Source organism: Sturnira hondurensis, unplaced genomic scaffold (genome assembly GCF_014824575.4).
Source record: "Sturnira hondurensis isolate 20B ecotype Veracruz unplaced genomic scaffold, ASM1482457v3 Scaffold0013348, whole genome shotgun sequence".
NCBI lineage: Eukaryota > Metazoa > Chordata > Mammalia > Chiroptera > Phyllostomidae > Sturnira > Sturnira hondurensis.
In genome coordinates this window covers 82,056-154,144 of record NW_028085979.1, presented here as the reverse complement: position 1 = coordinate 154,144, position 72,089 = coordinate 82,056, and the positions used below count along the sequence as shown (strand labels likewise).

Below are 72,089 nucleotides of genomic sequence, written 5' to 3'. Positions count from 1 at the left end.
CTTGACCTTATCTCAGAAGCACTTTATCTGCCCCTCCATTCTAAATGATAGCTTTGCTGGGTAGAGTAATCTTGGATGTAGGTCCTTGATTTTCCTGACTGGATTCTGTGTGACAATATTTTGTTGAAGTTTAGTGTGTATGTTCATCAGTAATATTTGCCTGTAGTTTTCTTTGTTGTGTCTTACCTTGTTTTAAACTTAGGATAATACTGGCCTCATAGAAAGAGTTTGGGAATCTTCCCTCTTTTTGAATTTTTTTTGAGTAGCTTGAGAGGAATTGGTGTAACTCTTTCTTAAGTGTTTGGTAAAATTGTCATGTGAAGCTGTCCCATCTAAGGCTTTGTTTGTTGGGAGTTTTTTTTTTATTACAGCTTCAATTTCACTAGCTGTTATCAGTCTATTCAGGCTTTTTGTTTTGTTTTGTTTTGCTTTTGACTCAGTTTTGGAGGATTATATGTTTTTTTTAATTTGTCTGTTTCACCCAGGTTTTTTAGTTTCTTGGCATATAGTTCTTCATAGTAATGTTTTATAATCTCTTGTATTTCTGTGGTATTGGTTGTAATTTCTCTTCTTTCATTTCTTATTTTATTTACTTGGGTCATCTTTCATTTTTTTCTGATGAGTCTGGTTAAAGGGTTTTGGATTTTGTTTGTCTCTTCAAAGAACCAGCTCCTGAATTTATTGATCCTTTAGATTGTTCTTTTAGTGTCTGTGTCATTTAATTCTGCTGTGATGTTGATTATTTACTTCCTTCTACCCATCCTGGGATTTGTTTCTTGTTGTTCCTCTACTTCTTATAGATGTTAGGTTAGGTATTTCACTTGAAATTTTTCTGTTTTTTTTCTTTTTTTCCAATTTTTTTATTTAATTATTTTTCAAGTACAGTTTTCTGTCTATTACTCCCATCCCATCCCACCCCCGTGCTCCCCACCTTCCTCCCATTTCCACCCTTCTCAGTTGTTGTCCATGTATCCTTTATATAGGTTCCTCTAAATCCCTCCCCTATTTCCCCTGAAATTCCCTCCCCTCTTCCCTCTGGTCACTGTCAGCCTGTTCTCTATTTCAGTGTCTTTGGTTATATTTTGCTTGCTTGTTTGTTTTGTTGTTTGGCTCCCTGTTAAAGGTGAGATCATATGGTATTTGTCCATCAACACCTGGCTTATTTCACTCAGCATGATGCTTTCCAGTTCCATCCATGATGTTGCAAAAGGTAGGAGCTCCTTCTTTCTTTCTGCAGCATAAAATTCCATTGTGTATATGTACCATAGTTTTTTGATCCATTCATTTACTGACGGGCACCTAGGTTGATTCCAACTCTTGGCTATTGTAAATTGTGCTGCTTTGGACATTGGGGTACATATGTTCTTTGGGATTGGTGTTTTAGGGTTCTTAGGATACAATCCTAGCAGTGGAATTGCTGGGTGCTCGAGTTTCATTTTTTTGCATGTAGCTGTCCAGTTCTCCCAACACAATTTGTTGAAGAGGCTATCTTTACCCCATTTTATGTTACTGCCCCCTTTGTCGAATATTAATTGACTGTAGAGAGTTGGGTTTATTTCTGGGCTCTCGGTTCTATTCCATTGGTCTATGTGCCTGTTTTTATGCCAGTAGCAGGCTGCTTTGATTACAGTGGCCTTGTAATACAGTTTGATATCAGGTATTGTGATCCCTCCTACTTTGTTCTTCTTTCTTAACATTGCAGCTGCTATTCGGGGTCTTTTATGGTTCCATATAAATTTTTGAAGTGTTTGTTCTATGTCTGTGAAATATGCCATTGGTACTTTAATAGGTATTGCATTGAATCTGTAAATTGCTTTGGGCCTTTTAGGTAGTCCCTCTCAGGACTACCTACACTGTGTCCCATAGGTTTTATGTGGTTGTGTATTCATTTCCATGTATTTCCAGAAATTTTATGATTTCTTCCTTGATCTTGTTGTTTACCCATTGTTTAATAATATGTTATTCAGTCTCCATGGATTTGATTGTTTCTGAGTTTTTTTTCTTGAGTTTGTTTTCTAGTTTCAAGCCCTCATAGTCCGAGAAAATGTTTCATATGATTTCAATTTTCTTGAATTTTCTGAGGCTCCCCTCATATCTTATCATGTGGTCTATCTGTTCCACGTGAATTTGAAAAGAATGTGCATTTAGCTTGTTTGGGATGAAGGGCTCTCTCTATATAAATTAAGTCCATTTCATCTAGGGCATTGTTCAATGCCACAATATGTTTGTTGATATTTTGTTTAGAAGAGATGTCTGTTTTTGACAGTGGGGTGCTAAAATCCCCTACAATTGTGTTGCTGTCGATATCTTTCTTGAAGTCCTCTAAGATTTTCTTTATATATTTGGGTGGTCCTATGTTGGGTGCATATACATTTACAATGTTTATGTCTTCTTGGTGGATTATTTTCTTGAATATTATGAAGTGACCTTCTGGGTCTCTCTTTATGGCCCTTTTATTGAAGTCTATTTCATTTGATATAAGTATTGCTACCCCAGCTTCTCTTTCCTGTTTGTTTGCTTGGAAAATTTGTTTCCAGCCCTTCACTTTCAGTCTGTGAAGGTCTTTTGTCCCGAGGTGGGTCTTTGTAGGCAGCATATGTGTGGGTCATGCTTTCTTATCCATTCAGCTATGCTATGTTTTTTGATTGGAACACTTAATCCATTTACATTTAATGAGTTATTATTGATAGGTATTTATTCATTGACATTTTTGTGCCTAGTTCCTCTTTGTCTGTCTGTTTTCCTCCCTTTTCTTAGCATCTCTTGCAGAGCTGGTTTGGTGGAGGTATATTCTTTGAGGCTTCTTTTGTCTGGGAAGCTCCTTATTTGCCCTTTCATTTTCATTGAGGGTCTTATTGGATAAGGTAGTCTTGGTTGCAGGCCTCTGGTTCTCATTACTTGGAATATTTCTTGCCATTCCCTTTTGGCTTGAAGTGTTTCCACAGAGAAGTCAGCTGCTAGTCTTATCAAGCCTCTCTTGTATATTACTTCCTGTTTTCCCTTGCTGCTTTTAAGATTCTCTCTTTATCTTGGAATTTTGCCATTTTAATGATGATGTGTTTTGAAGTGGGCCTCTTTGGGTTCCTCTTGATTGGGACTCTCTGTGTTTCCTGAATTTGTGTGACTTTTTCACTCATCAAATTTGGGAAGTTTTCCATCATTACTTTTTCAAATAGGTTTTCTATCCCTTGCTCTTCTTCTCCTTCTGGTATCCCTATTATATGCATATTATTTTGTTTCATATTGTTTTGCATTTCTCTTAATCCCTTTTCATTCTTTCTGAGTCTCTTTTCTTTTTCTTGCTCTTTCTGGGTGTGTTTTTCTACTTTGTCCTTCAACTCGCTGATCTGATCTTCTGCTTCATTGACCTTGCTTTTTATTCCTTCCACTGTGTTCTTCAGCTCAGAAATTGTATTCTTCATTTCCTCTTGGCCCTTGTTAGTAATGTCTATTTCTTTTTTCACGTTGATATAGTTTGTGGTGAGTTTGTTGTAGCTCCCCTGTAGTTTCTGGTAGCTCATTGTGAGCTCTTTGAACTTCATGATAACCAGTGCTTTGAATTCAATATCTGATAACTGACTTGCCTCTCTTTCATCTAGCATTCTTTCTGAGGCTTCCTCCTTTCATTTCATTGGGGGATTGTTTCTTTGTCTTCCCATTTTTTGTGAGACTCTTCTTGTTAGCTTCAGCTTCTTAAATGGATTTGTTCTAGCTTCCTGGGTTTATGGTGTGAACTTCTGTGTTATAATACCTGTGGGATTCAGTGGTGTAGTCTCCTTGATCTCCCAAACTCACTGGTGTTGGGCTATTATTTAAATTGTCTCTGGGTTTGTCTTTGGGTTTTGATTGTTTTGGGGGTCTTTCTTTTGTGAGTTCTTCCCACCAGCTGATTAACTGATGGTCCCTCTGTCCACAACCTGTTGTAATTTGTTGTGCTGGTGAGGGCAGGTTGTGTTGAAGCTAGTTCTTCTATGTGTACAAGGTTTTGAGGTTCTCATTTGTTCTTGTTCAGTTGTTTGTATTGGGTAGCTTCTCCACTATTTAGTTGTATTTCCAGATATGTCTTGGATTGAGGTTTATGTTGTTTCCACTCCCCCATTCACCTTCTTCTGTTGTTACCTGTTAGTGGTTCCTTTATTATAGGGTTTCCTCTTCCAGTGGGTATTCTGGTGTTCACCACTTCCACCTACTCTTTTTGTGTGTGAATGGTTGGAGGGGAAGGCAAAATAGCTTATGACAGCAGAAGAGTATTCTACGATATTTACAGTAGCAGCCGGTAGAGAAGAGATAGGAGATCTTTTGGCTATGTGTAGTGGTAATCGTAGTCTTCAACCCAACTAGCCACTTTTAAGAAAGGATGGACAGAAGATAAAACTCTTGTTGGGGAGGGTAGGCTTGTGAGTTGGATCTAGGAAGCAGTGAGGTTGTGGGAGGTCAGATTCTGAGGTAAGGTGAGAGTAAAGGTTAGTAAATAGATGTAGTATGTGAGAGAATAGAGTTAACCACTACAGTAATAGAGTTCAGGAAACTGTGAAGCGGGCTAAGGTCTGGGATGGGTGTTGTGACGTATTTATAATTGTATGGACCAGCTATCATTTACAATAATATTCGAGCAACGATATGACAAAATCTATGTGATATGGATAACATAAATAGGGGGATATAGAACTTTGAGCAGTGTGCTAAAGGAACACAAGTGACATGAAGGATAATAAATTAGCAATACACTGTGGAAGAGAGAACAGGGGAAACCTGTCAAATGATACAATATAACCAGCCAAGGCAAAGAAAACTATACATAAAGAGGAGGAATACAAAGATACTATTAAAATAAAAGATATAAGAATAATGAAAAAAATAATACGAATTCACAGTAACTTGTAGTTTCTCTGCTATAGCAAAGTGAAATTTGTCTCTCTGTCTCTACTGTTGGGATGCCCCCTCTTTGGGTTCAACTCTGGTCTTTTTGCAGTTCTAAGTTTTTTATCCCACTTGTTGGGGGGGAAGGCAGTAGAGGGAGGAAGAAACAATAAGTTTGGAAAGAAAGGAAGAAGGAATAAAACAAGAAAGAAGGAAGAGGAAAAAGGTATTGAAAGATAAAACAATAATAAATTTTTTAAAAAATGAAAGATTACTTTTTTAAAAACCACAAACCTCTTGTTGGTTTCAAACTGGCCAAACCAGTTTTTCTGCTCTGGCTGTCTGCAACAGGCGGAGGGGCATTGGTGTGGTCTTTCTCCCTTCCCCATGTGTACTCAGCCTGTCATGTGAGCACTCTCCCAAGAGCTAGTGTGGCACCTCTCCCCACCACCTGATGCAGGGGATCCAGGTCTTCTTCAGAGCACTCTTTCCCCGGGGGATCATCACCGTGGGCTGGGGTGCGGGCGCACGTGCCAGGCCAGGCTGCCTGGGTCCTGTGGGCTTGGGCAGGAACCCTTCCCAAGTGCTATGGGGGAACCCAGTGCTATGGGGGAAGGCAGGGACTTTCACCTGGCTGAGGGGGGAGTAGGCCAAGCAGCTGTCACAGGAGAATCCCCCAAACAGTTTTACTTTTTGAGAAATTCCTCCTACTCAAGCCTGCCGCTCAGTACAGCCCAATTCTCCAGCCAGACTGGTGATTATCTGAGTCAGTGGTCATCACTGCGGGGCTCTCTACTCTCCCAAGCTGGAGATCACAGACTGCGGGTGATCACAGCCCTTGTGTGTTTGCCTCTTTGTCCTTATTCCCTTGTCTGCAACTTCAAGCAACCAGGTCTGTCCTGGTGTTACTCAAATCCTGCTTGGCGGGGGAGGGAGGCAGATGACCAAGTTCTCTCCCAAGGACCCTGTGGTAGGCCCACGGCTCCCAAAGAGTTCATGGTAGCCCCGGCGCCCGACACAGGCAAAGGTTTCTGCTGCCCCTGTCTCCATGCTGGTCCCTGGGACCTTATTGTCCTGCAGCTGTTTCCTTACTGTCTGGTTTTTCAGTGTCTGCTACAATTTATGGTCTCTTATTTTTATATATGCTGGGATTCTGTTGGCTGTTTGCTCTGTTCCTCCATAGATCATCCAGGTTTTTCTCACATGTGTAGGGGGAGATGGAATAGCTCCATCCTACTCCATCACCATCTTCCCCAATCCCCAAATATTTTATTTTATTAATGTTAAAATACAGTTGCCTCCATTTTCCACCACCATCTTCCCCTGCCCCACTATCCAACACTTCCCACCCTCAATCCTATCACCCTTTGGCTTTGTCCATGGGTCCTTCATACATGTTCCTAGAGACTCTTCTGCTCCTATTTCCCATTATCACACTTTCCCACCCCTCTGGTTATTGTCAGTTTGTGCTTTATTTTAATGTATCTGGATATATTTTGCTTGCTTGTTTGTTTTCTTGATTAGGTTCCACATATATGTGAGATTGTATGATATTTATCCTTCACCAGCTGACTTACTTCACTTAGCATAATGCTCTCCAGATCCATCCATGCTGTCATGAAGGATAGGAACTCCTTCTTTCTTTCTGCTGCATACTATTCTGTTGTGTAAATGTACCACAGTTTTTTGATCCACTAATTTACTGATGGGCACCTAGGCTGCTTCCAGAATTTCACTATAGTAAATTGCACTGTTAAGAACATTGGGGTGCATAAGTTCTTTTGAATTAGTGTTTCAGGATTTTTAGGGTATAATCTCAGAAGTGGTATTGCCGGGTCAAAAGCCAGTTTCATTTTCAGTTTCTTTGAGAAAATTCCATACTGTTTTCCATAGTAGCTGCACCAGTCTGCATCCCCACCAACACTAGGGTTCCTTTCTCTCCACAGCCTTGACAGCACTTGTTGTTCAATAATTTATTAATGATGGCCATTCTCACCAGTGTGAAGTGGTATCCCATCATGGCTTTTTGAAATGTATTTTATTAATTATGCCATTATAGTTGCCCCATTCCCCCCCTTCATTCCCCTCCACCCTGCACACCCCCTCCCACCCACCCACATTTCCCCCCTTTAGTTCATATCCATGTGTCATAAGTTCTTTAGCTTCTACATTTCCCATACTATGCTTACCCTCCCCCTGCCTATTTTCTCCCTGTCATCTATGCTACTTATTCTCTGTACTTTTTCCCTTCCTCTCTTCCTCCCACTCCCATGTTGCTAACTCTCCATGTGATCTCTATTTCTGTGGTTCTGTTCCTGTTCTCTAACCTTTCATATAATGATGGCTTGGTGAGGATGAACTCCTATAACTTCAACTTATCTTGGAAGCACTTTATCTGCCCTTCCATTTTTTTAAGATTTTATTTATTTATCTTTAGAGGGGAAAGGAAGGAGAGATATATCAATGTATGGTTTCCTCTCGTGAGTCCCCTGAAGAGAACTGGCCTGAAACCCAGGCATGTGCCCTGACTGGGAATCGAACTGCGATCGTGTGTTTCACAGGCGCGCACTCAATCCACTGTGCTACACCAGCCAGGGCTGCCCTTCCATTTTAAATGAAAGCTTTGCAGGATAGAGTAATCTTGGATGTAGGTCCTTGCCTTTTATGACTTCAAATACTTCTTTCCAGCCCCTTCTTGCCTGCAAGGTTTGTTTTGAGAAATCAGCTGATAGGCTTATAGGAACTCTTTGTAAGTAACTGTCTACTTTTCCCTTGCTGCTTTTAAGATTCTCTCTTTATCTTTAATCTTGGGTAATATAATTATGATGTGCCTTGATATGTTCTTCCTTGGGCCCAACTTCTTCAGGACTCTCTGAGCTTCCTGGACTTCCTGGAAGTCTATTTCCTTTGCCAGATTGGGGAAGTTCTCCTTCATTATTTTTTCAAGTAAGTTTTCCATTTCTCCTCTCGCTCTTCTCCTTCTGGCACCCCTGTAATTCAGATATTGAAACATTTCAAATTGTCCCAGAGGTTTGTAAATCTCTCTTCATTTTCTTTTCTGAACTCTTGTTTCTTTTGAACTCTTGTTCAGGTTGGATGTTTATTTTTGCCTTTTGTTCCAAATTGTTGCTTTGAGTCCTGGTTTCCTTCCTGTCACTATCAGTTCCCTGAATATTTTGCTTTATTTCATTTTGGGTGTTTTTCATTGGTTTTTTCATTTCTCAAACAAGCTCAATCAGTTCTGTGAGCATTTTGATTACCAGAGCTTTAAATTCTCCACTAGATATGTTGGCCATCTCCTCACTGCTTAGCTCTCTTTCTGGAGTTTTGCTCTGTTCTTTCATTTGGGCTACATTTCTTTATCTTGGCACACCTGAAAGTTGTCAGGGTGTGGGTCCTTAGGTATTCCCCTGGGCAGGGCAACCGTCTTTGCTTCACTGTGGTGCTGCTTGTGGGGGAGGGGCAGAGAGGAAACAACACAGGTCACCTGTTCATCTCTAGCCCACTTTGCAACAGACTCTGGTGTGAGACTGGGAGTTTCTCCGACTGCAGCAACCCCCACCGCAATCCACAGTAAACTCCGAGTCTCAGTTTTGCCTTCAGCCAGTTCTGCCTTCTCAGTACACCTCCTTGCCACAGTTTTTCTCAGCTTGCCCCTCCTGTACAGCCTTGCTGCAGGTTCTTAATGGTCTGGTTGTTGTGGTTGATTTTTTTTTTTTAATTCCTTGGTTGTCAGAGTCCTGTGCAGTTTGATTTTCTGGCGCTTCTGGTTGTTTATTGATTTTAGATTGGTTGTTAGCCTCCTTTTGGTTGTCTGAGAAAGTGAAGGGCTTCTACCTACTCCTCCATCTCAGCCAGAACTTCTTTATATACTTTGGACATCAAACCTGTCTCTGAGATATCTTTGCCAAATATAGTTTCCCATATAGTTGGTTCCCTTTTCATTTTGCAAAGGTTTTCCTTAGCTGTGCAGAAGCTTTTTATATGAGATCCCATTTGTTTACTCTTTCCTTTATGTCCTTTGCTCAAGGGAACATATCAGTAAAAATATTGCTGCATGGAATATCTGAGATTTTTCTGCCTATGTTTTCCTCTAGGACTTTTCTGATGTCACAACATATATTTAAATCTTTTACCCATCTTGGGTTTATTTTTCTGTATGGTGTAAGTTGGTGATCCAGTTTCATTTTTTTTGCATGTAGCTGTCCAGATCTCCCAACACCATTTGTTGAGGAGGCTATTTTTCCTCCATTTTATGCTTCTGCCCCCTTTGTCGAATGTTAATTGACCATTGAGACTTAGGTTTATTTCTGGGTTTTCTATTCTGTTCCACTGATCTGTGTCTGTTCTTATGCCAGACCAGACTGTTTTGATTACTGTGGCCTTGTAGTATAGTTTGATGTCATGTGTGCTGCTCTGTCATACTTTGTTCTTCTTTCTCATAATTGCTGTGGCTATTTGTGGTCATTTATGGTTCCATATAAATTTCTGAAATGTTTGTTCTATATCTGTAAAATATGTCATTGGTATTTTAATAGGTATTGCATTGAATCTATAAATGGCCTTTGCTAGTATGGACATTCTGAAGATGTTAATTCCTCTGATTCATGGACATTGTATATGCTTCCAATTATTTGTGTCTTTCTTAATGTCTTTCTTCAGTGTTTTGTAGTTTTCTGAGTACAAGTCTTTTACCTGCTTGATTAGGTTTATTCCTAGGTAGTTTGTTTTTCTTGTTGCTATAGCAAATGAGACTTTTTTCCTGAATTCTGTTTCTGAGATTTCATTGTTGGTATACAAAAATGCCTTTGATATCTGAATATTGACTTTGTATCCCACTGTTTTACCAAATTCACTTAATAGGTAAAGTAATTTTTTGTGGAGTCCACAGGGTTTTCCATGTACACAATCACATCCTCTTCGAACAATAACAGTTTTGCTTCCTTCTTTCCAATTTGGGTGCCTTTTATTTCTTCTTCCTGTCTGATTGTTGTGACTAGGACTTTCAATACTATGTTGAATAGAAATGGTGAAAGTGGACATCCTTGTCATGTTCCTGATCTTAGTGGGAATGCTTTCAGTTTTTATGCTTTAAGAACAATATTGACTGTAGGTTTTTCATATGTGGCCTTTATTTTGTTTAGGTATGCTCCCTCTACTCCCACTTTGCTGAGTGTTTTTTTATCATAAATGGATGCTATACCTTATCAAATACTTTTTCTGCATCTATTGATATGATAATGTAATTCTTGTCTTCCCTTTTATTTATGTGATGTATTACATTTACTGATTAACAAATATTGCACCATCCTTGCATCCCTGAGCTGTATCTCACTTGATCATGCGTATTATCATTTTTGATGTATTGCTGGATGTGGTGTTGCCTGTACTTTGTTCAGTATTTTAGCATCTATGTTCATCAGTGATATTGGTGTGTAGTTTTCTTTCTGTGTTATATATTTTTCTGGTTTGGGGATTAAGATGATGCTGATCTCATAAAAAATGGTTTGGTAGTCTCCCATCTTCTTCAATGTTTTGGAATAGTCTGAGAAATTTAGGGGTTAGCTCTTCCATAAATGTTTTCTAAACTCCTTTGAAATTGTCCAGACCAGGGCTTTTGTGCAACGGATTTTTTTTTAATACTGCTTAAATTTCACCACCTGTTATCGGTCTGTTTAGGCTTTCTGTTTCCTCTGGGTTTAGTTTTGGAAGATTATATTTTTCCTGAAGTTTGTTCATTTCATTCAGATTTTCAAATTTCTTGGCATATAGTTCTTCATAGTAATTTCTTACAATCCTTTGTGTTTCTGTGATATTGGTTGTAATTTCTCCTCTTTCATTTCTGATTTTATTTATTTAGTACCTCTCTATTTTTTTCTTGATTAATCTGTTTAAAGGTGTGTTGATTTTGTCTATCTTTTCAAAGAACCATCTCCTGGATTTATTGATAATTTGGATTGTTGTTTTAGCCTCTATGTAATTTAATTCTGCTGTGATTTTGATTACTTCCTTCCTTCTACTCACTCTAGGCTTTCTTTGTTGTTGTTTTTTCAGTTCTTTCAGTTGTAGGGTTAGGTTGTTTATTTGAAATGTTTCTGTCTTTTTTTTAGGTAGGCCTGTATTGTTATGAACTCTCTCAGGACTGTCTTTGTTCCAAAAGTTTTGGACTGCTGTGAATTCATCATCATTTTTTCCCAGAAATTTTTTGATTTCTTTCTTCATCTCATTCCTAACCCATCTGTTGTTAAATAGCATGCTATTCAGTCTCCATGAGTTTGAGTGTTTTTGAGTTTTTTCCTTGAGGTGTAGTTCCTGTGGTCCGAGAAGATGCTTGATAGGAGTTCAATTTTCTTGAATTCATTGAGGCTTATTTTGTGTCGTATCATATGGTCTATCTTTGAAAATGTTCCATGTGCATTTGAAAAGAATGTGTATTTTGCTTCTTTGGGATGAAAGGTTTTATATATATATATATATATATATATATATATATATATATATATAAGTTAAGGCCATTTGATCTAGGCATTGTTCAATGCTGCAACATACTTGTTCATACTTGTTCATATTTTGTTTGAAAAATCAATCCTTTTTGGACAGTGTGGTGTTGAAACTGCTTATTATAATTGTGTCACTGTCAATATCTTTTTTTGAGTCCTCCAAGATTTTTTTAATGTATTTGGGTGCTCCTATGTTGCATGCATGTATATTTACAATTTTTATGTCTTCTTGATGGATTCTTCCCTTGAGTATTATAAAGTGACCTTCTGTGTCTCTTTTTATGGCCTTTGTTTTGAAGTATATTTAGTCAGATATAAGCATTGCTACCCAGCTCTTTTTCCCCCTTTGTCTCTTAGAATATTTGTTTCCAATCCTTCACTTTCAGTCTGTGTATGTCTTTTGTTCTGAGGTGGGTCTCCTGTAGTCTGCATATGTGTGGGTCATATTTTCTTATTCAGTCAGCTACACTTGTGATTGGAGCATTTAATCCATTTACATTTAAGGTTATTGTTATTATTAATGAGTACTTGTTCATTAACATTTCACTCTCTTTGTGCCTCTGTTCTCCTCTTTCTATTTTTCTTTGTCTTCTTAAAGCAATGCCTTTAGCATATCTTGCAATGCTGATTTGGTGAAGATCTTTTAGCCTTCTGTTGTCCTGAAAGCTCCTTATTTCCCCTTCCATTTTAATTGAGAGCCTTGCTTAGAGTAGCATTAGTTGGATAGAGTAGCATTGGTTGAAGGCCCTTGGTTTTCATCACTTGAAATATTTCTGGCCATTCTCTTCTGGTTTGTAATGTTTCTATTGAGAAGTCAGCTGCTAGCCTTATCAGGGCTCCCTTGAATGCTACTTCCTGTTTTTCCCTTGCTGCCTTTAAGATTCTCTCTTACCCTTTGAATATTGTCATTTTTATTATGATGTGTCTTGCAGTGGGTTTTGCATTCCTTTTTATTGGGACCTTCTCTGCTTCCTGGACTTCTATGGCTTTTTCTCTCATCAAATTGGGGAATTTTTCCATCATTACTTTTTAAAACAGATTTTCTATTCCTTGCTGCTTTTCTTCTCCTTCTGGTATCCCTATGATATGGATATTACTTGTTTCATGTTGTCATGCATTTTCCTTAACCCCTTTTCACATTTTTTGAGTCTTTTTCTTTTTCTTGCTCTTTTTGGAAGATCTTACTACCTTGTCCTGCTGTTTCCTGATTTGATCCTGTTTCACTAAGCCTCCTTTTGATTCCTTCTACTGTGTTATTCCATTTAGATATTGTGTTCTTCATTTCCTCTTGGCCCTTGGTGATAGTTTCTATGTCCTTTTTCACACTGGTGTAATTTGCAATTAGTTCCTCATATTTCCTTGTAGTATTTGGTAATTCAAACTAAGCTCATTGAGCTTCCTTATAACCATTGTTTTTAATGCAATATCTGATATTTGACTTGTCTGTTTCATTTAACATTAATTTTTATTCCTCCTCTACATTTGATGGGGGGTCGTTTCTTTGTCTTGCTATTATTTGTTAGACTCTTCTTGTTTGCTTCTGCTTCTTAAATTGATGTGTTTGATTTCCTGACTTTGTGTGTAAACTTCTATGGAAGGAGATCTGTGAGATTTAGTGGTGCCGAACCCTTGATCACTTGAACTAGAGGCTCTTGGGATGCCTTTTATGCTGTTTATTTTGGTTTTCTGGATGCAATTGTGTTTTGATTATTGTTGGGTCATTCTTTGGTGGGTCCTTTCCTCCAGCTCATTGACTGAAGGTCACTTTGCCCACCATGTCTTGTGTATTGTTCTGTAGGTGCTGCCAAAAGAAAACTACAAAGCCCAGGAGACAAACCCACACCAGCAAAAATAACTCATCACCACAACCCCACTATCAACAGCAAATGAACCTGTATTAATAATGGTATAAAGGCTATTATAAGAAAAGAGAAGAGATAAGAGATGACCTACTGAAAGAAAAGTGATTTTTGAGATGGTAGAGTTAGGAGCACTCATAAGAGTTGGGAGTTAGAGCAATGGAAATAGAGAAGGTAAAACTTACATCATGAAGAAAAAAGGGAATGAAGCATGTGGAATGGAGTATGGGAAAGCCCATAGTATTAGGTTTAAACAGAAATTAAAATAATATAAAATAAAATAAAACAAGAGAAAAAATGAAGGAAGATAGTAAATAATTAATAAAAATATGAGTCAAATTGAAGAGAAAGATCCACCACAGTACTATCGAGAATAAATGAGCTAAATTAGTATAGGTGGTATGGGAATAAGAGGGGGAAAAGAAACCAAGAAAAGTCTGAGATATTTAGAGGAATGGGAATGATTTTGAAATGACAGAGGGAGAGAGAATACTAAGAGTGAGGAACAAAAACCAGGCTAAGGGAAAATTAAAATTTGGGATGTAAGGAAAAAGAAAAAGGAGAATAAAAAAAAAAGGGCCAGATAAAAGAGAAATAGAAGACAAAAAACAGGCTAAGATGGAAAAATTAAAATTTGAGAAGAAAAAAAAAGAATATAAGAGGGGGCTGGTAAAATCTGACATTTGAAATACAGAATTAGTGAAGCTCCAGAGATAAAACTGAAAAACAATGCAACAACAACTACCCTACCCACAACAAACTAGCAAAGACTGATAAAAGTGTAGAGACAATGCTGGTATTTTAAGAGCAAGGAAAAAGGATGTGAGATGACCCTTGACAAGAAAATTGGTTTTGTGTGTCTGGATGGGAGAGAAATAGTAAGAGTATGGAGTGGAAACAAGTTGTAGCTAGAAAGAAAAAATATTTGAAATGAAGGTAATGCAAGAAAAGAGGAAGGTAAAATGTGGTTAAAGGAGGGAGGGGAAAATATAGAAGTTAAAATAACTATAATATAATATCCAGTGACTTAATATGTACAAACTTGATGGACAAGTATAGACCATTTTGTGTGGCACGGGCCCAGCTCCCACTTGGAGATGCACAGGACCCACACCCCATGGATAGGGTTTCCTGTGTTTTACCTAGACTGTTTTGAGACTTGCTTTTTGCTAAAACTCCCTCACCCTGAATTGAGGCAGAAAACACTTACTGCATATCTTTAAAGTAACTTCCTAAAATCTATGCTAAACTTTCCAAGGATGAGTATAACCAGTTCAACCACTTTTCCCTTTGCATTTGCAAATATCCTTTTTCTGGGATGTGATTAGCAGCACCCTTCTCCTTTGTTTTCTGTAAAAGGTAAGCACCTAAAGTGAACCTCAGCATAGTAAATGAGGACCATCATGTAATGTGCCCAGAAAAGCAATAAAAGCTTGTCAAGGCAAGGGTTGGGGTGCTCTCCCCTTGAGAGAGTGGTCAAGGTGCTCTGAGGTACTCTCCCCTTGAGAGAGTGGCTGTGCTGTCCCTTTGGACTCAGTAGCCCTTGTGAATTTGTCTTGTCTCATTCACAATGTCACGGACCCCATGAGCCAGGGTCCACATCAAACAAAAAATGAATGTTAAAAATCTATGCAGGAAATAAAATATCATAAACCATGGATAAGGCCACAGTGGATTTCATTTCTGTGGCCTCTAGTATTTACCACTGTTTATTTCTTTCTGGATCTGCCTCTGGAAATGTCCTATGTTGACCCTATTTGACCTTAGGCAGCCTGTTCAATATTTCCAGGGAACCGCTGTCCCAGGCTGCCTCCTTCAGTTGTTAATCTAGTCACTCTGCACTCAGCAGTCAGGCTTAAGCACCGTAGGGTAGGTCTAAATCCCTCCTGGGGTGGGAGCTATTGTTTCCCTTCAGACTGTGGCTGCTCAGAGGTGAATGGTCTGCCTGAGCAGGATGGTTGCTGCCATATGGGGATTGGCTCAGCACCAGGATCCCAGCATCTACTAAGTTCTCTCCCCAATGCCTCCATCCCCAGTGTCTCCTCAAGTCTCTCTAGTCCACTCTGCACCCCTCCCTTTGCCAAGGATCCACTGTTTGTGGCTATATCCTTTGGTTTTTAATCTAGGCAATCAGTACTCAGAAGTCAGGCTTAAGCACCGCATGGCGAGGGGAGAGAACCTCCTGGTTTCAGGGCTATTGTTTCCCCTCAGGCTGCTGCTGCTCAGAGGGGAGTGGTCTGCCTGAGCATGTTGGCTGGTGATGTATGGTGGATGACTCAGCACCAGGATCCTGGCATCTACTCTTTCAGTTCTCTCCCCAAAGCTTCAGTCCTTAGTCTCTCCTGAGGAGTCACCAATCCACTCTTTCCCTGCCTTTGCCAGAGCCCAGGGTGTTGGCAAATGAAAATTTGTGTGTTGGCTCTTTTAAATGGCTCTTGCATCTCCAGCCATCTGTCTCTGCATCCCTGCTGCTTTTCACTACTGGATGTTATCTGTGTACTTTTTGGGTTCTGGTGCTTTAGGCTGGGAATCCTAGCTTAGGGTTTAGACCCCATTCTTCTCAGGGGGATCCAAACAGCCACTCAATTACCCCTCTGGTGATACCACCTGTGGGTACCTACCCAGCCCTCTTGAGTCTCTACTGCACTCCTTACAAATTGTGCCAAAGCTGATTTTTCTGTTATATGGCTTTTCTCTCACTGTTGCTCAGTTGTTTGTTCTGGGTGGTTTCCCCACATTGAATTGTAACTCCAGATTGGCCCTGGGAGGATGTCAGTGACTTCCATTCACTCCCCTGCAATCTTCTCCTTGTCATTCTACTGTTCATATTTTTGATCATCTTTTTTCTTTGATTAAGTCCCTTTAACATTTCATATAATAAGGGCTTGATGGTGATGAACTCCTTTAACTTGACCTTATCTGAGAAGCACTTTATCTGCCCTTCCATGATAAATGATAGCTTTGCTGGATAGAGTAATCTTTGAAAGGCTAGTATGCCTTTCATGACTTTGAATACTTCTTTCCGGCCCCTTCTTGCCTGCAAGTTTTGAGAAATCAGCTGATATTTGCTTGCTCTGCTCTAGCACCACTTACTGTCATTTCTCTTGCTTCCCACAAGCATAGTGTGCTCTTTCAGGTGCTGCTTCCCAGGTTTGTGGGTTTGTGTACATTCTAGGATCCGATCGGCCTCTCCAACAAATTCTCCTGTGAAACTGGGAGTTTCTCTCACATTCACAATCCCCACGGGTTTCTTCAGTCAGAGGTTTTGAGGCTTTATTTTCTGCACTGGAACCCTGAGTTGCTTGGCCGTGCTCCCCAAGCTGTTCCTCCTGGTTTATTCACACAAAAAAATTGGGATCTCTCAGTCTGCCAGCCACTGCTGCCTTGACACAGGTGTCCTCTCCGCCCAACCTACCAGTCTAAATGAATGTTTCTTCTTTAACTCTTTGGTTGTTGGACTTCCATACAGTTCAATTTTCTGGCAGTTTTCATTCTTTCTTGTTTTTAAATTTGTTGTCCATCTTTTGGTTGCGCGAGGAGGCAAAGTGTATCTACCTATGCCTCCACCTGGCCAGAAGTCTTAATGTCCATGTTTTTCTAATACAATGTACTGTTCTCTTGTTCATGAAGGAGTGAAGTGTATGTATCCTTGCCATGTTCATTTAGAGAGGACTGTACCAGAGATGTGTACAGTGAATAGTTTGGGTTAGTAGGGTGTAAACTAAGATTTTACTGAAAATTAGGCTCAGGTCATGGGGAGGATTCACTTACCTCTGAACTTCTGAAATAATTGAGTGAAGTGAATTTATAATTAACAGAACAGGAAGAAAATGTATTTAATATAGTAGTGAATATTCCTTAATTAGCATTATTTTATTATTCCTTACAGAGAAACATGCATTTAAATAGAAGTCCTTAGAAGAATTATCTCATTTAGATTTGTTTAAAGGATCACACTATTTATTCTAAATGTCAGTCAGTGTGTACTACACAAGGGTAGACCCCCCTAAAAACAGAATCTACTTATATAAAAATTCTGTATTTATTTTACATGTCTAAACTTTAGTCACCTTCAAAGTACCCTCCATTTGATGCAATGCACCTATTGAGATGTTTTTTCCACTGCTGAAAATAGTGTTCAAACTCATCAATTTGATTCCTTTTAGTGCTTCCATTTTCTGTTTCTTCTCTTCCACATCAGCAACATGTTCCCCTTTAGGGCCTTTTTCATTCAGGAAAACAAAACAAGAGGCACTCAGTGGGAAATCACGTGAATAGGAAGGATGAGCACAAGGGTCATGCCCGTTTTTAGTAAAAAAACTGCTGAATGCTCAGCACAGTTTGAGCAGATTTGCTCATAAATCATCCATCATAAAATGAGCAAATAAGTTGGAGGACTTTTCATAAAAAATTCACTAAAGCTGAATGCAGCCACAACAATGCCAGCTGGTACACTGATAGAGATGGATACCTAGAACACCCACCTAGTGGAGGAAGCCTGTATTACAAGGTGCCTGCCCTCCAGAAGAGAATCTGTTTTTTATGGTGGCCCCCCATTTTATCACCAATCAACCACTATTTATTCTGGTATTGAACTAACACAGCATAATGGTCTTCAACAAAATAACAATTACTAAGACATCTCCTTTCACAAAGAAAATCGAAAGCAATGACATACAAACAAAATAAGCAATTTAAATTTTAAGAAAAGTGGTACATTTTATAGTAAATAAATTGCAAAAATTAAGGTTGCCATTAATATAAATTTGTCAATTTGTTATTGTCTATATAAAAAAGGCCATGAGACACAAAATTATTGGACTGCAGTCTTAAAATAGTTGATGAAATCTAAACTTTAACGAAAACCTACCCAACTCTATGTCTCTATTAAAACAAATATTTTATGTAAGATTCCCTTTTAAATATCTATATACATATTTCCACTTAATACTGTTAACCATACCCATGGTTATATTTATTTAAATAAAAATTAAATAAACAGCCTAAAGTGCTGATTTCATACCATAAAACATAAGCATTTTAAATCACAATTTTGGGGTGGTGTGTTGAATACATTGGTTCCTTAAACAACATCAACAAGCATATTTTTAAGAATATACTTCATCTGTAGTCAGGTATAGCTTTATTAAATGGTAAACACTTAAAAGTGCAGAAATACACGTTTCAAAAACAAATACATTCAGAAGATCTGTTGTTCAAATAGTATTTTTTCAAAACCAGCTGGAGGAGTATGATAAAATTCACTGAATTGGCAATCCAAAATTGCACTGTCATCAACTAGAGATAGACAAAGAAAATAAATAAGTTAGAAGCAAATACCTTTAATTTTTATGAATACATAATTAAAAATAAACTATTTCTAAAATATGACAGTATCAAAGGACAAAAAGAATAAATGCATCTACTGTCCAGATTACAAAACATAATCCTGTTGGGTAAAAATGTCCACAATGAAAAACAAAATCTGTCTATCAAAACATTATCATCAATGATTATTAATAACATTATTAAAATTATTATAAATATTAATAATTATTAAATGTCTCTAAATGGTACACACATAGCTAATTTTAATTTTCCCTTATTTGCTAATTTTAAAACTGTATACTATTGAGATTTATTTTTTAAAAGATCCATGACTTTTTAAAAAATACTTTTTTCATTTTGAAAAATTATATTAATAGGAAGTTGCAAAAATAATATAGTCTCCAGTGGTAACACTTTATATAACTACAGTACAATATGAAATCCAGAAAATTGACATTGATACAACACTGTCAACTAGACTTCAGAGCTTATTTTAGTATCTACATGTTTTTACCGGCATTTACCCAAAAGAAATGACTACATATAGCTATACAAAGACTTGTACATAAAATGTTTGTAATGCTTTATTTTTAACAGCCAAAAACTAAAAACAACCTAACACAGATGAAAGGAAACACAAAAACTAAAAACAACCATTAACAGATAAAAGGAAATACAAATTGTGATAAATCCACAGAATGAACTATACTATTTAGCAACAAAAAAGAGACTGAATTATTGTTATTATATATTATTAATGCAATATGAATGAATCCTAAGGTAATTATACTAAGTGAAATAAGCCAGATAAAAATTAATACAAACTATATGCTTCTGTTTATTTAATACTCTAAAAATGCAAGATAATCTGCACTGACAGAAAGCAGATCAATGGTTGCCCGATTGGGCCTGGGGTGGGAAGAGGTGAGCAGGAACAATTATAAGGGAGCAGAAGAAAACTTTGAAGGTTCACAAATAAGCTTGCTATCTTTTTTTTTTAAGCTTGCTATCTTGACTGTGGTAATGACATAGGTGATCACTTTATAGCTATTGTCAAATTGCACAGATATTTAATTAACATTACTAAATATTTTATGAATAATAAATGCTAAAAATTTTAAATACTGTATTTTACATTTTTTGAAGGTATTATAGTGATTTTTACAAGGGTGGTTTCAGTGAAGTGGTGGTAAAGGCAGCCAAACTGGGTTGAAAAACAAATGAATGATGTAATAAAGCCAGTGGTATAAGCTATTCTATAAGAAATGCAGCCACATAGAGAAAGATAAACATAGGGCTAGTGAGGAATATGACTTTAAGGGAGGGTTTTTTCAGATTTTTCAGATTAGGAATCAAATTGATTACCTATTACTATAACTCAGAATGTTTACAGGTACTGAAGATAGAAGTTGATGACATGAGATACCAATGAAATAGCTGAAAAAGTGAAGTCCCAGAGTTGGAGAGTTTGAAATACATTCTATAGACTGAGTTTTCTGAACACGAAGGATACCGCTTCCTCTGAGAAGGGATTAAAGGAGGCAAGACTGGAGTAGTCCCAGAAAAGCTTCAGGAGGGTAAGGAAGTGAAGGTAGAATTCACTCCTGATAGTCTGTTCTCTATAAAGTAGAGGGCAAGGTCACCTGCAGAGAATTGAGTAGGAAATTGAAGAACTATAGTGAAGGTCTGGATGTTTAGAGATGTTAAGAGAATTGCCAAAAATATTGAAAGTTTAGATTGCACTGGAAGTAAACTTTGCCATGACTCTTTTCTTGAGTGTTATACAGTGTTTTTTCTCTCCATAGACTGAGTATAAGAACAGACCAAATGAATGGCTGGAATGATTTACATTTAGGGATGGGATAGAAGACAAAGATAAGGGAACTTAAGTTTTCTTTTTACCTGTGATAGTATCAGACTGTTAATATATTTGATTCAATTACATCGATTTATCAATTCCAATTTATAAAATACACTTTATATAATTTATTACCTATAACTTTATTACATTTAAAATAATGCAAAATCAATTAAACAATTTACAGTAATAATTTTACTTGCTACTCATTTGTATAACTCAGTCATTCTAGTATATATTTCACTTCTCAGGCTAAACTATTTTGAATATTAAGCTATACTTCCTTTTATAAAGGAGTGGATTTTAGGCTTACCCAATATGGGTAAGAACAGAATGAAGAAACAATACTTAAAAAAAAAAAAAGAGTACAGGCTTAGGAAACTCTGGGACAACTCTAAACATTCCAACATCTGAAACATAGGGATGCCAGAAGGAGAAGAAGAAGAGTAAGAAATTGAAAACGTATTTGAAAAAATAATGAAGGAGAACTTCCTGAATCTGGCGAAGCAAATCCAGGAAGTTCAGGAAGCTCATAGAGTCCCAAAAAAATTGGACCTAAGGAAGCACATACCAAGGCACATCATAATTACATTGGCCAAGATTAAAGGAGAGAATCTTAAAAGAAGCAAGAGAAAAGGAGATAGTTACCTACAAAGGAGTTCCCATAAGACTGTCAGCTGATTTCTCAAAAGAAACCTTATTGGCAAGATTTCTTTTGAGAAGTCAGAAAAAAGAAACTTTACAGTCAAGAAGGGGCTGGAAAGAAGTATTCAAAGTCATGAAAGGCAAGGACCTACATCCAACATTACTCTACCCAGTAAGGCTATCATTTAGAATGCAAGGGCAAATAAAGTGCTTCCCAGAGAAAGTCAAGTTAAAGGAGTAACCAAGCCCTTATTATATAAAATGTTAAAGGAACATATCTAAGAACAAGAAGATGATAATAAATATGAACAGTTAAATGACAACAAATTCAAAACTATCAACAACTGAACCCCCCACAAAAGAAACAAAAACAAACTAAGCAAACAACTAGAACAGGAACAGAATCACAGAAATAGAGATCCCATGGAGGGTTAGCAGCAAGGAGGGGGAGGGCGGTAAGAGATACGGGGAATAAGCAGCATAAATGGTAGGTACAAAATAGACAGGGAGAGGTTAATAGTAATACAGGAAATATAGACGCCAAAGAACCTATATGTACAACCCATGGACATGAACTAAGGGAGTGGGATGTAGGTGGGAGTGGGTGTGCTGAGCAGAGGGGAACTAAAGTGGGTAAAATGGGACAACTGTAATAGCATAATCAATAAAATATATTTTTAAAACTTTTCAAAATTGGTGAGTTTTTGTGTAGACTTCTTAATATTGCAGATGGGAGAAAATATACAACATTTTTGGCATATTATACTTTATTATTTTAAGAAAGGTAAAACCACAATTGAAATACAACAACAACAACAAAAGAGTTGTGCATTATATGGAGGTGTTGTGAGTGATTAAAGATATCAAAAGTAGTCTGCGAAGTTTTGTGCTGGAGATTTCTTGTTGGATGATGCTTCATGGTCAGATAGATGAGTTGAAGTTCACAGCAACCAAATTGAGACATTAATCGAGGACAATCAACATTATATCACATGGGAGATGGCCAATATACCCAAAATATCCAAATCAATAAAGTTATTGGTGATCATAAAAATGTGCCTTTTATTTTATGTAAAAAAACCAACCCAATTTTTCACATACAATATAGAAATTATTAAACAAAGAAATATTAAAACAAAGAATAAAAAATTTTATTTTCAAATAATGGAAACATGGATATTCCTAAAAAAGCAAGCAAAATGTCTGTAATATTATATATCAGAATCTTCAATAATTGCTTTTGTAAAACATTTGTAACAGTCATTGCAAATAATATTGCTATGCTCATGGCATAAATACTTTTCACAACATTTGAAAAAATGTTTTGATAAGCAACTTGTTTCGGATGCATAGCCCCTAACACATCCTTTTGTTTTTCTGTTTGTTGGGGGAGTCGTTATCTATTACATAATTAGAATTTCCTTTAATTTGTGTTTGAAATTGATGAAATTTCAAATGTAGAGCCTTGTACAACACCTGTAGAGATTTCTGAATACCTTTTTATTTGTTAAGACACTAACTGCATTATGAGATTTCTAAGGCTCTCTGAGCCTTATTTTCATATTGCTGTTCAGCATATGAATAGTCTGAGAGTTTATTCCTACAATATTGAAAATTGTGTTGAATATAACCATAGGCCATCTTCTGGTGTTCTTGGCCACATTATATGTGTCTATCTTTTGGTCCACAGTGTCAAGTCCTGACTTCATTTGATTATAATATTCTATTGTGTCAGGCTTTTGTGAATCTAAATTTAGAGTGTCATAGAAATGCATACTTGAAGTTAAATTTACATTTTATCCCTTTTTGGGTATATGAGACTCTTATTATTCTCATTATTGGATTCGAGTAGCTTTTGCTGAAGTTCCTCAACATCTCTTGGATTATCGAATCAATATATTTTTTCAGCCATTTTAAATGGTAAAAAAAAGACAATGACTTTGAGTTCATGGGGGAAAAAACACAACTACATTAACACTGACTACAGAGTTCACAGTACCTCTCATATATAATTTATATTGAACATGCACCCTTATGAAACATGTATTACAAGCAAACTGACTGCCTAAATGTTATGGCTTAACATTAGTCACACACAAACATGCAGCTAGTCATGACCTTGAACCTATGCACTGAATATATGTAAAAATATTTAAGAAAAAAGTTTAAATCTCTCAGATAACCTGCAACCCCCGCAGGAGTGAAGAGACCCTACACAAAGTGCAGAGTTAATCCCTCTAAGCTCCAGTGCAGGAGCAGCAGACTAAAAGGCATCAGAGGCATACAGGAAAGAACTGAACTGGCTGGCATCAGAGGGAGAGCTGGGGGACAGCTTTCTCCTAGACAGAAGGGCTGGAGGAGGCCATTGTTCCTTTTCTGAACCCTTTCCCAACCTCACACAGCCAGCAGGTGAATGCTTTATCTCAGACTCCATCAAACTGGCTCACACTGTTTGCCCTGACCCTGGTGATTCCTTGAAGCTGGCTCCATTCAACTTTTAGGGCGCAAGCAAGCTGTTTCCAGTGGCTTTTTCATATAAATGGCTTGTGTTGGCCTGTGCTTCAGATTTTCCTAAATTTTCTCAAACAAGAAGCATCTGGCTTCAGTGAGTAAACCCTTTCTCAACTGCCCTAGGTCTGGCACTAGCACCAGTTAGCCTTGAATCAGTGTGGCCTCTCCTGGGCTCCTCCAAGCCCCCAAAAGTAGCAGTGATGTGTAGACTGCTTTGTAGGTTATATTGTTGACCCTAATAGAACACAGTTGGTGTTTGACCTTGGACATGCCAACACCCATCAAGGCTCAACTATAAGAGGAGGGTATACACAACCCATACAGTGGACACACCTAGAGTACACAGCTTTGATAACAGTAGGTGTCCTGTACAGTCTTGTGACCCTGATGTAGCCTGAGAGATGTAGCAGCTCTAACTAATATATAGAAACACAGTGAGACTGCCAAAATAAGTAGAGGAAACATGGCCCAAATGAAAAAACAGAACAAAGTTCCAGAAAAAGAACTAAAAGTGGAGACATGCAATACATAGATGCAGAATTCAAAACATTGCTTATAATGATGCTCAAGGACTAATCGAGGACCTCAACAGAATAAAAAAAATCGAGTCAGAAATGAAGGATACAATAATTGAAATAAAGAATGATTTACAGGGGCACAACAGTAGAGTGGATGAAGTCAAGAATCAAACCAACAACTTGGAATACAAGGAAGCAAAAAACCACCAATCAGAACAGTAAGAAGAAAAGAGAATACATATAAAATAAGGATAGTATAAGGAACCTCTGGGACAACTTCAAGCATACCAACATCTGCATCATAGGGGTATATGAAGGAGAAGAGAGAAACCTATTTAAAAAAATAATGAAAGAAAATTTCCCTAACTTGGTGAAGGAATAGACATACAAGTCCAGGAAGCACAGAGAGTCCCAAACAAGATGGACCCAAAATGGCCCACTCCAAGACACATCATAATTAAAATGCCAAAATGTAATATAAAGAGAGAACCCTGAAAGCAGCAAGAGAAAAGCAGTTAGTTACCTATAAGGGGCACTCATAAGACTGGCAGCTGATTTTTCAAAGAAAAGGCTAGAAGGGATTGGCAAGAAATATTCAAAGTGATAAAAAGGAAGGACCTATAACCAAGATTACTCTACCTAGCATAGTTATCATTTAGAATCAAAGGAAAGATAAAGAACTTTCTAGATAAGAAAAAGCTAAAGCAGTTCATCATCACCAAACTAGTGTTATATGAAATGTTTTAGGGTCCTTTATTAAGAAGAAGATAAAAAATATGAACAATGAAATGGTAATAAATACACATCTATCAGCAATTGAATCTAAATAACAAAATATACAAACAAGAAATAGAAACAAAATCACAATACAGAGAACATTTTTATGTTGCCAGATGGCAAGGGCATTGGGGGGATGGGTGAAAAAGGTAAAGGGATTAAGAAGTACAAATTAGTAGTTAGGGTACAGTAATGGGGACATAAAGTACATCTTTGGCTACAATAGAGTAGCCAAAGGACATGCTGGTAGGAATCATGGACATGGACATGGTGTGGGGATTACCCAAGGAAGTGAGGATAGGTGCAGGGTCAAGAAGGACAAAGGAGGAAAATTTGGGACACCTGTAATAGCATGAACTATAAACTATAAATAAAGAACACGTTTTACATGTAAAGAGGCAGAAGGTAAAATCATTAATAAGTAATTTTTTTAGAGAAAAGAAGACTAATAAAAACCTTAATTAAAACATAAAACACAGGCTTTGGCTGTTAATTTCACACTGTTAAATATTTATATTTGTAATTGTTTACTTTTCTAACATCCCAAATGGTATGTTCTCAATAACATTGCTAATTTTCTAAGAAATTATTGCAAAAAATTAATAATTAGTTTTATTATGGCTCAAATCTAAGAACTTAGAGTAATTAAATGAGAAATACTTTTAGATTTACTAAAACCATAGACAGAAAAAATCATATATTTGTTTATTTAAAGTTAGTAACATAAAAAAAACAAAGCAGAATAGTAATAAAGTCATTCTGGCTATTTTTTAGAGATATCTTATTTTTTAGATATACACATGAAATATTTGTGAGTAAAATGATTAGTCTCAAAATATTCCAAGGAAGGGAGGTCAAAAGCAGTGGGAGTGTTGGGGTTAAATGAAATCTGGTTGGCTACAAGTTAATAATTGTTTGAAGATAGGTGATGGGTACATTAGGGTTCATTATACTACTCTCTTTATTTTTAAACATTTTTGAAATTTTCTGTGATAAAAATTAATTAAGTAGTATAGAGTTATCTCTAAGTAACCCAATTCTTACAAGATATACTTGTACAGAAACTATAATTACATAACTTTTCATGGGAATAAAAACTTTCCTTAGTCCTGCAACAGGACTGTGATATGCTGCTGAATACATTCCCAATAAAAAAGTCCTTAGCAAAAGTTAACATATATAAAATAATATTTACAAATATTTAGCTTACCATAAACAACTGGATACACTGTCCCTCTTATACCTGATGCTGGACAATGCATGTTTTTTCCATTCAAATATACATTCAATTCTACATGGTCATATGTAATACCCTAGAAACAAAAGGAAATATTTTAAATGGTAAAAATATAAACGTTTCATAAAAATCTTACCAGTCAGAAAGTACTCATTGTGGAGCATGGTACACAGAATAACTAAATAGAAGGTCACAATAGCTTTCCTTAAGAGCTTACAATTTGGTAGACTTCTACTTGAACCAAGCTAAAAAGAAAAAAAATGGTGGCGATTATGTGGGGCTGGGGTAGGTAAAATCCCGAGTCCACATCAGAGGTAAAACAAATGAAACCTGTTTAAATCCTAGTATTACATTTAGATAATCTGGATTTTATATTTTGGATATTTAAGATGATATAACTACTGGCATACTGTCAACAGAGAGACCCTAATTTGATCTAAAGTGGGGGAAACAATAAAGTTTTCACCATTAGGGCTTACTGCCTTCCATTGTTTTCATATTGGGAAGAAGTGTCTTTATATAACTTACTTTCAAAAAGAAACCATATATTTCTGTATTTCTTTGCCTTGGTTTCAGATACATCAAGTGTATTATTAAAATAAAACTTGGACTTATAACTAAATATACAGTTGACCTTAGAACAATATGGTTTGCACTATGCAGGTCTCTTATATGCAGATTTTCTTCAATAAATACAAGTAGTATTTTCAATCCATGGCTGGGAGTATGTGGAGGGTAAACTGTATGCATTGATCTATGCCATTTTATATAGGGAACTTGAGCATCCATAGCTTTTGGTATCCACGGGCAGTCCTAGAAGCAGTCCCTGTGGATACTGAGGGACAACTAAATGCTGGGGAAATCAAAAGTTATATGTAGACTTCGAATGTGCAGGGGGTCGGTGCTCCTACCCTGTGTTGTGCAAGGATCAACTGTAATTGGTAATCACTACCAAACTGAAAAACAGAAAAGCCACAGTTCAAAAGATTTTTTAACAAATTGCCCTGGCTGGTGTAGCTCAGTGGATTGAGCGTGGGCCTGCGAACCAGATGATCGCGGTTCGATTCCCAGTCAGGGCACATGCTTGGGTTGCAGGCCAGTTTCCAGCAGGGGTCAGTTCCCTGCAGGGGATGCACCAGAAGCAACCATACATTGATGTTTCCTTCCTCTCTCCTTCCCTTCCCCTCTAAAGATAAATAAATAAAATATTTAAAAAATATATTGGAATAAAAGCATTACTTTGTGCATTATTAGTGGTATAAAATCATAATTAATAATAATAATAATTATCATTATTTTAAAGATTTTATTTATTTACTTTTAGGCAGAAGGGAAGATAGGGAGGAATGGGACAAAAACATCAATGTGTGGTTGCCCTTTGAGTGTCCCCTACTGGGGACCTGGCCACAAACCAGGCATGTGCCCTGACTAGGAACCCAACCGGCGACCCTTTGGTTCACAGGCCAGTGCTCAATCCATTGAGCCACACCAGCCAGGCCAATAACAATTATTATTATTAAATTGCTGGGAAACAGATACCAGCAGTATTCTAGGCACTTCATATTTATTCATTTGAATAAATGAATAAACAAGTAAGGTATTATTATTGTCTGCATTTTACAACTGTAGCACAAAGAGGTTAAATAATTTACCTAAAGCTACACAGGTAGAAAGGGGCAGAAATGGGATTTACACCTATATAGTACAGTTTTGGAATACTTACATAATTTTAAGCTTTTAAAATGCTCTTTAAAACCTAACACAATCATTACTGACCGATGACAAAAAGAGGGCTTTCCTTGAAAGAATTAAGAATAGACAACAGAGATTTTTCAACAGAGAAATGATCACAGACCAAGCAGCAACCACTTTAAGGATTTCTGACTGTAGATAAATTATATCAATCTAAAAGCCCTTTAAAGGTAGAAAAAGATCTTATAGATGATCTAGTCCAGGGGTATCAAACTCATTTTCACTGGGGGCCACATCAGCCTCACAGTTGCCTTCAAAGGGCCGAAAGTAATTTCAACTCCTTGACAGTTAAGGAGTAGTTACATTTACAACAGTGCTAAAATTATGAAGGCAACCGTGAGGCTAATGTGGCCCCTGGTGAAAATGAGTTTGACATCCCTGATCTAGTCTTTGCTCCCTGACTTTTGGCAAAGGCTCAGATAAATCAATGTGTTAAGTGTTAAAATATTCTCTTCAAATCTTAGTAAAGCCAAGGTTAAAAATATTTATTAAAAGCTAAGGAATATTGAGCCTTGGCTGGTGTGGCTCAGTGGATTGAGCACTGGCCTGCAAACCAAAGGGTTGCGGGTTCAATTCCCAGTCAGGGCACATGCCTAGGTTGTGGGCCAGGCCCCCCAGTAGAGGGCATATGAGGCTACCACACATTGATGTTTCCTTCTCTTTCATCTTCCCTTCCCCTCTGTCTAAATATAAATAAATAAAATCTTCAAAAAAAAAAGCTAAGGAATTTTGAGAAAGGTAAACTGATTGCCTTTGTTTCATTTGTTTCAGTATTTAAATATAATCATAAAGACAACTGATAGTTGGGATTAGTTTTTTAAATGAAGAGGTCTATTTTCATTTAGAAAACAAAGTTACAAAAAAAGCAAAGCGTTATTCTCTTTATAGGACTGCAGGAAATTCTAGCAGTTCATATCAGGTCGTAACTCAGGCATCCCTCACCACCTGGTGGCAACATAACCTACTGCAAGCAAGCAAGCTTTAAACACAAGCCTCCAGCATAACAGCAAAATCCCAGTATGTTTCAATACCAAAGAAAGGAGTGAGAAAGATCTGAGAACCCTAGCCCCTACCTGTAGCATTCGGTTCAAGTGTTTTCTAACTTAATCTGTCCTCTTATATGACCTAGACCACAGGTGGCAAAAACAAGGCCCGCAGGCTGAATCCAGCCCTCCATCTTGTGTTATCCAGCCTGGCAACTTGTTTCTACCCAGTGGCAGCCAAACTCCTCGCCCCTAGTTAAGGAGTAGTTAGATTTATACAGTCCTAAAATTACATTCAGCCCTTTGAAGGCAACTGCGAGGCTGATGTGGCCCCCCAGTGAAAATGAGTTTGACACCCCTGATCTTAGACATTAGGTTTGATTTTGACATAACAATGCACTTATTAATAATTGTGTCCAGGCTTAGTGAACAAACTCTGAAATTAAACTGCCTGTATTACAACCCTGGGATCACCCTGTAAAAGAAGTTGCATCTCCTAATCTGTAAAATGGTGATCATGATACTACTTATTTCATAAGGTTGTTATGAAGATTAAACAATTTAATCCCTGACAGGCACCTAAAACAGTGCCTGTCACATAATAAATGCTACAGAAGTGTTTATCAAATTTCTCTAAAATTAAACTGAAAAACGCAATTTTAGAATGTATTTGCATTTTTCAAAATTATTTATTAAAACAATAAGCATAAACTGTTTCAGTTATCCCTTCCTAGTGCTACAGTAGACCACTCATACATGATTATTGTATGAATATAATAATTTGGTTGGATGTTGATAGCTTATTCTTTTTGATTTCTTCTCAGAGAATGGTATATGACTAAAATTCTACCCATACGAGAATTTTTCCTATTTTATAATCTAGTCTACTTTTCCAATGACACTTTCAGCAATTTGATGAAATTTGTTCTCAAGTGTTTGAACTAGGAAGATAAACTTAAAATGGTAGGGTAATGTTTTATTTTTCTTGATTCTGCATATATTTCAGCTTTGTTAGGCCTTTTACCAAAGGGGCATGAAAATCAAAGTTCAATTTAATGATGACAGATGAAAAATGACATTCTTAAATTTGGCCATTTGTGATATCAGTCATTTCAATGAATGAAATAAAAAGACCAGAATAACAAACAGAAGTTCACCACATTTAACAGAGAAAAACTTTTGCTACAGATTGTCCTTTCTCATGTTCGAATTTTATCTGTTAAGGTAAACAGGTTGACAGCATCAACTTGATTCAAGATTCTCTCATAAGAAATAACCATTTGAATAATGGTGTTCCATATTATGAACATCTGGAAATGATCTACAAATACAGAACTAACTATTCAAACAGAACAGTGAAAAGCAGATTTTAAAAAAAGTTTATGCCTTTAGTCTTTTTTTTCTTAGCCAATTGGAAAATACTTTAACAATTTACCTACTTAGTAACCAAGTGTTCTTTATCCTTTTTTTTTTTTGCAGAAAATCTAAATTTCCACATCTTTCTTCATTTTCTCCAAAATACTGTGTATTTAATTCAATAACCTGACTTTCCCTTGTCTGTGTCACATTATACTGGAAAATTTCTCATGTTATTTACAGACTCCTTTCAACTTGGGACCAGAGCCAGGAACTCAGAGTTCTGTGTATAAGGGCACCTTTGCTAAAGGAGACCTAAAAACTCTATCCTCAATCAATAGTAAACAGTCTGAACTCAGTGTATAAGATTCTTGGCTAACACCGTATGAGAGAAACTATCTAGAAAAGACAGAAAGGGATCTTTGTTTTGTTTTAAATTATTTTATTGTTGTTCAAGTACAGTTGTCTGCATTTCCCCACCCTAAACCCCAGCCATCTACACCACCCACCCCTGATTCCACCCCCTCTTGGTTTTGTCCATGTGTCCTTTATAGTTGTTCCTCAAAACACTTCCCCCTTTTCCTCCCATTATCTCTTCCCACCTCCCCTCTGGTCCCATACTGTCAGACTGTTCTTAATTTCAATGTCTCTGGTTATATCTTGCTTACTTGCTTATTTGTTTTGTTGATGAGATCATATGGTATTTGTCTTTCACTGTCTGGCTTATTTCATTTAGCACAATGTGCTTCCAGTTCCAAGCACACCGTTTGAAAAGGGTAAAAGCTCTCTCATTCTTTCTGTTGTATAGTATTCCATCATGTAAACATACCATAGGTTTTTGATCCATTCATTTACTGATGGGCATTTAGGTTGCTTTCAGCACTTAGCTACTGTAAATTGTGCTGCTATGAACATTGGGGTGCATAGGTTCTTACGGATTGGTGGGCATCTCAGTATTCTTAGGATATAATCCCAGCAGCGAATAATAATAATCCCTTTTGCTGGGTCAAAAGGCAATTTCAGTTTTATTTTTGAGGCAATTCCATTTTCCACAGTGGCTGTACCGGACCAACAGTGCACCAGGGGTTCCTTTCCTCCACATCTTCTTCAACACTTGTTGTCTGTTGATTTGTTTATAATGGCCATTCTCATCAGGGTGAAGTGGTATCTCATGTGCTTTTAATTCGCATCTCTCCAATGGCTAGTGATGCTGAGCATCTTTTCACATGTCTCTGGGCCCACTATATGTCCTCCTTGGAAAAGTGTCTGTTCAAGTCCTTTGTTCATTTTTTAATTGAGTTGTCTTCTTAGTGTGGAGTCATGTGAGTTCTTTATATATTTTGGAAATCAAATCCTTGCCTGAGATATTATTGGCAAATATGTTTTCCCATATAGTTGGTTCTCTTTTCATTTTAATGCTGTTTTCTTTAGCCATGCAGAAGCTTTTTATTTTGATGAGATCCCATTTGTTTATGTTTTCCTTTATGTCCCTTGCTCTAGGGGACATATCAGTGAAAATATTGCTGCATGGAATATATGAGATTTTCCTGCCTACATTCTCCTCTAGGACTTTAATGGTATCACAACTTACATTTAAATCTTTTCTCAACCTCGAATTTATTTTTGTGTATGGCGTAAGTTGGTGATCAAGTTTCATTTTTTGCATGTAGCTGTCCAGATCTCCCAACACCATTTGTTGAAGAGGCTTTTTTTACTCCATTTTATGCTGCTGCCCTCTTTGTAGAATATTAATTGAGCATAGAAACTTGGGTTTATTTCTGGGCTCTCTAATCTGTTTCATTGGTCTATATGTCTATTCTTGGGCCAGTACCAGGCAGTTTTGATTAGCATGGTCTTATACATACTACAGTTGTGATACAGGTTTTGTGATTCCTCCTACTTTGTTCTTCTTTCTCAAAATTGCTGCAGCTATTTGGGGTCACTTATGGTTCCATACAAATTTCTGAAATGTTTGTTCTATATCTGTTAAATATGTCATTAGTACTTTAATAGTGATTGCATTGAATGTACAAATTGCTTTGGGTAGTATGGACATTTTGATGATGTTAATTCTTCGCATCAATGAACATGGTACATGCTACCACTTGTTTGTGTCTTCCTAAATTTCTTTCTTCAGTGTTGTGTAGTTTTCTGAGTACAGGTCTCTTACCTCCCTGGTTAGGTTTATTCCTAGGAACTTTATTTTTCTTGTTGCTGTATCAAATGGGATGTTTTTTTCCTCTTTCTATTTCTGATATTTCATTGTTGGTGTACAAAAACGTCTTTGATTTCTGGATATTCACTTTGTATCCTTCTGTTTTGCCAAATTCACTTGTTAAGTCGAGTAGTTTTTTGGTTGAGACTATAGGATTTTCTATGTACACTATCATGTCATTTGCAAACAGTGAGTTTTGCTTCCTCCTTTTCAATTTGGATTCCTTTTACTTCTTTTTCTTGCCTGATTGCTGTGACTAGGACTTCTAATACTATGTTGAATAGCAGTGGTGAAAGCAGACACCCTTGTCTTGTTCCTGATGTTACTGGAAAAGATTTGAGTTTTTTTGCCCATTGAGTATGATGTTGGCTGTAGGTCTCTCATATATGGCCTGTATTATGTTGAAGAATGCTCCCTCTAATCCCAGTTTGATAAGTGTTTTTATCATGAATGCATGCTGTACCTTATCAAATGCTTTTCCTGTATCTATTGATATGATCATGTGACTTTTGCCTTTCATTTTGTTTATGTGATGTATTACATTTATTGATTTGTGAATATTGTACCATCCTTGCATCCCTTAGATGAATCCTACTTGATAATGGTGTGTGATCTTTTTAATGTATTGCTGGATATGGTTTGCCAATATTTTGTTGAGGATTTTAGTGTCTATGTTCATCAGTGATATTGGCCTTAAGCTTTCTTTCTTTATGTCTTTATATGGTTTTGGGATTAGGATGATGCTGGCTTCATAAAGAATTCAGGAGTATTCTGTCTTCTTAGATTTTTTGGAATAGTCTATGAAGGATAGGGGTTAGCTCTTCCTTAAATGCTCTGTAGAATTCTCCTGTGAAACCATCTGGTCCACAGCTTTTGTGTGATGGGATTTTTTTTTTTATTACTGCTTCAATTTTGTAAGCTGTTATGGTCTGCTCAGGGTTTCTGTTTTGTCTTCATTCAGTTTGGGAAGATCATATTTTTCTAGAATTTTGTCCATTTTACCTAGGTTTTCAAATTTCTTGACATATCATTTTTTATAGTAATTTCTTACAATTTTTTGTATTTCTGTGGTATCAGTTCTAATCTCTTCTGAGAAAGGGATCTTTGGATAACATTTTCAATAGGGTGTCTTTGGGAAAGCCTTAAGACAGGACTGTCCAACCTTTTGGCATTTGGGCCACACTGGAAGAAGAGTTGTTTTGGGCTGTACTAAATACAGAAACACTAGCAAAAACTGATGAGCAAAAAAAAGGTTCATGCATAATTTTCATGGTATCTGCCACCACCACAAATAAGCAAAAAAGTTCTCACATAAAAACCCTAATTATTTAGCGGCCCTTTCGACAATGTTTTAAAATCATCGAGCAGGTCCCAAGTTTGTGATCACTAATATAGAAAATGTACATATCTGAGTAATATAAATTAGTATAAAATTTAGTTATAAAACTAAGTAATGTTTTAAGTAAATTTACAATTTTGGGTTGGGCCATATCCATAGCTATCCTGGACCATGAGGTAGACACCACTGTATTAAGATTTTAAGTCCATTTTTTTTAAAGGTTCTTAATGTGAAATAAGGTTAGTAAGGTTAAATTTAATGAGAACTTGTGGTGAATTGTTGTAATTCTTTAACAGAGGTTCATAACAAATTAAGTAATGTCAAAATTAATGTTAAATGTCAAAATTTTCTCTAAGAGACCTCGAGCTGCAAAAATACTAATATTTCCTAATTTAAGGGTGAGCAAACTTTCAAAATTGTGAAGTAAGATTCCTCTGATGTGAACATGCAGGAAATGTTGATCTGCTGCTTATCTGTCATTAATTCTCCTGAATGGAAATAAGGTCTTACACTGATATCCCTCACCAGTAACAGCAATGAAAAGAAAATAGTTTGGTAAGGCATCCACACCAAGTACTCTCTTTAGAAAATGTAGATATAATCTCAGTGCTTTATGATTTAAACCATACACTCCCAGGCAAAAGTACATATACAAAAAGCAGTTCAAGTGTAATCATGTACAGTGGAAGGCAACTCCACAAGAAAACTCACCACCACGTCTCCTTCCTGTGGAAGGCTGTTGGCTGGCAGTCTGTTTTTCTCCTCATTGTTGTGATAGAGAGCTCCATCATTTCTCATCACCAGGCTGTGCACATCTCGGCCAAGAGGAATCTGATTCAAGTTAACTTTCTGAGTTGCAACACCAACACCCCAGACTCCTAAAAATATAATGATATTTCTAAAAATACAATGAACTATTTGTTTTTAATCTTTTTATCCCCCAAGAAATCTTTAAAAAGTAGTGTGCAAATTATACTATGTTCTCTGCAGACTTAATATAGCCTAGGAGATAAGAAAGAGAGTGGGCTCTGGAGTTGTATTGCCAAGGGTTAAATCCTGATGTAGCTATGTCATCTTTGTTACCTTAGTTATGGTCTCTTTGTTTACTTACCTGTACATTGCGGATTCCAACAGTACTTATCTTATAAGCTTATTATAAGACATAGTGAGATAATTCAAGTAAAGCACTTGGAATCATGTACGTACTCCAAAAAATGGGTAAATAAAGCACACAATAAATATCTAAAAATATATAGCTATTTTTATTATTATTTTTTTCTAAAAAAGTTTTTTAGAAACTACCCATTGAATTTAAATGGCATGGGGTTCTATTTCTAGCACTACCTTGAAGAGTGGGAAATTATTATCTTTAATTTTTGCATCTATATTATGTGACACATAATATATGACTTGGTCAATATCACGGAGAGAAGAAAATTATTGATAAAGTGTAAAAGCATTTTCTTATTCAATAGTTAAATCAGTGAATTTAAAGCCTTTTGGACTAAGCTGACTTTTAAAGCAAGCAGCTCTTCTCTTAATCAGCCAAACAGAATACCTAGATCTCTGGATTTTGCCTCAAACTGTCTCCTTCCAGTTCTGATTAAAATCAGGACAGACTGTATAAATGGAAGAAGATGTGAAGACCACCTTACCAATCAATTTTTCTGGATTGAGTGAGACTATCAAAATGCTGTGTATTTGAACTTCACTGTATTGTCCTCTTAAATAATTTGACTATTATAATTTATCCTCTAAAGTGGGATAATTTTAAGAGTAACAAATGGAAATATAATTAATTTCAAAGGACAACAGTTCTAATAGTGTTATAGAGTCTCCTCACTGCTAAAGAACTGTGCATGCTGTAATACATTTTGGGACAATTGTCTCAAGCTTTCTTTGAGATCAATACTACGAGCCCCAGCAACACATTTATCCTAGGGATATCATCCTTTATAGAAAATTCACATACAAATTTGCGTTAGATTTAAGGCTCAAGAAAGTATTTGCTTCTCTTGAAAAAAGGTATGTTATACTTCAAAAGATCACAGTAACCACAGACATTTTGCAGCCAGTGAACCAACTTATAATAACAATTAAATGGAGGACAGATTGTAATTATTACATATGGGGGACACTTAAGAAAATCAGTATTTAAAAAGAATTAGAAAACAAGCTCCACAGGAACATTTTATATCATTTAAGCCATTCGGGTAAGAGTAGGATTGATTTACTTTACTCTAGTTTTCCCATTCTGTACCTATATTACTCATGCTATATTTCACTAGAAGTTTCTTCATAATAAAGCTTTTAAAAATGTTTTCTCTATATTCAAAAATGTCACAAGTTAACTGATTATTAGCTATAATACTCATGTAAAATTGTTATACAATTCAAGAAACTCCATAAATTTTAAAAGAAAGCATAGACTTTAGACTTCTGTCAGAATTCTAAATCTGCTGATTACTTCAGATAAGAGTAAATCAGGGTATCTTAAGAAGAATTAAGAGAAAAATTCAGGATCATAAGACTGATGTTATTCTAAGATAAATAGTATCTATACCTTAAATGGTCAACCAAATGAAATACTGCACCTGCCATTAATAATTCATTATATTAGTAATAATGTTAGAGCCTCAAAATGATCTAGTATGTCCTGTCTTTAAAACACTTCCACAAAACATAGCTCATATAGATGAGAAAACTAATTTAATTAACTAATTAAATTAGAATCACACAACATGAAGTGAGAGAAAATGTCTTCTAAGTAAGCTCAGAGCTTTTTTATTACCCCATTGAACTTTTTTATATATTGAAAATTACTCCTAATATTTTGAATAATTACAACTTTTAATAATCAAGTACCATTATACCAACCTGTGGATTGGATTTTGAATTCAAAGTAGCTTTTGTTTTGATGTAAAGGTGCACTGGCTAAACAACCTCCTGTTCCACATATTCTTCTTCCATTTTTTACAATAACAACATCTGTTCCTAAACAAAAAATTCAGACACTGTGTAAAGTTTTATATTTTCTTATTCAACAATTAAGGTTAATTTCTGCTTCACTTTTTTCTTAAAGATTTTATTTATTTATTTTCAGGCAGAGAGGAAGGGAGGGAGAAAGAGAGGGAAATATCAATGCCTGGTTGCCTCTCGCATGCCCCCCACCAGGGACCTGACCCACAACCCAGGCGTGTGCCCTGACTGGGAATTGAACCACTGACCCATTGGTTTGCAGGCCAGTGCTCAATCCACTAAGCCACACCAGCCAGGGCTCTGTTTCACTTTTAACTCTCAGCCCACAAAAAACAAGGATACTAAGTGTATTCTGAAATATTAAAATAATAAATTATATTAAAATATTTAATTCACTATTTTTTCCTGAAAGAACATTTATATTTAATATTCATCTGTAGATACAAATCCTGTTTAATTAGGCAGTTCAAACTCTGAATTACACAGAGTATTTAAAATACTTTAAAAATAGAAATAAACTTTCTTTAATTTTTAGCCAGTGAATCAATTTGATAGTTTCATAAATCTCTTAACTGAAATAAAAGCATAAACACTTAGAAAGTTTTGTAAATTGGTATAATTTTCAATCAAATCCAAATTAATTAAAATAATCTACTAAAACTAGCTGAATATCTACTGGGTACAAAGTACTATGCTAGTGAATTAGTCAAGTAGTATACAGAATATGGACAGAAACAGTCTTTGTTCTTGAAATAGCTAACACTGAAAAATGCTAATTTTAGGATCTTAAAAATGTTTATAAGATAGCTGCTGTCAATCATATTGCAAATATGTAAAAAAGGTTTTAACATCACTAAAAGCACTTTAGTCTCCTAGGAATTTTTAGTTTAGTTCAAATAATATTTGATAAATGAGACTGAGAACAATTGTCTCTTTTTTAAGGCAAAATATTGACATCTTTATTCTATTATTCATCCATTTATGCAATATGCATTTATTGAATACCTTTTATATAGGCATTGAGGTAAGAGCTATGAGAAATGCAAAGAATAAAAGGTAGACTTGTCTTCAGATTTCATTCTGGTAAAAGAAATATCAAAAATCAAAGTAGTACATATACAAATTAATGTTTTAGTAGCTATTACAGGTTATTTATACATAATAATTTACAAAGACTTCATTTAATCTTTCCAATAATCCTTTAAAATAGGCATAAGCAATTAATTTCAGATAAGTACACAGAGTCTAAGAGAGGTTATGTAAATTGAACAAGACAAAACAGTTAACAAATGGCACAGGTAGTGTTTAGCACCTAGCATGGCTCTAAAACCATTTGTTATGATATGCCTCGTATACAAAGCAGTCTTCCTTCAAGATAGATTCAAAGAAAACATTATTGGTCTTCACAAATAAGAAATAGTATGATCCATAGAGACAACTGAAACAGTTTGTAAAGATAAAGAAGGTAGCATCACCAGATAGTTCACAGGTAAATTACTTCTGTTAGGGAAAAGTACAATTGAGTTTGAATTGATCAATTGGTTTTCTAGACTGATCAAATTTTCTTCGGTTAGTGTCTAAAGCCTGAGAGAAAAATTTCATGTATTCTATAACCCTGGCCAACCTATATATCTTCTCCCAATTTAGGAGAGACCAAAAGTATCATTGCTTTTATAGTGCAGTGGTTCCTATCATCCACAGTAAATGGAACCCAGTGAAATTTCAACTAGTGAACTTCTACTCCCATTAAGTACAAACAACTCAGTGAGCTGCATGTTTCCTTTAGGTACTGAGAAAAACCGTCTCTTGATGTGAGCCCAATACCAATTCTTTTCTAAACCTTGATTTGGTTAAGAATGTATATCAGGGAACATGAAGAGAATTAATATTACTCTAATATCTATGAAATATCCCATAATACCGAGGCATGTGACATCCAAGATCTGTGGCCAGCATTACCGCTACACTGATAATAAGTGTATAAGGTAAGCATATCTGGCTATTAGAACTACATGGGACTCCTGAGGGGGTTAAATAAAACTAGGGCACAGTAACAAAAAGTATGAGCAGGGAGGCAGTTATCTCATCAACTCACTATTGAGTTCATGTTTAAATAAAAATTATTTGCAACAAATGCATAATAGATATGCAAAATTTCACCACCAATCACAATTCTAAATTTTCAGACTCTTATAGCCACTGTCTCTTAAACAAGGCAAAACTAAAATCCTTTTATGATTATAAAAAATTTACTAGCATTCATTTTTTCTCATTATGTTAACCCCTAAATTCTGAGTAAGTACCTTTAGAAATAATTTACATGTGGCTTCAAAATATACCCCCAGCAGTTTGAACTGCAGAGCACCCAGGGCTCAGCTCTTCCCTGATAACAAAGACCATGTAGGACTTGGCATCTAGCAGACACTCAGCAAATAACTGATATAGAAATGAATGAATAAATATGCTCTGCTAAGCACTTTGGAGTAGACATGTGCTTAGCACATGGAGTAGCACATGTAGCATCTGTTTTCCCTTTCCCAAAAGCCTTTCCTCTAAAGATCAAAACAGTTCCAAAGAAGCTGACTCAATCTCCTCTCTTCAGGGATACAGCTTTGACCTAGGTTAAGTCAATCAGTGCGTTTCACATTTCTTGGCCACAGTGATTGAGTAAAAAATGGTTATATGACCTAAGCCACTAAAATCAGTGATAGTCTCAGGACTTCTGCACAAAATGAAAGGGTAAAGACACTCTCTCGTTCTTGCTGGACCTAAATGAGGAAGCCCAGGGAGCTGCTGCAAGTCATCACGGAAGCCAGTCTTCAGGAATTAACAGCACAAGGAAGAGAAGGACAGAAACCCAGTCCTTGGCAGCAGAGTCTTTCCTGAAGCTCAAACTGCTTTGTACTTTTTTCAGTTACATGTAACAATAGATGTCACTCATTGTTTAAACAATTCTGAGTTATAGTTTGTGTTACTTGTAACTAAAAGCATCCTAAGTGAAACACATTTTAAAGAATTATGCAAATAAATGGTATTTTTTTCCTTAACTGTCAATGCTTTGTGGTTTCCATATATCCTAAAATCTAATACCAAGCTTCTACAGTAGATACCTTACTATCTTGGATATCATCCTAAGGTCTTAAGTTAATGGAAGTATCAGAAGACCCTCAATACAATATAGTCTACTCTCAGCTGGGAACCACAAAACCAAATCTGAGCACAGTATTATTCTCTAACTTCAATATCATTTCATATCTCCAAGGCACTCTGTGAGATTTCACAGAGAAAGATATTCAGGGAACATTCTGGAGTGCTTATGAATTGTTAGGAAATTATTTTAAGCATATTCCACTTCTTTAAATTCAAAGATATCCTATATTTGGCTATGGAATTTATGTAGTTTTATTCATTAGAAATTCAAGGCAAATTTGAGTACAGTCAGAGCACTCTGACTGTACTCTAACAAAGAGTTAGGTTTGTTATATAAACACTAACAAAGAGTATGGTTTTAAGAAACATCAGACATTTACAAATAAGTGTCATCTTTTTCAAAGTAGCTACTTCGGGAGATATTCATTTCTAAAAAGTCAATTGACAATTAAATACAGAAGATATGGCAAAAATTCAAATATTTACAAAGAGTATGCCACAGAAAGTGACAAAAGAGGAGTTCCAAAAATGGTTTTAAGCAATGCAACATCACCAAAATAAATTACAACTTGAAAGAGAAAACATTTGTTTGGATATAAAATGTACAGACTGTTTTAAAAACAAGCAATCACATTCTATAGGTTATTTCATATAACCTTTCACATATCCAAATACATGCATACTTGCTCAGTGTGCTTTTCATATTTTCAACTTCAGATGAATTTAGGATTGAAACATACTCTTAACTCAACAACAAATCTTTCCTTTCTTTCTTGTTACTCAATTTCTAAAAACAGGTTTCTTCTTACTGGAAGAATAGTTAAGAACATATTTAATGCAGGAAGAAAATTTGGAGATGACATTATTCTACTGAAAGGTACTAAACAGCTTGGAAAAAGTTGAATGAGTACAGTTGACCAGCTCTTTAAAGAGAAGAAACCAGAGAAAAGGAATGCTCCAAAGAGTAGACGGCAGTAAACCAAAGTTTGGTAGTAGATAGAAAGAGCTAAGGCTGATTATAAGCTCCAGTAACTACACATGGTTGTCCTTTACTGTGTTCCCAGCAATGCCTGCTACCTGATAGTGACTCAGTAAATATCAGTTGAATGAATAGATGAAACGGAAACATTTTCTGTGGGAAACTGCAGGATTTGAACATTCCTGTCTTAAATGTTGATGGATAAGACACAACTTAAAAAGATACACATACATACCTACATATATTTACTTGGAAAAATCCAAGCATTAAAAACAAATACCCAGCCCTAGCTGGTGTAGTTCAGTGGATTGAGTGCAAGCCTGTGAACCAAAGGATTGAAGTTCGATTCCCAATCAGGGCACACGCCTGAGAGGCAACCATACATAGATATTTCTCTCCCTCTCTCTTTCCCTTCCCCTCTAAAGATAAATGAATAAAATCTTTGGAAAAATAGAAATAAATACCCATGTAAAAAGTAGCATACAATGATCACACTGGCTACAGAAATACAAAAATATAAGGAAAATCTTGGCTTCTAGAACCAAACTCCAGAAGCACGGAACTATATGGGGAAAGTCTAGGAAACAGATATAACGTGGTGAAAGAGGCTACAGAGGGGAGAGGGAGAATATTAGAAGTTTTATGCCCATTTTAAATAGGGAGGTAAAAGAGATAGATGCAAATGAGCAAAGTGCTGCTTTATTTTAAAATAGCCCAACCTGTTGGGAAGAAGCCAGTCAGATGAAATTACAACATCTTTAATAGTGACTAAGAAGGAGTCAGGTAATGGGGGGTTTTAGCTTGTAATGGCAGGCTGTGATCTGAGATGCGACTTCAGACTTCTGTAATTTGTCTTGTTTTGACTTTAGGTGAGCGGAAAATCACTACCAATAAAACAAGCTTCAGTCTGTAAGTGATAGGCTAAAGAGAAAGGTGACTGCCAGGGCTGAAGGAGCAGGACCAGACCTAAAGCACTCTGAAGGTTTTGATTGGAGCTCGACAGTAGAGCACTGTTGGAAGAACAGCAGACCATTTCCCGTGCCCCAAGCCTCGGCACCTCTGAAGAGCCTCAGGCGAGGGCAGCTCGGAGGAGATTCCTGTGAAATTCCAGAGAAAATGAGTAGGTCCACGCAACCACCTCCGGATCACAGGTGCTGCGTAACCTTGAATACAGAACTGGGCCGAGGTGGCCTCCGCAGGTGTCTAGAGGAGATTCAGGAGACCAAAGCCTGTCAAAGCTGCGTTGCTGTGGGAGGAGCGGAGGGAGGGTGGGAGGAGCGGAGGGGGGAGCAGTGCTCAGCAAGGCCGGGCCCTGCTGCTTGTGGTCCCCCACTTACACGCCCCCGAACCTCCTACGGCGCCCGAATGGGCCGTTGAGCCTGTGGAAAGGAGGGCCCTTACCCATGTGCTGTGTGTCCAACTGCACAGCCGGCATCTCCTTCAGGGGAATGTGTCTCGTTCCGTCGTCTCTGCAACACCGCAGGCAGCAGAACGCGGAGGCAGCCATCACACTACCTGACTCGGACGCTGCTGTAGACCCTAAACCGCTGTGACACCACCCTCTGCCCCTCCTCTTCACCTCCACCCCCCGCTGGAACGCTGGCGGAGTCTGTGTGGCGTGCACGGCCGGGTACAGCGACACTCCAGGCTGGGAGGGTACAGCACAGGCGGAGGTGTAGCAGGCTTAGGCTGAAGAGCTGAGGATCGGCTCTCCGGTGCTGGGCGGGGCCAAGCGGAACCGAGAAGGAGGCGGGCTAGTGGCATGGCGGGGCATAGGGCGTGAAGGCCAGGAGGGCAGGTGGGGGAAGGGCGTGTGCCCGTGCGCCCCAATATTGATCGGTTAGGGTGTCTGAGTCCTGTCCACACTGAGGGGGTCCTCCGATGCTGTTTTTAAAACTGTGCTCCTTCCACTTCGACATTATCTTTAGGGCTAAATTGACAAAGGCAAATCAGATTAGGGGGCTGGGAGTTGATAAGAAAGCTCCCAGGTATCCCCCCAATGCTCGCAAGAACTGAGAGAACTTTGTCTCTACAGTCAGCCTTCGTCCCTCCACCGTGGCAGGTTTCTGAAGAACTTCCTCAAATCCTGAGTAAACACAGGTGCCCCAGAAGTAATACGGGTTAGTGACTACACCCTGGACACGCACTCGAAGCTCTAAGTTGGCCCTGATGCATTTGGTGCAGAGATGATGCTTTCCTTGGCCCTTGGTTTCGTGAGGTCAGCGGGGAGCAGTGGGCCTCTCCAGGAGCAGATCAATCAGGGCGTGGCAGGAGGGTGATTTATGAGCAGCCTCTTCCACGATCTACCCTCTTCATGGACTGAGGGCTTCGAGGAGTATGAAAAGAACCTTGGAGACAGCAAGAAGGCTACCGGGCGCCTTAAAGGAGCCCTCTGTTTCTACTGCCTGCTCCTTTCTGCTTCCACGTGAGAGGCTCACATAGTTGTCACATTTCATATCCGTGCCATTTCATTATCTGTCCCTGGACAATTTACCATCTTCAAATATCACTTGGTGTTTGAAATTGACAAATTTAGGATTAACCTGGCTCAAACCTCTGTTCCTAAATACGGTTTTCATCCTGAAGGATTTCCCAGGGCTTAAGTCTTGGGAAACCAGACACAAAATGCCCACCTAATATGTAGTGGGTTCCTATGTATAACTTTTTAGCGACCTGAGTACAAGTATCCTAAATTTTTCTTCACAGAATAAGAGAATTTCTTCAAGGTCTTGGGTCTCTTTGCTGTCAATACAAATGGTGTGATTTCATTACAACACTTAGGGAAACCTCCAAGTTTTGTGCTTTGAAATTGTTTTTATAGAATTAATAATCAAGGTGATTATTAAACTGGCTGAAGGTAGACCCCCCCCCACTACTGCCTATAAACTACTATCTTGGTAATCCTTTTACACATGGAATTTTCTTTTACCGAAACCCTTGACTATTATTCTGAGAAGTATTAGGGTTCTGCTTTCCCTCCCCACCCCCACCGACCAACTGGGAGGAAGGAGAATATTGAATACAATGTTGTAGAGAAAATTTTTCTGCCTGTCTGTGAGGTAGGCACTCTTTCACATATGTATCTAATTGGATTCTTGAAAGATTTCAGGGTGGATACTGTCCCCATTTTATAGGTGAAGAAATAGATTTAGAGGGATTAAGTAATTCTTGTAGTTTCAGATGATAAGAAAATTTAAAAGGAAGGATTCAAAGGCCATTAGTATGACTCCTAAAGCTTGAGTTTGCTCCATCAGATCATGCTGCTACTCAAATTCTGAGATCTAACTCTTGTAATTAATGCTACAATCCTCTTAAATGTGCTCTGTTCAAAATGCAGATTTGCATTTATTTTTTGTGACCTATTAATCTCTATATTGGCTAAAAGATGCCATAACTCATGTATAGACAATAAAATTAGTTTTATAAAATGATATATTTGTTCAGAAATATTATTTAAGTAGTACATATATTAAATATATAATAAACATTCAGGTCATTTAAATTAATCACATCTTCGATGAAAAGCCAGAATATTAGATGGTTGTGAATTTGCTATTACTTCACAGGCAAAATTGCCAGTCTTCCCTGGCTAGAAAAGTAATCTGCTGGAGCAATGCCCAGAGCACTTTGGCCCCACTGTAGCAACTCAAGTGTACTCAGCATAGGAAGCTAGCAAAACCGGTTAGCTCCAGAAACAGACTTCCCTGTCTTGGCAGATGAATGCCATCCATGAGCTCATAGATCTTATTCCTTTTTATATTTGGGATTCTATTATCCTTTCACTACTATTTTCAAAGGAATTATCCTCTCTTCTTGAAAAGTACAGAGCTAAAGTTATTTTGACAGTCTTTCACAGCTATCACTTTAAATAACAATTACAAAAAGTTTTCAAATTGTTAGTTAGAAGGTCATTTATCTAAGTCAAAAGCAATAACAGAGAATGACTGTTTTGAAAAAATATCTGTCCGCTTCAGCGACATGTGCCAGGAACTCTAGAACTGATGAGACAATAATGTAAAGTATGTGTTTTCCAGCTAAGTTGAACATCATGTCAGGGTTTCATTTTTATTTTTTAATTAAAAATTCAATTACAAGCCCTGGCTGGGGTAGCTCAGTGGATTGAGCGTGGGCCTGCAAACCACATGATCATGGTTCGATTCCCAGTCAGGGCACATGCCTGGGTTGCAGGTCAGTTCCCAGCAGGGGACTCACTAGAAGCAACCCTACATTGATATTTCTCTCCTTCCCTTCCCCTCTAAAAATAAATAAAAATTTAAAAATTACACAAAAAATTCAATTGCAGTTGACAATCAATATTATGTTAGTTTCAGGTGTATAGCATAGTGGTCAGACATTTGTGTAACTTACAAAGTGATCCCCCTGATAAGTCTAGTGCCTACCTGACACCATAAATTATTTACTATATTCCCTATGGTACACCTTACATCCTGGTGACTATTTTGTAAACCCCTTCACCTTTTCTACCTAACCCCCAAACCCCCTCCCAACTGGCAACCATCAGTTTGCTCTCAGTATCTATGAGTATTTTCAGTTTTGTTTGTCCATTAATTTATTCTTCAGATTCCACATAGAAATAAAATCGTATGGTATTTGTCTTTCTCTGTCTGACTTATTTCACTTACCATAATGCCTTCTATCTCCATCCATGTTGTCACAGATGGTAGGATTTCATTGTTTTTTTATGGCATAGTAATATTTTGTTGTATTTATGCACCACTTCTTTTCCAGTCATTCATTGATGGAACCTTACATTGCTTCTGTACCTTGGCTATTGTGGTCAATAAATAATGCTGCAGGGAACATAAGCATGCATGTATATTTTCAAATCGGTGTTTGATTTCTTTGAATATATACCCAGAAGTGGAATTGCTGAGTCATAAATAAGGTAGTTCTATTTTTAATTAATTTATTTATTTTTATTTTTTGTTTTTTGCATTCTTTCTTTCCCTTTACTATCTTTCCACCCCCTTTCCCTCTAGTAACCACCATACTACAGTGTGTGTCTGCGAGTTTTTGTTTGTTTGCCTTATTTGTTCATTTGTTACTTTTAGTTTTATATCCCAATGTGAATGACATCATACAGTTCTTAACTTTTTCTGTCTGACTTATTTAACTTGGCATGATATTCTCAAGAGCCAACCATGTTGTTGATGGGAATGCAAACTGAAAACCAGTTTGAAGGAAACAATTTTTTTTAGGAAACTTCATATTTTTCCATAGTAGCTGCACTAATCTGCATTCCCAGCAACAGTGTACTAGGGTTCCTTTTTCTCCACATCCTTGCCAACACTTGTTTGTTGATTTATTGATGATAGCCATTCTGATAGGTATGAAGCGGTATTTCATTGAGGTTCTAATTAGAATATCTCTGATAATTAATGACATTAAGCATCTTTTCATATGTCTATTAGTCATATTGATCCTCTTTGGAAGTGCCAATGCAGGTCCTCTGCCCATTTTATAATTGGATTGTTTGGGGGTTTTTTTTGGATTTCAGTTTTCTGAGTTCTTTATATATAGAGTTTAGCACAAATAACACCCTTATTTATTACAAAATCTTTGATTATAATATCATAAGCATGTAATTCTGTAACATAACAACATCACACTCAAACACACCATTATGACATTTTGGGTGAAATGTTCAAATTAAAAGTATAAATTATTACACCTATATTGTTACCCTACCAACCTCACTCAAGCAAGTCTTACTTCTGCTGAACCCTGTATTTTGGATATTAACCCTTATTATTGATGCACTATCAATGAATATCTTCTCTCATTTTGGTACGCTGTCCTTTTGTTGGTGATTTTTCTTTGCTGTTCAAAGACTTTTTAGTTTTACATAGTCCCATTTGTTCATTTGCCCCTTTTGTTTCTATTGCCTAAAGAGATATGTATAAAAATTTTTCAAGACAAGGTCAAAGAGTTTACTGCCTGTGTTTTCTTTCTTTTATTTTTAAGACAGGGAATACTTTATTCAAACCCATCAGAGATATGAACTAATTGAGCCTGTAACAAAGTGTCATGTTTTAAAGCATAGGCCAGTAATTGTATATGAATATACAATGCTACATACAAATTAACTGATCAGACCATAACTTTTCAATGTTTAAAACAGAATAAACCTCCCTGTAAAAGCAGCACCATTGTGGCATTTTAACTTTAATATTTCTCTCCTCCTTCCTCACCCTCTCCTTCAACAGAATCCACACCAACTACCTCATAATCCTTCCCTAAGGGAGCCATGTCCTCATGGGCCTCAGAGAACTCTTTCCTATATACCCTCACCCACATACCAGTGGACAAAGGCACATTTGGCCTACTTCAGGTCAAACTTGTGTTCTAGGCAAGCCCAGGCCTCAGCAAAAGCTGTGGTGTTGCTCAGTATGCACACAGCTCACTGTACTTTAGCCAGATCTCCATCCACCAGGCACCACAGTGGGAGGCTGGTAATTAATGCCAACTTTGAAGACAGTGGGGCACCAATCCACAAATTGGATGGTATGCTTGGTCTTGATGATGGCAATGGTAGCATTGACATCTTTGGGAACCATGTCACCATGGTAGAAGGGGCAGCAAGCCATATATTTACCATGATTAGGATCATATTTTACCATCTGGTTTGCTGGCTCAATGCATGCATTGGTGATCTCTGTTACAGAAAACTTCATGGTAGGCTTTCTCAGCAGAGATGATAGGAGCGTACGTGGCCAGAGGGAAATGGATGTGGGGATAGGGCACCAGGTTGGTCTGGAATTTGGTGAGATCAACATTGAGGGCTTCATCAAACCTAAGGGAAGCAGTGATAGAAGATACCATGTGACCTATCAACCTATTCAGGTTAGTTATGGTTGGGTGCTTGATATCAAGGGTTCTGTGACAAATGTCATAGATGGCATTTTTGTCAACTATAAAGGCACAATCAGAGTGCTCCAGGGTGCTGTGAGTGGTGAGGATGGAGTTGTAGGGCTCCACTACAGCTGTGGAAACCTGAGGGGCTGGGTAAATGGAGGACTACAGCTTCAACTTCTTGCCATAATCGACAGAGAAATGCTCCATCAGCAGGGAGGTGAACCAAAGCTGTGGAAAACCAAAAAGCCCTGAAGACCTATACACTGGTCAGCCAGTTTCTGAATTCAGTCCAAGACAAAGTTAATGATCTCCTTGACGATGGTGTAGTGTCCATGGGCATAGTTATTGGCAGCATTTTCCTTGCCTGTGATCAGCTGCTCAGGACGGAAGAGCTGGCAGTAGGTTCCAGTGCAAACTTTATCAATGACTGTGAGTTCCAGTTCTATAAACACTGCCCTGGGCACATGCTTGCCAGTGCCTGGCTTACTAAAGATGGTGTTGAAAGAGTCATCTCCCCCTTCAATGGTCTTGTCACTTGGCATCTAGTCATCAGTCTGAATGATGTGTTCCAGGCAGTAGAGTTCCCAGCCAGAATTATGGATCTGGACACCAATCTGCCCAACACGAATGCAGATGCACTCATGCATGGTTGCTGCTTAGCAGCTGCCAAGTGGATGGTGGAGAGGAAGAAGATGAGGAGTTGTTACTTCTTACAGCCTGACTCTTAGGCAGAAGATGTAAGACAACCTACTCTTTTCTTTTTTAAAAACATTTTTTTATTTATCACCTTTAACAGGAAGCTAGCAACAAAACAAACAAGCAAGCAAAATAATTACAAAGACACTGAAATAGAGAACAAAAGGACAGCAACTAGAGGGGAGAGGGGATGGAATTTCAGGGGAAAAAGGGGAAGGATTTACAGGAACTAGTATAAAGGACACCTGGACAACAACTAAGGGGGGTGGAAATGGGAGGGAGGTGGGGAGCATTGGGAGGGTGGGCTGGGATGGGAGTAAAAGAGAGAAAACTGTACTTGAACAATAATTAAATTTTAAAAACTATTTGAAAAAAGAGATTTTATTTATTTAGTTTTAGAGAGTGGGGAAGAGAGGGAGAGAGAGGGAGAGAAACATCAATGTGTGAGGGAAACATTGATCAGTTGTCTTTCACATGCCCCCAACCGGGACCTGGCCTGCAAGCCAAACATGTACCCTGACTGGGAAATCAATCAGTGACCTTTCGGTTTGTGGGACAGTGCCCAACACACTGATCCACACCAGTTGGGGCTACTGCCTATGTTTTCTTCTAGGAGTTTTATGATTTTGGGTCTTACATTTAAACCTTTAATTCAGTTCTGGCCAAGATGGAAGTGTAAGTAGAAGCTACTGCCTATGTTTTCTTCTAGAAGGTTTATGATTTTAAGTTTTACATTTAAACCTTTAATTCAGTTCTGGCCAAGATGGAAGTGTAAGTAGAAGCACTTCCTTGCACAACCAAAAGGAGGATTACAACCAATCTAAAATCAACAAACAACCAGAAGTACCAGAAAATCAAACTGCATGGAACTCCAATAACCAAGGAATTAAAGAAACCAGACCAACAAGACCAATGCTCCAAGACAAAGAAATATGGCCCAAATGAAAGAACAGAGCAAAACTCCAGAAAGTGAGCTAAGCAATGAGGAGATAGCCAACCTATCTGATGGAGAGTTCAAAGCCCTGGTAATCAAAATACTCACAGAACTGAATGAGCTCTGTCACAAAATGAAGGAACAAATGAAGACTACCTGAAGTGAAATAAAGCAAAATATTCAGGGAACCAACAGTGACAGGAAGAAAACCAAGACTCAAATCAATGATTTGGAACAAAAGGAAGAAATAATCATCCAACTGGAACAGAATGAAGAAACAAGAATTCAAAAAAAATGAAGAGACTTAGGAACCTCTGGGACAACTTTAAACATTCCAATATCCAAATTACAGGGGTGCCAGGAGGAGGAGAACAAGAACAAGAAATTGAAAACTCATCTGAACAAATAATGAAGGGAAACTTCCCCAATATGGTGAAGGAAATAGACTTCCAGGAAGTCCAGGAAGCCCAGAGAGTCCCAAGGAAGTTGGATCCAAAGAGGAACACATCAAGGCACATCATTATTAAGTTACCCAAGATTAAATATAAAGAGAGAATCCTAAAAGCTGCAAGAGGAAAGGAGAGAGTTACCTACAAAGGAGTTCCCATAAGGCTATCAGCTGATTTCTCAAAAGAAATCTTACAGGCAAGAAGGGGCTGGAAAGAAGTATTCCAAATCATGAAAGGCAAGGACTTACACCCAAGGTTACTCTATCCAGCAAAGCTATCATTTAGAATGGAAGGGCAGATAAGTGCTTCCCAGATAAAATCAAGTTAAAGGAGTTCATCATCACCGAGCCCTTATTATATGAAACGTTAAAGGGATGTATCTAAGAAATTGAAGATGAAAAACTATGAACAGTAAAATGACAACAAACTCACAACTATCAACAAATGAACCTGAAAAAACAAAGAAAAACAAAGAAAACAAAAACTAAGCAAAGAATAGAACAGCGACAGAATCAGAAAAATGGATATCACACGAAGGGTTTTCAGTGAGGAGGGGAGGAATAGTGGAGAAAAGATACAGGAAATGAGAAGCATAATTGGTAGTCATGAAATAGATGAAGAGAGGTCAAAATGGTATAGGAAACAGAATTCAAATAACTTATAAGTTCAAACCATAAACATGAACTAAGGGGGGAATGCTGTAGGGTTGGGGGTGCAGTGTAGAGGGGGGATAAAGAGGAGAAAATTGGAAAAAATGTAACAGCATAATCAATAAATTATACTTTAAAAACTTTGATCTATTTTGAGTGCATTTTTGTATATACTAAGATGATCTAGTTTCATATTTTCATGTATCTGCCCAGTTTTCCGAACACCATTGTATATTCTTGCCTCCTTTGTCATATATTAATTGACCATATAGGTGTGGGTTTATTTCTGGGCTCTCTATTCTGTTCCATTGATCTATGTGTCTGTTTTTATGCCAGTATCATGATGTTTTGATTACTATAGCCTCTGGTATACCTTGATATCAGGTAGTGTGATACCTCTAACCCTTTGGGTGTGCTATTGATAGAACTAATCAGGTAGTGCTCTTGTGTGATCTGAAGGTGGCTACCAGGTGTGTTGGTTTTGGGGCCTCTTGGGAGGGTCTCCTGGTAGAAGCTACAAAGCTATCCATGGTTGGTAGCTGCCTTGCTGGGCCTGGAGAGAAGTGGGAAAGGTCATGCTGTGAACCAGGCTGACTACCACCAGTGCTGGGCTTGGTGCTGCTCAGCAAGGAGCACAAAGCATGCAGAGGCCACCACAGACCTTTGAGAGTTTTTAGTAAAGTGTGCAGACTAGGCTGGCTGCCTGTGAGGAACAGCTAAGAAAAAAGCCTCAGGTGGTACATGAGCTGGGTGGAAAAAGGTCTCAGGGAGTCACTAGTATGAGGTAAGCAATGTTCACAGGTTAATTCAGATTCAAATATGGTGTTCACCTGTGTATACAGGGTGTGTGGGAAGAGGGCTTAACACGAACAATGGTGGCTGCCCCTCCAGCCCTAGCCCTGAAGCCACACAGTTACATTTCTCCCCTTATGACCCTGGCACCTTTTGAGCTGTTGTCCCTAAGTGTTCATGAGTGAGTCTGTGAGCAGGCCCTTTAAGAGGATACCTTGGTTTCCAGAAGCTCTCCATCTCATGCAGACTGAAACCCTTCTGATTGTTTACAGCCAGATATTGTGGGGACTCCTCTTCCTGGCTCAGGGAACTTGGTGTTGGTCTGGAGCCCCTTGCTCCTGGAGGGACCTCCAGAGCCAAGATATCCTTCCTGAATCTCAAATGCTACATATGGGTATAAGACCATCTTACTCCTTGACTCTGTCCCTCCTACTAGTCTCAAAATGGGTTCTTCTTTTTTAAATTATTTTTATTTATGTATAGTTTCTACACAATCTTATATTGGTTATATCAGTTTTAAGTATACAATGTAGTGATTTGACATTTTTATAACTTATAATTTGATCACCCCATTGATTCTAGTGACCACCTGTCACCATGCAAACTTATCACAACATCATTAACCATATTTCTCTCCTTTTTCACACATTAAACTTACACCCTTCCTTCTGGTAACCATCCCTTTGGTTTCTGTTTCTATGTGTCTATTTTTTTTTGTTTCCACATATAAGTGAAATCACATGGTTGGTGTCTTTCTCTGCCTGACTTTTACCCTCTACATCCTTCCATGTTTTTGCACATGGCAATTAAAAAAGGTTGTATTCGTTTCAATTGTTGTGTAATGTACCAATGTGTATATATACCACAGTATTTTTTGTATAATTTTTTAATTTTTATTTTTTATTCAGTTATTGTTCAAGTACAGTTTTCTGTCTTATATTCCCAGCCCTGCCCACACCCCCCCAGTGCTCCCCACTTCCCTCCCATTTCCACCCCCCACCTTAGTTATGGTCCATGTGTCCTTCATACATGCTCCTGTGATTCCTTCCACTTTCCCCTGTGATTCTCTCCCCTCTGCCCTGTGGTCCCTGTCAGCCTGTTCTGTATTTGAGTGTCTTTAGTCATATTTTGCTTGCTTGTTTGTCTTCTTGTTTAGATTAATGTTAAAGGTGAGATCATATGGTACTTGTATTTCACTGCCTGGCTTATTTCACGCAGCATAATGCTTTCCAGTCCCATCCACGATGTTGCAAAGGGTAGGAACTCCTTCTTTCTTTCTGCTGCATAGAATTCCATTGTGTAAATGTACCATAGTTTTTTTTTAATTCTTGTTCAAGTACAGTTTTCTGTCTTGTATTCCCAGCGCTGCACGCCCCCCAGTGCTCCCCACCTCCCTCCCATTTCCGCCCCCACCTTAGTTATTGTCCATGTGTCCTTTATACTTGTTCATGTGAATCCTTCCCCTTTTCCCCTGTGATTCTCTCCCCTCTGCCCTCTGGACCTTGTCAGCACGTTCTGTATTTCAGTGTCTTTGGTTACATTTTGCTTGCTTGTTTGTTTTGTTGTTAAGATTCCTGATAATGGTGATATCATATGGAATTTGTCTTTCACTGCCTGGCTTATTTTGCTGAGCATAATGCTTTCCAGTTCCATCCATGATGTTGCAAAGGCTAGGAGCTCCTTTTTCCTTTCTGCAGCATAGAATTCCATTGTGTAAATGTACCATAGTTTTTTGATCCAGTCATTTAGCAATGGGCATCTAGGTTGCTTTCAACTCTTGGCTATCATAAATTGTGCTGCTACGAACATCGGGGTGCATAGGTTCTTTTGGATTGGTGCTTCAGGGTTCCTAGGATATACTCCCAACAGTGGAATTGCTGGGACAAAAGGCAGGTCCATTTTTAGTTTTCTTAGAAAATTCCATACTGTTTTCCATAGTGATTGTACCAGTCTGCAATCCCACCAACAGTGAACTAGAGCCCCCTTTTCCCCACAACCTCTCCAACACTTGTTTATTTATTTGTTTATGGTAGCCATTCTGACTGGTGTTAAGTAATATCTCATTGTGGTTTTAATTTGCATCTCTCTGGAAGGCAGCTAAGCTCACCACTATACCACCAACGCTGACTTAATTTGCATCTCTCTGATAGCTACTGAGCATCTTTTCATGTGTCTCTGTATCCTCTGTATGTCCTCCTTGGAGAAGTGTCTGTTCAAGTCCTTTGTCCATTTGTTAATTGGATTGCTCATCTTCTTCCAGTGGAGTCATGCCAGTTCTTTGTATATTTTTGAGATTAAACCTTTGTCTGAGGTATCACTGGCAAATATGTTTTCCCAAACAGTTGGTTCTCTTTTTATCTTGATATTGTTATCCTTAGCCATGCAGAAGCATTTAAGTTTGTAAGATCCCATTTGTTTATTCTTTCCTTTATGTTCCTTGCTCTGGGGGACGTATCAGTAAAAATAATGCTGCCTGAAATATCTGATATTTTCCTGCTAATGTTCCCCTCTAGGGCTTTAATGGTTTCCCAGATTATATTTAAGTCTTTTATCCACCTTGAATTTATTTTGGTGTATGGTGTAAGTTGGTGCTAGAGTTTCATGTTTTTTTGCATGTAGCTGTCCAGTTCTCCCAACACCATTTGTTGAAGAGGCTATCCTCTTCATTTTATGTTACTGCCCCCTTTGTCGAATATTAATTGACTGTAGAGATTTGGGGTTATTTCTGGGCTCTCTGTTTTGCTCTCTGTCTATATGCGTGTTTTTATGCTAGTACCAGGCTGTTTTGATTACAGTGGCCTTGTAATACAGTTTGATATCAGGTATCATACTCCCTCCTACTTTGTTCTTCTTTCTCAAAATTGCAGCTGCTATTCAGGGTCTTTTATGGTTCCATATAAATTTTTGAAGTGTTTGTTCTATGTCTGTGAAATATGCCATTGGCACTTTAATAGGTATTGCATTGAATCTGTAAATTGCTTTGGGTAGTATGGACATTTTGATGATGTTTTCTTCCAATCCATGAACACAGTACATGTTTCCTTTTGTTTGTGTCTTCCTTGATTTATTTCTTCAGTGTTGTGTAGTTTTCTGAATACAGGTGTTTTACCTCCTTGGTTAGGTTTATTCCCAGATATTTTATTTTTGTTTTTGCTATATCGAATGGGATTTTTTTCTTGATTTCTGCTTCTGCTGCTTCATTATTGGTATACAAAAATGCCTTTAATTTCTAGATATTGACTTTGTATCCCACTATTTTGCCAAATTCACTTATTAGTTTGAGCAGTTTTTGGGTAGAGGCTATAGAATTTTCCAGGTACAATATCGTGTCATCTGCAAACAGAGACAGTGTTGCTTCCTCCTTTCCAATTTGGATTCCTTTTACTTATTTTTCTTGCCTGATTGCTGTGGCTAGGACTTCTAATACTACATTGAATAGAAGTGGTGAAAGTGGACAACCTTGTCTTGTTCCTGATCTCAGTGGAAAAGATTTTAGTTTTTGCCCATTGAGTATGATGGTGGCTGTAGGTCTCTTATATACGGACTTTATTGCCTCGAGGAATGCTCCCTCTATTCCCACTTTCCTGAGTGTTTTATCATAAATGGTTGTTGTACCTTATCAAAAGCTTTTTCCACATCTATTGATATGATCATGTGATTTTTGTCTTTGCTTTTGTTTATATGATGCATTACATTTACTGATTTGTGAATATCGAACCATCCTTGCATCCCTGGAATGAAAGAATCCCACTTGGTCATGGTGAGTGATCTTTTTAACGGATTGTTGGCTACAGTTTGCCAACATTTTTGTTGAGGGTTTTAGCGTCTATGTTTACCAGCAACATTGGCCTGAAGTTTTCTTTTTTTGTGGTATCTTTACCTGGTTTGGGGATTAGGATGATGCTGGCTTCATAGAAAGAGATTGGGATTCTTCCATTATTTTGGATTTTTTGGAATAGCCTGTGAACAATAGGAGTTAGCTCTTCCTTAAATGCTTTGTAGAATTCTCCTGTGAAACCATCTGGTTCAGGGCTTTTGTACTTCAGATTTTTTATTATTTCTTCAATTTCATTTGCTGTTATTGGTCTATTCAGTTATTCTGCTTCTTCTTCATTGAGTTTTGGAAGATTATATTTTTCTAGAAATTTGTCCATTTCACCTAGGTTTTCAAACTTTTTTGCATACAATTCTTCATAGTAATTTCTTACAATCCTCTGTATTTCTGTGGTATCAGTTGTAATCTCTCCTCTTTCATTTCTGATTGTGTTCATTTGTGTTCTCTTTTTATTTCTTCTTCTTGTCTGGTTGCTATGGCTAGGACTTCCAGTGCCTGAAGAATTGTGAAAGAGGACATAACTATGTTATTTCTGATCTTAAGAGAGACACTTTTGTTTTTTTCCTGCTCAGTATGATGTTGGCTGTGGGGTTTTTCGATATTGCCTGTATTATATTGAGGTATTTTCCTTTTATTCCCACTTTGCTGAGAGTTGTATCATAAATGGTGTTGTACTTTATCAAATGCTTTTTTGTACCTATTGATATGGTCATATGACTTTTTATCCTTCCTTTTGTTTATGTGCTTTATCACATTCATTGATTTGTGGATACTGTACCAATCTTTCATACCAGGAATAAATCCCACATGATAATGGCATATGAATCTTTTTAATGTATTGCTGGATCCTCTTTTGGCTCTTAATATAGTATTCATTTTAAATCCTATGTTGACACATGTAACGTTGCTGCCCTACCTTTAAATTTTTTATTTAGGTTAAATATCTTTCCCCATCCTTTTACTTTTAGTCTGTGTGTATCTTTCATTCTGAGGTGCCTCTCTTGTAGACAGCATATATATGGGTTTTGCTGTCTTATCAGCTTAGCTACCCTCTGGCATTTGATTGGAACTTTTAAGCATTTACATTTAAAGTGATTACTCATAGGTACAGATTTATTGTCATTTTATTCTTTATAACTATGTTTATCTGTTTATTTTATTTTTCTTTTTAACGAAGACCCTTTTACATTTCTTTTAATACTAGTTTGGGGTAACTACTCTTCTAGCTTTATGGGTAACCTCATGATGCAGGTGTTATTGTGGTTGATGTTGTCCTAAAGGTCCCTTAATCTGTTCTCATTTATTAATAATCATTTTTTTCTGTTTACTTCCAAATCTTGGCTATTGTAAGTAATACTGCAGTGGACATAGGGATGCACATATCTTTTCAAATTAGTGTTTTTTGTTTTCTCTGGATAAATACCCAGAAGTGGAATTGGTGGTTTATATCCTATATCTATTTTTAGTTTCTTGAGGAATCTTTATACAGGGCTGCACCAGTTTACACTCCTGCCAACAGTGCATCTCAAGGGCTCTCTTTTCTCTTTGCTGTTCTTATTGGGTGTTCTCTTTTACCCTGTATTCCAAATCACTGATTTAATCATCTGCCTCCAGTGTGCTGTTTGTTCCTCCTAGTGTAATCTTCATTTCTGACTAGTTCTTTTTCATGGTTTCTATCTTCTATTTTATGCTAGCTATCTTGTTTTTTTTTGTTGTTGTTGAGGTCCTCAGTAATTTCACTGAGCATTTTTTTGGAACTCTATATCTGCTAAATTGCTTGCCTCTATTTCACTTGGCTCTTTTTCTGGAGATTTCTCCTGTTCTTACATTTGGGCCATATTTCTTTTACTCCACATTTTGGCTGCATCTTTATGTTTCTTTTTATATATTAGGTAGGTCTTCTATGTCTCCCAGTCTTGTTAGTTTGGCCTTATGTATTGGTGTCCTGTGGGATCCAGTGATACAGTCTCCATGATCACCTGAGTGGGATGTTTCAGGAATGCCCATTGTGAGGGTTACATGGGACCTTCTTTTGTAATTGAGGCTTTTTTATTGTTGACACTATTAAAGATTTCCCCTATTTCCCTCCACTTTGATCTGCTTCACCCAGCCCTCATACCTACCCCCATCCTTTACCACATTGTTATCCATGTCCTATGCACATATGCATAGATGCCTTTTGACTAATCTCTTCTAGTTCCCTCCACTCCCCTCTCCTCAGAGATCTGTTTGTTCCATGCATTCATGCCTCTCTGGTCTTATTTTATTGTCAGTTTAGCTTGCTCATTATGTTTCACATATGATTAAGATTATATGGTATTTGTCTTTTCTGGCTGGCTTATTTTGCTTAGCATGATATTCTCAAGCATGTTGTCACAAAGGGCAAGAGTTTCTTATTCCTTAGAGCTGCATAATATTCTATTGTGTGAATGTACCACGTATTTTTTATCCACTTATCTACTGATATGTACTTGAGCTGTTTTCAGATCCAGGCTATTGTAAATAATGCTCTTATGAACATAGGGATGCATATATATTTTTCTGATTGGTGTTTTGGGATTTTTAAGATATGTCCCAATTAGTGTGATCTCTGGGTCAAATGGCAGTTCCATTTTTAGTTTTTTGGGGAAACTCCATACTGCTTTCCACAGTGGCTGCATCAGTCTGCAGTACGGTTCTGTTTTCTCCATATGCTAAAATGCACTTGTTGTTTGTTTGTTTATTGATGTTAGGCATTCTTGCAGGAGTGAGATAATACCTCATTGTAGTTTTAGTTTGCATCTCTTTGATGATTAGTTATGTTAAACATTTTTTCATGTGTCTGTTGGCTACATATATGTCCTCTTTGGAGAAGTGTCTATTCAGGTCAAATACTCATTCTTTAATTGGGTTGTTTGCCTTCCTGGTTTTCAGTTGTATAAATTCCTTATAAAATTTGAAAATTAAACCGTTATCATAAAGAGGAACCTAAACAACAAAACAAACAAGCAAAATATAACCAAAGACACTGAAATAGAGAACAGGCTGAGAGGGACCAGAGGGGAGAAAGGAGGGTATTTCAGGGGGAAAGGGGAAGGGTTTACAGGAACAAATAAAAAGGACACATGGACAAAAAGTAGAGGGAGGTGGAAATGGGAGGAAGGTGTGGAGAGTTGGGAAGGTGGGCTCCAATGGGAGTAACAGACATAAAACTGTACTTGAACAATAATTAAACTAAAACAAATTAATTAAATATTAAATTAAAAAATGAAAATAAATATATTCTATGTTTAAATGGAATATTATTGTGATAATCAACATAGGAATGATTGGTTAAAAATTTAAAAGAAAGTAACTTTTATTTTCATTTTTTATTGAGTCATTTTGATTGTTCTTTTCTATTCCCATTTTACTCCCTTACCCTCTCCATCTCTGCCCACTGTCCTTCCCCACCACGATTACCACACTGTTGTCCATCTCCGTAAAAAGACAATACTTAATGGTATTCTGAAATTCACTTTTAGTCATCAGAAAGAATAGATTTACAAGAGCATGTTTTATTACTATTGCATTGTGTGCCTACCACAATATCATAGAATTGTCACTTGAATCTATATAATTTTATTAACCAATATCATCTCATTAAATTTAATTAAAAATACTTCTAAAGATGCTTCTCTTTCTTCTCATTAAAAGCTTCTCAGCTTAGATACACTGGGAAAATCTAAAAAACCATAAGACATGATTCCCCAGGCCAAGTGATCTCACAATCCTAAATCCCTGTAGCATCCCTTGGTCATTACCCCCTGGGGCTATAATTAGCTGCTGCTTAGTTGTATAGCCATTTATGTGTGTGTTTGTGTGTGTGTGTGTGTGTGTGTGTGTTTAATGGTCCTGCATTGGACCAGTTAGTTTCTGAAGAACTGCATATTTCTGAAACTTCAGTGATGCTGTTTTCTTGTTTCCCTTGGCAAAATAGGTAGGTGGGAGAGAAAGAAATAAAATCTATAGCCAGCCAATCAGCCATCTAAGGTCTCTATGTTCCAGTCATGCAAAAATGAAGCTTTCCTTAACTCACTGTGATGTCAGCTTTCTATGTGGTGGGTGGCTGCTGGCAGTAGAGAAGGATGGAGCAGGAATCAGGCCCAGGAATGAGAGTCACTTGTGTGGTCAGTTGAAGGAATGAGACAATGTGTAAGGAAACCTGTACGTCTTACTCTCAAAGAATGAGGATAAAACTGGAAGGATATCAGGGAAGACTCAGAGCTTAGCCTATTACTATTTATCTTTCTCACCAAGTTTCCCAACTGTTTGACCTCTTGTTTAAATATTTATTTTTTTGGTTTCATGTGCCCTCTTCTCTGGCCTGGAGTTTATGGTCAGTCTTGCCGGTTTGTAGGTCTATCCAATGCCTAGGAACCTTTCATCATTTTGCAACCTTCGGCCTCAGCTTTCATTCCACCTTTCAGCCCTCGTCATCCTAATTATTGCAGCTCATTTTGACTGACTGGAAGTTGTTGAGCATTGTTGGTGTGTTACAGCAGAGTCGCATGTAGTGTCTCTGAAAACTGTCATGCACCCTCTCATGGGAAATTTCCATTATTTCATTCTTTGACAGCTCGATCTCATTTATTACATTACTCATTTATTAATTAACCCATTTGATATTAGTTATATTGTGTGTCTACAATGACCCTGTCCACACGTCCCCTTTACAAGGTGGAAAATTTATGGGAATTGCTGTCTCAACTTCTATTTCTTCCCCTTTTTCATTCCACTATCTTCAGTCATGAAATTGCTCTGTTTCTTCCCTTTCTCCTTTGTTTTCCTCCTTTATTATTTTTAAATTTTAAGTAATGAACTTTATTCTTTAGAGCTGTCATTAGTTCACAGTAGAATTGAACAGAAGGTACAGAAAATTCTCCCATACCCTTGTTTTCACACACACACCCTCCCCTTCTAGGAACATCCTTCTCCAGAGTAGTACACTGATGAACCAACACTGACATGCCATTATCACCTTGGTGTTGTATATTTTACAGATTTTGACTAATTATAATGACTTATATCCACCACTGCAGCATCGTATGGAATAGTTTTACTTCCTTACACATCTTCCATGATCTCTTTGCTCATCCCTCCCTCTCCTCTAACGCCCTGGAAACTACTAATCCTTTAACTACCTCCAGAATTTTGCCTTTTCCTAGCCATCATATACTTGCAATCAATCACATAGTATGTATCTTTTCAGATTGGCTTCTTTCATTTAGAAACATGCATTTGTTTCTTTCAGGTCTTTTCATGGCTTGACAGCTCATTTCTTTTTAGCATCAAATCATATTCATTATCTGGATATGCCAGTTAATTTATCCACTCACCTATTAAAGAACATTTTGTTTGCTTCCAAGTTTTGGCAGTTATGAATAAAACTGTTATAAACATACATGTAGTTTTTGTGTGGACGTAAAATTTCAATCCATTTGAGTACATACTTTTTGGTTTTTTTTATTTAAATTTTTTTTCAAGTAAAGTTTTTGGCCTTTTACCCACATCCCAGCCCATACCTTAGCCCTCCCCACTTCTCTCCCATTTCCACCCCAGCCTTGTAATTGTCCATGTGTCCTTTTACTTGTTCCTGTAAACCCTTCTCCCTTTTCCCTGAAATACCCTCCCCTCTCCCTCTAGTTCCTGTCAGCCTGTTCTCTATTTCAGTGTCTTTGGTTATATTTTGCTTGTTTGTTTGTCTTGGTGTTTAGGTTCCTGTTAAAGGTGAGATCATATGGTTTTTGTCTTTCACCACCTGGCTTATTTCTCTTAGGACAATGCTTTCTGGTTCAATCCATGGTGTTGCAAAGGGAAGAAGCTGCTCTTTCTTTCTGCTGCATAGAATTCCATTGTGTAAATGTGCCATAAGTTTTGATCGATTCATTTACTGATAGGGACCTAGGTTTCTTCCAGCACTTGGCTATTGTAAATTGTGCTGCTATGAATATTGAGGTGCATAGGTACTTCTGAATTGGTATTTCAGGGTGATGGCTGGATTTTGTGTTAAGAGTATGCTAGTTTTGTAAGAAACTGTCAAACTCTCTTCCAAAGTGGCTGTACCATTTTTTTCACATTTACTGGCCTTCTGTTCCTGTAGGTCCATGTTCTGGCTAGCATTTGGTGTTTTCGGTATTTTGAATTTTGGCCTCATCATTAATTCCTTATACCTACTTCTTTATTGCCTCCTCATATTTATTTAATAATTCTCTTTTATAGTGCAAGCTTGATTTCTTATTTTTTTCACATTTTTTTATTGTTGTCCAAAAGAAACAAGCAAGGAAAATATAACCAGAGTCTTTGAAACTAAGAACAAATTGACAGTAACCAGAGGGCATGTGGGAGAAGACAATGGGGAAAAAAAGAGGGAAGGGTCTTCAGGAATATGTACTTAATAATTCTTCAATATCTAGATTAGTTTCTAATGTTAGGCACAAACTAATCTCTGTCATCTTTCTCAGCTATTTTCTTCTGTTCTCCAAAACAATATCAACGCTGTAGGCATTCTGCATGCTTTGTTATTAACCCAGTGAACACTAAACTTACCTAATTTCATATTTTATCACCTGGTTAAAATGACTTCTTTAGACATTATATTTATGTGCTATAACACTTATTATTTCTTAAATCTACACACAACGGCCACATCTCTTATGCTTCCTTTTCTCATCATTATAGTTATTTATCCCCACAGTTCTCACATGTTAGAGGATCTATTCCACTTCCACCACATGCATCACCTACTGTCTGGTGTATATTTATAGAAATATTAGATATGGACTGACTTTGTATGATATGGTCTATGTTGAGATCTGACACTTATAAGTAAATCTATCTTGTTATTTTAATTTATTTTTTTAAGTGTGGTTGCTATACAATTTTATATTGGTTATATTAGTTTAGGGTGTACCACATAGGGATTAAACATTTGTATTCCTTACAGTGTGATTATCCCACTAACTCTTATATGCTGATTTTTTTATAATTGTCATTCTGAGTGTTGTGAATTGATATCTCATTGTGGTTTGGGTTTGCATTGCCCTGATGAGTAGTGATGTTGAGCATTTTTCCATGTTTGTTGGCTATCTGTATATGTTCTTTGGTGGAATGTCTTTTCATGTCCTCTGTCAATTTTTCAATTGGATTGCTTATTTTTTGTTATTAATCTGTATGAGCTCCTTATAATTTGAGGTATTATCAGAAATGTCATTTGAAAAAATACTTTCTGAGTCCATAGTTTGCCATTTTGTTTTGTTGGTTTCCTTCACTGTGAAGAAGCTTTTTAGTTGTGCTGTCCCACTTGTTTATTTTTACCTTTGTTTATCTTGCTCGAGGGGATGTGTCCAAAAAGATAGTACTCAGACTGATGTCTGGTAGTTTACTTCCTATGTTTTCTTCTAGGGCTTTTATGGTTTAAGGTCTTATAAGTAAATTGACTTTAACAAAGGGAGTAAGTGAGAATTTAATATTGGAAATAGAGCATAACTAAAACTTTGGTCTTGAGTAACCATCAGACATTATAATGCACCTAAAATACCTCTGTTTTTTGCACTTACTTAATTCAAGTGGAAATAAAATCTAAAAACCTTATATACCTCATGAAAAAGGGAATTTGGGAGGAAAGTCTGTTATCCTGAGCAGTTGATGTGGCAGACCTTGTCCAGCAGAGTCCACCTGTTGTGGCTGATGATGAGAATGAATGAGCAGGTAAGAACAATCCTGTGGAGAAAAAGAGCATGGCACAACTACTCTCTCAAGGGGAGTGTGTCTATAGATGCCTCAGCCACTGTCTAGAGCAGAGAGTACCTCGACCCTAGCCTAGACAAGTTTTTATTGTTTTCCTCGGATCTTACATGAGGGAAAGATTTATTATCTCTTACATAGAATATTATTGTCCACATTTTAGGTACATTCAAGGAAATGAAAATAACCTGCAGAGGGAATGGTGATGAGCTGATTAGCTCTGTCTTTGGGAAAAGTCCTGCAGGCTTTGCATATTACCTTGACAATAGACAATACACATTTCTTGTTTTAGACCAGGGTGATGGAGTTTTAGCAAGAGCAAGCTGTAAGGATCTGTATGCATTTTCCAGCCCCGATTCCCATGGGAAAACTTGGTTTGAAGGTCTGGCTTCTGCCCACCACACTCTTCTGTAGGTTTTCCATACAGAGCTGAGTCACATTTGCCAGACTTAAAACAAACTGGTACCTTACAAGCTGGTATTGCAAGGTTTGACTTCCTTGCCTGGGCAGATGAACACCAATGTGCCCTTTGAGAAATCTCTTGAAGTACCTGCCTTGGTTCTTTCTTCCCTTTCTCCTCCCATTTATCCTAAATAACAAGGGAAAGAGCCAGTGTTATCTGATGTGGTAAGGAATAATATAATGTTTTAAATATGAAGAATTGAAGTTTATGACATTAGGTTGTTGGGAAGAGCAGTGGTGGAAGGGACACAGCCTGATTAGAGAATAAAGCTTCTTTCTGCCCCCATCAGTCAGTCTTTGATTGGTATGTCCACTAAGGAACAAAATTCTTATTGGGAAATATACTTAAATGATTGGATGCAAGTGCGCACATGAAGGATTTACCTCAAGCTAGGTCTAATTTCAATACTTAATAATGGCAGATCTGATTTTGAGGAATAATTTTCTATACTTGAATGTCATTCAAAGAGAGTCTTCAATATAGAATAAATGCCATTTTTGTGCCATACTATGTGCTAGTATGTCGTTTATTTATGTATTATGTCATTTTTCCTCAAACACCCTGAAAGTGAGGCAGTATTATGTCCATGTTATTAATGAGGATCTGAAGCTCAGAGAGGTCAAGTAACTTTGTCATGCTCATATAGCAAATAGTGGTGGAGCCAGGGTTGAAAAACAAGCTTGGCTGCTGTCAGAGTCCAAGATTTTACCCACTGTGCCATAACGTATGAAAGCCAACCTGTAATTTTTGTATTTGTAGGATTGAAAAAGATAGAAATGAAGATTAGGAAATGATATCTGGACTTTTGAATGTGATCATGAATCCATGTGATGACACTACCATGGAGAAGAACCACACACTTTTGGAAGTAACTGTGCTGTGTCCCATAGTAACAGAAGCTGACTGGAAAGAGAATACTTCTGGAGTGGTAGAACACACAGAAAACATGCACCAGGGAGAGTTTCACGTGCTTGTTGTCTGTTGTTCTGTGTAACTCTTTCTCCTGCTAGGTGGCATTTCTAGACTCCTCAAATGATATTAGCAGTTCAGATTTACACTGAGTTGCATGTGTTTATCATTGTGCAGCATAAAGGGAAGTCTTTCTGTTCATTAGCATGTGTAATTTTCACAGAAATTCTTTGAGGGTGAGAGGGCGGTTAACAGAAGCAGCTGCCTTTTCTCTCCTTTCTTAAATGCAACTCAATGTCTTAGAGAGGAGCAGAGCTGAATCAGTGAATTACAGGTGAGAGATTGATCTTCTTGTTAACTTACTTGGGTTCTCAGAAACAGAGGCTAGTGTAATTCATCACCTGAAACCTATTCAGCTCTTTCACTTTCCTCCTGAACTCATTTTTTTTGTATTGAACTTATCTTTTTAATTTCCCCTTTCCCCATCTTCTCCATATTTTAAATCTTCATTTTTATCCTTTCTGTTTTATTTTTTCTGTATACCAGATTATTCCATAGACTATAGAAAAAAGAGTTCAGTGCTGGTTGTAGGTTTGGAGTTGAAATGCTATCTAATCCCCAGCAAGAAATCTGTTGTGAAGCTTTAGGTGGCTTCTCAATGAGAGATGGATTTTCTGTCACTGAGAGTCATGAATTCTGTGAATTTTTAAGTGAGAAATTTTTTATGCCTGTTAAAACTATTGGAAAAGGTGAGTGAGAGAACAGAATCAGGAATAATAGTCATTACTGACCTGAAAGCTTGGCCTTACTACCGGCTGGAGCTAATAATATAACCTCTCAGTCAAGAACAATCTACTGACTTTCTATCCGTATCTCAGTGTATAATATGGGCTACACACATATAAATNTTCCGAACACCATTGTATATTCTTGCCTCCTTTGTCATATATTAATTGACCATATAGGTGTGGGTTTATTTCTGGGCTCTCTATTCTGTTCCATTGATCTATGTGTCTGTTTTTATGCCAGTATCATGATGTTTTGATTACTATAGCCTCTGGTATACCTTGATATCAGGTAGTGTGATACCTCTAACCCTTTGGGTGTGCTATTGATAGAACTAATCAGGTAGTGCTCTTGTGTGATCTGAAGGTGGCTACCAGGTGTGTTGGTTTTGGGGCCTCTTGGGAGGGTCTCCTGGTAGAAGCTACAAAGCTATCCATGGTTGGTAGCTGCCTTGCTGGGCCTGGAGAGAAGTGGGAAAGGTCATGCTGTGAACCAGGCTGACTACCACCAGTGCTGGGCTTGGTGCTGCTCAGCAAGGAGCACAAAGCATGCAGAGGCCACCACAGACCTTTGAGAGTTTTTAGTAAAGTGTGCAGACTAGGCTGGCTGCCTGTGAGGAACAGCTAAGAAAAAAGCCTCAGGTGGTACATGAGCTGGGTGGAAAAAGGTCTCAGGGAGTCACTAGTATGAGGTAAGCAATGTTCACAGGTTAATTCAGATTCAAATATGGTGTTCACCTGTGTATACAGGGTGTGTGGGAAGAGGGCTTAACACGAACAATGGTGGCTGCCCCTCCAGCCCTAGCCCTGAAGCCACACAGTTACATTTCTCCCCTTATGACCCTGGCACCTTTTGAGCTGTTGTCCCTAAGTGTTCATGAGTGAGTCTGTGAGCAGGCCCTTTAAGAGGATACCTTGGTTTCCAGAAGCTCTCCATCTCATGCAGACTGAAACCCTTCTGATTGTTTACAGCCAGATATTGTGGGGACTCCTCTTCCTGGCTCAGGGAACTTGGTGTTGGTCTGGAGCCCCTTGCTCCTGGAGGGACCTCCAGAGCCAAGATATCCTTCCTGAATCTCAAATGCTACATATGGGTATAAGACCATCTTACTCCTTGACTCTGTCCCTCCTACTAGTCTCAAAATGGGTTCTTCTTTTTTAAATTATTTTTATTTATGTATAGTTTCTACACAATCTTATATTGGTTATATCAGTTTTAAGTATACAATGTAGTGATTTGACATTTTTATAACTTATAATTTGATCACCCCATTGATTCTAGTGACCACCTGTCACCATGCAAACTTATCACAACATCATTAACCATATTTCTCTCCTTTTTCACACATTAAACTTACACCCTTCCTTCTGGTAACCATCCCTTTGGTTTCTGTTTCTATGTGTCTATTTTTTTTTGTTTCCACATATAAGTGAAATCACATGGTTGGTGTCTTTCTCTGCCTGACTTTTACCCTCTACATCCTTCCATGTTTTTGCACATGGCAATTAAAAAAGGTTGTATTCGTTTCAATTGTTGTGTAATGTACCAATGTGTATATATACCACAGTATTTTTTGTATAATTTTTTAATTTTTATTTTTTATTCAGTTATTGTTCAAGTACAGTTTTCTGTCTTATATTCCCAGCCCTGCCCACACCCCCCCAGTGCTCCCCACTTCCCTCCCATTTCCACCCCCCACCTTAGTTATGGTCCATGTGTCCTTCATACATGCTCCTGTGATTCCTTCCACTTTCCCCTGTGATTCTCTCCCCTCTGCCCTGTGGTCCCTGTCAGCCTGTTCTGTATTTGAGTGTCTTTAGTCATATTTTGCTTGCTTGTTTGTCTTCTTGTTTAGATTAATGTTAAAGGTGAGATCATATGGTACTTGTATTTCACTGCCTGGCTTATTTCACGCAGCATAATGCTTTCCAGTCCCATCCACGATGTTGCAAAGGGTAGGAACTCCTTCTTTCTTTCTGCTGCATAGAATTCCATTGTGTAAATGTACCATAGTTTTTTTTTAATTCTTGTTCAAGTACAGTTTTCTGTCTTGTATTCCCAGCGCTGCACGCCCCCCAGTGCTCCCCACCTCCCTCCCATTTCCCCCCCCACCTTAGTTATTGTCCATGTGTCCTTTATACTTGTTCATGTGAATCCTTCCCCTTTTCCCCTGTGATTCTCTCCCCTCTGCCCTCTGGACCTTGTCAGCACGTTCTGTATTTCAGTGTCTTTGGTTACATTTTGCTTGCTTGTTTGTTTTGTTGTTAAGATTCCTGATAATGGTGATATCATATGGAATTTGTCTTTCACTGCCTGGCTTATTTTGCTGAGCATAATGCTTTCCAGTTCCATCCATGATGTTGCAAAGGCTAGGAGCTCCTTTTTCCTTTCTGCAGCATAGAATTCCATTGTGTAAATGTACCATAGTTTTTTGATCCAGTCATTTAGCAATGGGCATCTAGGTTGCTTTCAACTCTTGGCTATCATAAATTGTGCTGCTACGAACATCGGGGTGCATAGGTTCTTTTGGATTGGTGCTTCAGGGTTCCTAGGATATACTCCCAACAGTGGAATTGCTGGGACAAAAGGCAGGTCCATTTTTAGTTTTCTTAGAAAATTCCATACTGTTTTCCATAGTGATTGTACCAGTCTGCAATCCCACCAACAGTGAACTAGAGCCCCCTTTTCCCCACAACCTCTCCAACACTTGTTTATTTATTTGTTTATGGTAGCCATTCTGACTGGTGTTAAGTAATATCTCATTGTGGTTTTAATTTGCATCTCTCTGGAAGGCAGCTAAGCTCACCACTATACCACCAACGCTGACTTAATTTGCATCTCTCTGATAGCTACTGAGCATCTTTTCATGTGTCTCTGTATCCTCTGTATGTCCTCCTTGGAGAAGTGTCTGTTCAAGTCCTTTGTCCATTTGTTAATTGGATTGCTCATCTTCTTCCAGTGGAGTCATGCCAGTTCTTTGTATATTTTTGAGATTAAACCTTTGTCTGAGGTATCACTGGCAAATATGTTTTCCCAAACAGTTGGTTCTCTTTTTATCTTGATATTGTTATCCTTAGCCATGCAGAAGCATTTAAGTTTGTAAGATCCCATTTGTTTATTCTTTCCTTTATGTTCCTTGCTCTGGGGGACGTATCAGTAAAAATAATGCTGCCTGAAATATCTGATATTTTCCTGCTAATGTTCCCCTCTAGGGCTTTAATGGTTTCCCAGATTATATTTAAGTCTTTTATCCACCTTGAATTTATTTTGGTGTATGGTGTAAGTTGGTGCTAGAGTTTCATGTTTTTTTGCATGTAGCTGTCCAGTTCTCCCAACACCATTTGTTGAAGAGGCTATCCTCTTCATTTTATGTTACTGCCCCCTTTGTCGAATATTAATTGACTGTAGAGATTTGGGGTTATTTCTGGGCTCTCTGTTTTGCTCTCTGTCTATATGCGTGTTTTTATGCTAGTACCAGGCTGTTTTGATTACAGTGGCCTTGTAATACAGTTTGATATCAGGTATCATACTCCCTCCTACTTTGTTCTTCTTTCTCAAAATTGCAGCTGCTATTCAGGGTCTTTTATGGTTCCATATAAATTTTTGAAGTGTTTGTTCTATGTCTGTGAAATATGCCATTGGCACTTTAATAGGTATTGCATTGAATCTGTAAATTGCTTTGGGTAGTATGGACATTTTGATGATGTTTTCTTCCAATCCATGAACACAGTACATGTTTCCTTTTGTTTGTGTCTTCCTTGATTTATTTCTTCAGTGTTGTGTAGTTTTCTGAATACAGGTGTTTTACCTCCTTGGTTAGGTTTATTCCCAGATATTTTATTTTTGTTTTTGCTATATCGAATGGGATTTTTTTCTTGATTTCTGCTTCTGCTGCTTCATTATTGGTATACAAAAATGCCTTTAATTTCTAGATATTGACTTTGTATCCCACTATTTTGCCAAATTCACTTATTAGTTTGAGCAGTTTTTGGGTAGAGGCTATAGAATTTTCCAGGTACAATATCGTGTCATCTGCAAACAGAGACAGTGTTGCTTCCTCCTTTCCAATTTGGATTCCTTTTACTTATTTTTCTTGCCTGATTGCTGTGGCTAGGACTTCTAATACTACATTGAATAGAAGTGGTGAAAGTGGACAACCTTGTCTTGTTCCTGATCTCAGTGGAAAAGATTTTAGTTTTTGCCCATTGAGTATGATGGTGGCTGTAGGTCTCTTATATACGGACTTTATTGCCTCGAGGAATGCTCCCTCTATTCCCACTTTCCTGAGTGTTTTATCATAAATGGTTGTTGTACCTTATCAAAAGCTTTTTCCACATCTATTGATATGATCATGTGATTTTTGTCTTTGCTTTTGTTTATATGATGCATTACATTTACTGATTTGTGAATATCGAACCATCCTTGCATCCCTGGAATGAAAGAATCCCACTTGGTCATGGTGAGTGATCTTTTTAACGGATTGTTGGCTACAGTTTGCCAACATTTTTGTTGAGGGTTTTAGCGTCTATGTTTACCAGCAACATTGGCCTGAAGTTTTCTTTTTTTGTGGTATCTTTACCTGGTTTGGGGATTAGGATGATGCTGGCTTCATAGAAAGAGATTGGGATTCTTCCATTATTTTGGATTTTTTGGAATAGCCTGTGAACAATAGGAGTTAGCTCTTCCTTAAATGCTTTGTAGAATTCTCCTGTGAAACCATCTGGTTCAGGGCTTTTGTACTTCAGATTTTTTATTATTTCTTCAATTTCATTTGCTGTTATTGGTCTATTCAGTTATTCTGCTTCTTCTTCATTGAGTTTTGGAAGATTATATTTTTCTAGAAATTTGTCCATTTCACCTAGGTTTTCAAACTTTTTTGCATACAATTCTTCATAGTAATTTCTTACAATCCTCTGTATTTCTGTGGTATCAGTTGTAATCTCTCCTCTTTCATTTCTGATTGTGTTCATTTGTGTTCTCTTTTTATTTCTTCTTCTTGTCTGGTTGCTATGGCTAGGACTTCCAGTGCCTGAAGAATTGTGAAAGAGGACATAACTATGTTATTTCTGATCTTAAGAGAGACACTTTTGTTTTTTTCCTGCTCAGTATGATGTTGGCTGTGGGGTTTTTCGATATTGCCTGTATTATATTGAGGTATTTTCCTTTTATTCCCACTTTGCTGAGAGTTGTATCATAAATGGTGTTGTACTTTATCAAATGCTTTTTTGTACCTATTGATATGGTCATATGACTTTTTATCCTTCCTTTTGTTTATGTGCTTTATCACATTCATTGATTTGTGGATACTGTACCAATCTTTCATACCAGGAATAAATCCCACATGATAATGGCATATGAATCTTTTTAATGTATTGCTGGATCCTCTTTTGGCTCTTAATATAGTATTCATTTTAAATCCTATGTTGACACATGTAACGTTGCTGCCCTACCTTTAAATTTTTTATTTAGGTTAAATATCTTTCCCCATCCTTTTACTTTTAGTCTGTGTGTATCTTTCATTCTGAGGTGCCTCTCTTGTAGACAGCATATATATGGGTTTTGCTGTCTTATCAGCTTAGCTACCCTCTGGCATTTGATTGGAACTTTTAAGCATTTACATTTAAAGTGATTACTCATAGGTACAGATTTATTGTCATTTTATTCTTTATAACTATGTTTATCTGTTTATTTTATTTTTCTTTTTAACGAAGACCCTTTTACATTTCTTTTAATACTAGTTTGGGGTAACTACTCTTCTAGCTTTATGGGTAACCTCATGATGCAGGTGTTATTGTGGTTGATGTTGTCCTAAAGGTCCCTTAATCTGTTCTCATTTATTAATAATCATTTTTTTCTGTTTACTTCCAAATCTTGGCTATTGTAAGTAATACTGCAGTGGACATAGGGATGCACATATCTTTTCAAATTAGTGTTTTTTGTTTTCTCTGGATAAATACCCAGAAGTGGAATTGGTGGTTTATATCCTATATCTATTTTTAGTTTCTTGAGGAATCTTTATACAGGGCTGCACCAGTTTACACTCCTGCCAACAGTGCATCTCAAGGGCTCTCTTTTCTCTTTGCTGTTCTTATTGGGTGTTCTCTTTTACCCTGTATTCCAAATCACTGATTTAATCATCTGCCTCCAGTGTGCTGTTTGTTCCTCCTAGTGTAATCTTCATTTCTGACTAGTTCTTTTTCATGGTTTCTATCTTCTATTTTATGCTAGCTATCTTGTTTTTTTTTGTTGTTGTTGAGGTCCTCAGTAATTTCACTGAGCATTTTTTTGGAACTCTATATCTGCTAAATTGCTTGCCTCTATTTCACTTGGCTCTTTTTCTGGAGATTTCTCCTGTTCTTACATTTGGGCCATATTTCTTTTACTCCACATTTTGGCTGCATCTTTATGTTTCTTTTTATATATTAGGTAGGTCTTCTATGTCTCCCAGTCTTGTTAGTTTGGCCTTATGTATTGGTGTCCTGTGGGATCCAGTGATACAGTCTCCATGATCACCTGAGTGGGATGTTTCAGGAATGCCCATTGTGAGGGTTACATGGGACCTTCTTTTGTAATTGAGGCTTTTTTATTGTTGACACTATTAAAGATTTCCCCTATTTCCCTCCACTTTGATCTGCTTCACCCAGCCCTCATACCTACCCCCATCCTTTACCACATTGTTATCCATGTCCTATGCACATATGCATAGATGCCTTTTGACTAATCTCTTCTAGTTCCCTCCACTCCCCTCTCCTCAGAGATCTGTTTGTTCCATGCATTCATGCCTCTCTGGTCTTATTTTATTGTCAGTTTAGCTTGCTCATTATGTTTCACATATGATTAAGATTATATGGTATTTGTCTTTTCTGGCTGGCTTATTTTGCTTAGCATGATATTCTCAAGCATGTTGTCACAAAGGGCAAGAGTTTCTTATTCCTTAGAGCTGCATAATATTCTATTGTGTGAATGTACCACGTATTTTTTATCCACTTATCTACTGATATGTACTTGAGCTGTTTTCAGATCCAGGCTATTGTAAATAATGCTCTTATGAACATAGGGATGCATATATATTTTTCTGATTGGTGTTTT

The 72,089-nt window shown here is 37.4% G+C and overlaps 1 protein-coding gene and 1 pseudogene across 3 annotated transcripts; both read right to left on the bottom strand.

Annotated features, from left to right (window-relative positions):
- Window positions 1-17,050: 17,050 nt before the first annotated feature.
- Window positions 17,051-42,561, bottom strand: SPRYD7 (SPRY domain containing 7). Of its 3 annotated transcripts, XM_037061381.1 has the most exons (5): window positions 42,248-42,561; window positions 36,616-36,732; window positions 34,450-34,616; window positions 26,067-26,169; window positions 17,058-18,517 (listed from the first exon to the last, which is right to left on the bottom strand). In XM_037061381.1, the coding sequence occupies exons 1-5, from the start codon at window positions 42,351-42,353 to the stop codon at window positions 18,420-18,422; spliced, it is 591 nt and encodes a 196-aa protein (XP_036917276.1). In that variant the 5' UTR covers window positions 42,354-42,561; the 3' UTR covers window positions 17,058-18,419. The 3 variants fall into 3 exon arrangements, with proteins under 3 accessions (XP_036917277.1, XP_036917278.1, XP_036917276.1); XM_037061382.1 differs by lacking the exon at window positions 26,067-26,169 and having other exon boundaries at window positions 17,051-18,517; XM_037061383.1 differs by lacking the exon at window positions 36,616-36,732 and having other exon boundaries at window positions 17,054-18,517.
- Window positions 42,562-46,761: 4,200 nt separating this feature from the next.
- On the bottom strand, window positions 46,762-48,369 carry LOC118997621 (tubulin alpha-1A chain-like; annotated as a pseudogene).
- Between the last annotated feature and the right edge of the window lie 23,720 nt (window positions 48,370-72,089).

Bases quoted from the DNA above. Each gene is read 5' to 3' on its own strand.
- SPRYD7 (XM_037061381.1), bottom strand. From the start codon at position 42,353: ATGGCTGCCTCCGCGTTCTGCTGCCTGCGGTGTTGCAGAGACGACGGA. The intron at 34,617-36,615 runs GTTGGTATAATG...TTATATTTTTAG, and splicing joins ATTCAAAATCCAATCCACAG to GAGTCTGGGGTGTTGGTGTT. The intron at 18,518-26,066 runs GTAAGCTAAATA...GTCTATCTCTAG, and splicing joins AGTGTATCCAGTTGTTTATG to TTGATGACAGTGCAATTTTG.